Genomic DNA, 72,089 nt, shown 5'->3' on the forward strand with positions numbered 1-72,089 from the left:
AGTTTCTTTTCTTCTTTTACTCCTAAATCCACCATGGAAGATGATCAATGTATGGAGTTTCTTCTAATTCAGAGGATGCATTTCTGCAGACACAAATGAGCGTGGTTTTCAAGTACCAGTCTTTGAACACCAGGAATTCCTTCAATGATCACACTGGACAATGTAGAATTTAGAAACAGATTCTGCCATTTACTAGCTTTGATATTTTGGACAAGTCACTTTAACCTCTTGAAACCTCAGTTTCCTCTTCTGTAAACAAGAATCATCATCATCATCATCATCATCATCATCATCATCATCATCTTATATCATCAGTTAAAAAAAAACTGAGCAAACTGCCATTCATGTACTCTCAACATATGTATGTGAATATATATTAATTTTATACCAATTTACTGTATATTATGTAAATTATAAAATACAAAGAAATGGAAATTAAATAATGAAATGACAAAATAAACAGAAATAAATATTTTAATATTTTCATCCCATCTCACACAACTCCTGGGGTACATGATGCCACTTGGGAGAAGTATAATAGATATAATGTGCTTAGCATGCTGTCTGGCATAAAGCAGTACTCAGTACATGAAGATATTATTTATTTTTCTGTCTAAATGTCCAATTGCAGGGGAGAGCATCCAGCCTCATACTGTTTTTTTGTTTTTTGTTTTCTTTGATACAAATTTACTCTTATTTAAGTAGTAGAGAATGGCCGAATTATCAGTCAGGTTGTTGCAACACTGAGGACTCTCATTGCATAGTTCTTACCAGCATTTTCTTCTTTTAAGAGTTGCTCTATACTCACAATTATTTTCAACAGCACCTCACATTCCAAGGAAGATATGTGGCTTCTCCCCTTCAGACAGGCAATGAAGATAGCAGAGTTGCGTCTGCAGGTGTAAGGCTGGGATGATATTACCTCGTTGAGAAATGAAAACCATATCATAAGAACCTGTGCAAATGGAGAGGAGAATGAGAACAGATTTAAAATTGCAGGAAACCAAAAAAGACTTCTCTTAATTATTTTTTTTTCTTAATTATTCTTTCACTGCAGTCTGTACTGCCCTTGGCATTACTAATCATATACAATAAGTAAGACTCACTGATTTTGGATTTTATTGTGCGGCGTTGAATATAAGTCTAGAAATTTGTATACATACTCTTGGTGTAGATGCTTCTAATTTCACACTTATTCATTTGTTATTCTTTTTTTTCTAATTACCAATCTTTAATTAAACCACAGGGAGAATTTATGCTCTGAATAAACTTGTTCTTATAGCTTTTCCATTCTATCTTGAATGTTTTCTCTTTTAAAAAATAGTATTGAAATACATCTAACATACAATATTATATTAGTTTCAGGTATACAACATAGTTATTTAACTTTTATATACCTAAAGAAGTGATTACAATGATAAGTCTAGTAACCATCTGACACCGTACAACGTTATTACAATATTATTGACCATATTCCCTATGCTGTACATTACATCTCCATGACTTATTTGTTTTATAACTGGAAATTTGAAACTTATTCCCCTTCATTTTTTTTTCTTCTTTAAAAATTTTTTTATTATGGTTGACATTCAATATTATTTTATATTAGTTTCAGGTGTACAGCATAGTGATTAGACATTTATATAATTTACTAAGTGATCCCCCCCCACCCCCGCAATTAGTCTAGTACCCACCTGGCACTACACAAACTTATTACAATATTATTGACTATATTCCCTATACTGTACTTTACATCCCCTTGACTATTTCACGACTACCGATTTGTACTTCATAATTCCTTTACCTTTTTCACCCAACCTCCTAGACCTCTCCCATCCAGCAACCACCAGTTTGTTCTCTGTATCTCTGAGCATTTGTTATTCTTAAGCAGTGTTATATATACTAAGCATTCACTACATGTTGGGCACTGTGGTAGGCACTATTTTGGCTATGAATTTGTCTTTTGAACAAAGAGAAGCAAGCCAAAGGAACTGATGGAAATAAGTGAACTAAAGACTCGAAACTCCTGCTCAAGAAGTTGGGACCTGTTAGGGAATTTGATGTAAACATAATTGTAACTGACCTCACATTTTTAAGTTAGTGAGCATTATATTTCTATTTGGAAATTCTTTTATTATCTAAACTGTAAAACCTTGACAAATATCTTAAAATAAAATATTGAAAAAAAATCAAGGAATTAAGAGCAGAATAGGACTTGCATTCTTCTTGACAAAAGCAAACAGTGTTTTAATTATTCTGGATCCACTGGGTATCCACACTTAGAGATTTCTTTTGTGTTCAATCTTTTCTTTTGACTTCCTTCTTCCTGAGGCATAAAAGCTTCATGGAGACAGTGGTAATATGTGTGTATGTATGTGTATGTGTTAGACATTTCTAAATATCACCAATATCGGGTTCTCCTCTTATTTTTGCACATAGAGAAGGCCACATTCCTGGAACTTGGGGACACCTGTGACTAGCTGTAGCGAATGTGCTGTAAACTGAAGCAGGATGATATGGATCAAGGCATAGAAGGGTGTTGATGAGATACTTCCTGTTTTCTCTTCCTTCTGCTGTGGAGACACGATTAAATAGTGTAACTTCCTACAACTTGAAATCTAATGAGAAGAGGATCTCACTAATCTGTGATGAATATGTACTGGAGCAAAAATAATAAACCTTTGTCTTGATAATCTCCTGGGTTTTCAGGAGTAACTTGTTACCTCAGCATAATCCACCCTATTCTGAAAGTTATAGGATTTTTATGTTTTTGTTTTTCTTGGAAGAAGAGGAGATATCCAGGTCTTTCTCCCAAAATGTTCTACTCTTTGAGAAATTGTGAACAAAGCACCAAGATTTAGAGCCGTGAAGGGACTGAAGTGAGATCAACTTATGAAAACATCAAGGAAAAAACATCAAATATTTGAAATAAAAATAAATGTTTTGCTGACCAAATTTGCATCATTAGATGATGGAATGTCAACATCACATGGAGATTCTTTATAGAATTTATCTTCAGAGTTTGAATTGTCCAAGATTTTTCCTTCATTAAAGAATGTGAAAGAGCATTCATTCAGATTTTCAAAACTGAGAGATAAAGGATGACTTTTTGATATGAGGATTTTAGGAACCTACAAAATGAAGAATTTGTACCATAAAAATCTCTAGGAATGATGACAACTTAAGTCTCTGAGAAAGAGATCCAGAAGAGTGAATCACAAATGGAAACAAACAGAACTTACCACAAGAAAGTCCCGAGGGAAAAAATGACATTTTAGGCAAAAGCTCTCATTAAGAGCATGTTGAAGAGCTCCTAGCATAACATCTTTCTTTATAGAGCTAATATGCCATTATACAAGATGAAATAATCATCTTAAACTAAGAGACCTCGTGGAACAAAACCCCTATGAATAGAAGCTATAATAAATATTCTGAGTTTGAAAAATAGTGACTTTTCTGAGCCCCCTAAAGGCCTGGGAGCAGTGGTAGCGTCGTAGGATCTAAAGATGACTTGTTGATCTGTGAGGCTCTTTTAAATGTATTTTTAAGGGCATGTTCTCCCTAATCTTAAACACTTGACCTTTCAGTCTGATATTCTTCAGTTTTATTAGATTAGGTGATTAGTTATTAAATATACGGTCTCCAGTAAATAGGTAATCATATAACACAATGGCCTTCAGCTTCTGTAGGCTATGTTTCCACAGCATGTAGAATTAGAACACTGAGTCCTTTTATACTGAGAATGTTTAACCCTTTCTGTGGGTAGAAGAATGTCCTGAGATTTCCCTGGATCTCACATTCAAGCTGACTGAATGAAGGGGCAGTCAAAATGTGGAGTATCTCTTTTGGAGAGCTATCATACTCAAAAATCAAAGAATTCTTACTGCATTTATGCCTACATGATAACAGTGAAAACAACATAAATCAACATTTTCTCTGGGACGAGCTGGATGTGATGACCACAATGTAGGTGTTCGCTAAGCTTTAGGTTGGGTGCTCGAGAAAAGTTTAGAATGCTGTTCTTCACCTAAAAGCACACAGGTAGAGAAATCTTAAACATTTTTACTGGTTTTTGCCAAATTTTTCTTAGCGTGAAGGAGTGGGGATGGAGAGAGGAGGAAGAATATAGGGAGGGACAGGATCTAGCATGTTTTGGTCATTTAATATGTGCCAAGCACTGCACCAGGCAATTTTTATATACAGACTCATTTAATCATCCCCTGAATAGAAATAAAGTTTGTATTATTACTCCTCATTTTACATTTTAGGAACCAGAGGCTCAGGAAAGTTAACCTAGCCTTAGATCAAACAGCCGGAGTAGTTGAACTGGGACTTGAACTTGAATCTATTTGACTTCAAAGTCCTTGCTTTTTCCTATGTTTCACACTTTCTTCCTTTTATTAAGTGCCTACTATATGTAGATGTGATGTTACTCATAGCATGAAAGGAGGGAATGTGGTCAGGGAAATCTAGGTATCAATTATCCATCTGATGTCTTTTTAACTGAGTGCCATTACGTTCCAGACAGCACACTGTGAAGAATACAAAAGAAGTATTGAGACACAATTACAGGCCCTCAAATTAGAAGTTGAAATCTACTTGAGGAGGCAAAGCAACACGTATAAAACAACATGTAGGATGGCTATTGTGAAGAGTAAGTGTAAAAGTTCACCAAGTTTGAGATAAATATGGTCTGGAGATGATTATTGGAACCTGAGGAGATATGATTTTGTAATATAGCCAAGGTTTGGATAGAAAGGGCACTTCAGATATGAAGTACAGATGACATGAGCCAAGGCATGCAGTTAGTGTTGCAGAAAGGCAACTAGCCTGGCTGGGGAGGAGGAGCTGACAGCTGGATTGCCTTCCCTCTACATTGCTTTGGACCCCCAGAGTATCCTGTGCTCTTCTCTTATCATTTGTACCATTTATTATTACTTACTATTGAGGTATATACATCTACTTTCCCCTGTGAGCTATGGACTATATTGTATTTATCTCCCTATTTCCAACACTGAAAGAACTGCACAGTGCCCATTAGCTGCTCAATAAATAATGGTGAAATGGAAAGATGAAAACTGGATGAAAGGTTGAATAGTAGGGGAAAAAATTGGGGCCCGACTGACAGACACAGAAGCAAGAAAAAAGTTGATCTAGATGTGACAGTTAAAAATGTCTTGAAAGAGTACATAAATGAGATAAACATAGTATTTATGAATGAATTAGAATGGTGAGAGACTAGGAAATCTAAGGTAATAAGAGCATGGAGCAGTAAAAGTGAGAATGGGGAAAGTGAAGAATTGGAAATCGGAGAGCAGTGAGCAACAACAGGCATTGGTTAGAAGTCTGACAGAAGGGAGAAAGGAGATTAGGAGTCCATAGGAAGAAACGTGGGATGCAAGGAAAGGATATCGTTTTAGGGAATAATGAGCTACTTTTAGACAAGTTGAAAATTTAAAAAATAAGCGTAAATGCTTTTAAATGCTTATGTTGAGTGTTAAGTGGAAAGAGGGACAATCAGGGTGATTTTATGTATTTGGAAATGTATATGAAAAGAGGCTAGGAGTATAGATGTGGATGTCTGCATAGGCTCAAGCTTCTACCTGTTGGAAGCTAAAGTCCAGATATGTCTGGGGTGAATGATTGCTTCATAAACTCTCAGAGATTATGATACTACCTGGAAGCTGCAGAAAAGAGTCGAGGTATGAAATGATCCACTTGATTTAGTTCACTGTAACATCTCCTAAGGCCTTGATGTGATTTCAATCTCCAATTAATCAAATTAAATTAATTCTTGAAGCTTCTTGACTGATTATTACTCATTCACAGACAAGGGTGTTCTGATGGGCTACCAGTGCCTCAGATTTCTACTGTGATTGACTTGACCCTCTTTCAATGGGGTAGGGGCAGGAAAGAAGACACACACACATGCACACACACGCACTATGTTCTTATATCACCAAAGGATTCTATGCACTCAATACACAGCCAAAACAATGGTTTGTATTCTTATCATAGCACGCCACACCTGCTTACAGAAAAGGAATACAAACTACTCACTACTCGACTCTCCCAACATCATGAGCCAAGCCCAAAACATGACTCAGAACTTTACACATCAGTTATTTCTCCTGGTCAGCGGCGGTCTTTTTTTTTTTTTTTTTAATTGAGGGATAATTGACATATAACATTATATCAACATAATGATTCCACACTTGAATAATTACAACTGATCGCCACAAGTCTAGTTAACATCTGTCACCACACTTAGTTACAAAAAAATTAATTTGAGGGATGAGAACTTTTAAAATGTACTCTCTTGACAACTTCCAAATATGCAACACAGTATCATTACCTAGAGTCACCATGCTGTTCATTATATCCCCAAGGGCAGTCTTTTTTGAACTTGCAACAAACCTATAAAAAAGCACTTTCCTCCCCACTGGCACCCCCAAACAATTTGGTTGACAGAAAACTCTGTATTTCATATGAGATCCTTGCAGATATTGCAGTAAGTTTCCAAAAATAAAAGCACAAACAGTTCCCCTCACATTTATTTGTTATGATAGCTACAGGACCAAGAAGAAATACACATATTGTCCTAGGGGTACAGAATACACAAGGACTAGATTTGCCCACTTTCATAACTGTCATGGAGCACAGTTAGCTCAGAATCCTACAGAGTTTACTTGGCATATTTACAGAGCTCAGACCCTCACTGGTGCATTGGGATGGTTTAAGGTTTGGGGAACAGGTTCCCCTACTGACAAATAGCATAATTAGGCATAATGTCTTAAGTGAACATATTAGCTGGGGCTTTTAACAGTGTGCAAGCCTCCATTTCCGCAATAACAACCTGATCTTGTGTGGGAGCTGTCCCAGGCTGCACTTGAACACAGGCACTGTTCGTCCACCCGCAGATAAAGCTCGGAATGGTTTTATTTATATCATCCTTGTTAGTCATGCAGTCTGTGTGCAAACACAACAACGTTATTCTTATCTCCTCTGAAAGTTTAATTCATTAGCAATTAAAAGCCTGAGCAGAAAAAGGACCAGGCACCCGGGAGAGGTTCATCCTAGCACAGCAAAGCTGGACAGAGAGATTTGTGGGGGCAGTTCTCACCCATAACAGTACTATGACGTCTGCTGAATTGTTTTGAATAAATACTTTACCCATTTAAGGATGATCCCCCTGTTATTAAATAAGATAATGTCACCAACAATCTCTTCAATAGTACCCTGTCGAAACTTGTCCTCAGGCTCTTGCCGGAGCCCATTCCTGCCTCCTATTCCCTGTCTGGCTTGCTTTTAGAGAAGACTGCCTCTGGGTCAGGTTCGTGTTTTTGTGGCAGAGTACTCACCTCAGAAGGGAGATTGGCTGGTCCTAGCAGCTGCCGAAGTTTTCTGAGTTCTATGTGGAACAGGGATGGGCATGACCACGTTCTTTGTCATCTTAATTCAGAGCATTTAAGAACCACAGACCTGGACTGCTCTATCCAAAAATCATGCTCAGTGCCAGGTGTTAGTACTGGGGGAAACTGTGGGAATGGGGGCAGCTCAGGGAAGGGGTATATGAGAACTCTCTGCATTTTCTGCACAGTTTTTTCTGTTAACCTAAAACAGTTCTAAAAAATAAAGTCTACTATTAAAAACAATTGAAAAGGCATGCTCACCCATGCTTCTGGGGTGCGAGGGGCCAAAGTTTATTTGAAAAGCCTTTTTCTGCTTCTCCATGAGAGGTGGAACAGGAGGAACCCAGAGATTTGGAGGGCTACACCCAACACAGGGAATTAGAAATAAAAACATCCTCTCCTCTGAGCTTTGGTGGCCTCCACTGGTAGGGTGGAAAGTGAGACTTTACTCAGCCATGGGGCCTCTAGGCTTAGTGTCACGTGAGTTTTGCCTGACCCTGAAGCAAACAATATAGGCACTTGTCCGGCATTGCACGGGTAGACTTGTTACTTGATTGAATGTTTTACCTTCCAACTGCTTAGCTTTAAATAGGTCAGTGTCAGTGCTGGAGAAAGAATTTGTACTGAATTCTTTGTTATTTAGGTAAACAGTTTGAGAACGTTGGTTCTAAGATAAATAAGGTTAATATAGCAATAATATATCTTAGGGCTGGAGGGGACTTCAGTCATCATCTGGTGCAAACCTTACCCACAACTAAATGGGCTCGAAAGAGTTAAATAATAAAATCCCAGCCAGGCTGGTAGTGGAAGTTTTAATCCCAGCTGTTGCCCCTGGGGGTGAAAGGAAGAGATATTTGATAGTCTAAAGCAGAAAGTAAATATAGAGTAAATTGCTTCCATGTAATTGGGGAGATTATTTCAAGTAGATTGCAACTTGGAAATGGATTGCTTCTTTTCGAAACCTAGGGTGACTTGTATATTTTCCCTTGTGGCTTCAAGGTGGCACTGAGGGAAGGAACAATTTCTGGCTTTCGAGGACAGCTATGGCTAGTCTATTTTTTGAAGTCATAGCTAAACATCTTTGATACTTGCATTACTCAGATCTGTGCAGTAGTTAATATGACCAGAAATATAGAGAGACATAGAAATGTGGCCAACAGAAACACACCACCTTAAAAATCTGATCTGTGAGCCCTTGTAGACAGAAAACAGAAAACTCAAAACTCTTTGCAATTAATATAATTGCTCTCATTCAAGGAAATGGTCAATTTGATTTGAAATGGTGTAGAAAAGCAAGGGAGGGGATCTGTGTGAGACACCTAAAAGAATTATTATAGGCTTTTGTTTCAGATAATGTGCCAGTTTCCCCAGGAACTTCCATTCTTTTGTTCTAGTGTTCTTTCTTGAAGCCAGTATGAACATGCTTCAGTCCTGTTTTTCTATTATTTGTCTCTTCTTCTTAAGTGTGTGTAGTCTCTAGAACCAGAGAAGCCTGTTGACATTCATGGCTGGCCCCACCTATCACCTCTGACTTTGGGCAAATTGGCCTCTCTCGGCCTTTATTTTCTTATTTGTGAAATGGGGATAATAATAGTACTTGCCTCACAGGCAAAGGTTGTGAGAACTAAATGAAAAAATGCATGTGAAGCACTTGGTGCTTATATTTTATGATTACGATGATAATCACACATAATAAATTCTTTCTCACATGACATGATGTTTAACCTACTCACTGTTCTATTTTTCTTTATGTCAGTTCAGTGTGTAGCATCCAGAATTGAACAAAATGCTCAAGATATGGCCTGAGAGTATGAAGTATATCATTATTTCCTTCATTCTAAGTTCTGTATATCTACTGATGCAATCAATTAGAGTACTACATTTTTCTGTTTATGTTTTACCTTATTTAGAGGTGGAATGATGGCTACTTCAGTCAAACTGCTCAGTAAAATCTTTTCTCCTCTTTTGTGCCCTTGATATTTAGTTTTAAACTCTGGTGCAGAACCTTACATTTATGTGATTTTTTTAGTATTAGCTCCTCTTTCAAACCTATGCAGTCCATTTGTTCATTCATTCATTCATTCATTCATTCATTCTAGAAACTTTCAAAAATATATTCATCATGAGCCAGGCACAATGCCAGTTATTTGCCATGTTCTGAGATTTTTTAATTCATCGGAGATTTGGTAGAGCACATTTCTACATCTCTAAATTGTATAACATGTTGAATAATACAGGGCTAAGGGCACAGGCCCAAAGAATGTCTTTAGAAAATTTCCTCAAGGCTGACCAGTACCCTTAAGGCACTGTGGTTTAATCATTGAATTCATCTTGTTACAGTATCATTTGGTACAAATTGTTTTTCAACTTGACCATCAGGAAATCTCGAGGCCTTTTCCTGACTCTTGTTCAGGTCAAGAGTCACTAGATCTATCTAGTCACCTAATTCAATATTCTTATCAAAATAAGAAGATTAATCTGATGTGATTTCTTTTTTCAGTGAAATTAGGCTGGCTTGTTTCCTAAAGTGCTCAGAGGATATATTTTTATAACCCAGTCTAAAATTCTGAAGAATTTAAATAAAAATAAAACATAGTGCCTAAAATATTACAAATGTCTGTTTCAGATGTTCATCCTCAGCACAGGTAGCATGGAGAAGACCTCTGCTTTTCATATGTATTTTCCCCCTCTTTGTGGTCGAGGATATGCTTTTACTTAATTCTTTTAATTCCTATCACAGTCCATGACTCCTCATAGGTAATTGTTAATTGCTTTTTAAACTGATATACTCTAGGTTTATTTGTAAACCTAATGCCTAACATATTAAGATTAAGGAGAAAGACTTCTACCCTCTTTCAGTCCAGGATATGGCAAACGAAGATGTCTTTAGATCTTAGAGAACCCCTAGAAACTTTCAGAGAAAGTTAGGAAAGATGCCCCCTTAACCTGCATGAAACTTGCAAATTAGAGAGTCTAATAAATGAAAAACAATGAAATAGCTTTCCCAAAATATTGTGAAATTGGTGATCTTTTTATCTCCTTTGAAAATTATCAGGATTTTTGAATTGTAGGTGAAAATTACATGTTAAAAATCATTATGCCATCTGATCTTTGCGAAGATTTCCTCTTTTTAAATTTGTTCAGGATAGGAGATTGCTTCTATGGACTTCTTGAAGGTAAGTATTATTATTATTTTTTATATTTGTATCTCTAGCGTCCAGCACAATGCTTAGCAGAGAGGAGGAACTCAATAAATGTTGGATGAACAAATAAGATTTGTAAAAGTGCTTTGTAGACTGGGAAATCTTGCACAAATGAAAAGATAATGAGGATGATTGCTTATGAGGCTCAGAAACTGAAGTGGAACACTTGTCTTAATGTACTACACTCACACATTTTCCCTTTGAATAGTGGCGGCATTTTTTTTTTTTTTTTTTTTTTTTTTTTTAATGAGAAAGGTTTTGGGACACTGGGTACTTTTTAAATTTTTAATCAAAATGGATTTACCTACTTTTTATTTCTTGTTGCTCCATTTGTTCTTCTGGCTTTTGGCAAACATATATTTATATACTTAATATTATTGTTCTTAGTTACCCCAATACCTATTCACCTTACTCATCTTTATTCTGCTATACTTAGATTTTCCGACTGTTAGACTGTCAGGCTTTTAAGAATATATTTTTAAACATAATTTTTTTAAAAAGTACCTGAACCAAAAGTCAAATGGCATGATGTAAACCAATCGTTTTTCAATGAAAAAATGAAACATCTCTAAATGACAAATAAGGAATCTAATCTATTGACACCAATTTGGTTACACTGTATCAATTGCTACAAAAATATTATAAAAGTGAGTACTCCATATACTTTCCTGATCAGAGTACAAGTATACTTGTTAGTAAAGATGAAAATAATGTAGGATACAAGAGTTTGTCTTAAAGTGTCATCTGATATTAGTTATCCCTCACAGATTCAAGTATTTTCCTGGATTCAGGGGGGTTAGGCTGTGAGTGGAGAACCCACAGACTGTATGTGGCCACGGATAATCGATTGACTGGGCATGATCTGGAGAAGCAACAGGTGAGTCCAGCCTGTCAAGGGCAAGTGATAGACCTGAAAATACTGATCCTGTTACTTAGTGACAGTAATTAGCAGGGTGTAAGAAGAGATCAAAATTCCAAAGGCTCCCACAAATGTGTTTCTTACTTAAGACTTCAAGATCTTTAGAGATATATTCTAGATTTGATTTTTGGTTGTTTCACTTATTCTCAAGTAAATAGATAGAAGTGATGGTGGGTTGGGTGGGGTGGGTGAGGCCTCATAAGCCTTCCATTCCATTTGAACTAAATGTGCTAGGAGAAGCCCCCTGATAACCCAAGGCAATTCTACATATGCCAGCTTCACATTATTTAGCAGGGACTCAACACCATCACACTGCATAGCTCTCATCCTTTTGGGAAGTTGGTAAATCCAAAATTCCTAGAAAGAAGGGTTTATGGCGGCAATGCAGAAGTGTGGGAGGATCGGGACCTTTTCTTAAAGCTATTTTGCCTAGAAAGTACATTTTTACTTGGCTTGAATGCTTATTTTGGCATATTTTGGAGGTGGGCAGATGGAAATAACAGAGAGGGATACTAAGCAAACCCAAGTCACCCCTGGGTACTACCTGAGGGGACTAGGTTTGGTAAACATATGAAGCCTCCGTACTATTGAATGAAGCATAAGATGCTTCTTCTGAGGGTCTGAATTCACTTTCCAGAAAAGTGTTTTTCTGATCCAGAATATCTAAAGTGGTGGTGGTGGTGGTGGTGGTACTTGGTGTGGAGGGGTTGCTAGGGAGAAAGAGTCTGCATTTTTAATAAACATCTTAGATAGAGCTACATGCACAGTAAAATTTGAAACTAATATCTATGAAAAGAACCTTAAGACTGCTTACCCTTCTGATATATGAAATTTATTTATTTTCTCATATTCTTCCGCTTCTGATTTTGATTTCCACCTCCTCACAGTCTTAGATTATTTTCCCTATTGTGTCTAGGAAGTCTGCATCTTTCCAAATGAGTTGGATTGTCAAAGACTGTCCCTTAAAACCTTTCTTATTCCATCTAATAGGGCAATCACTTGCATTTATAGTACACAGTGGAAGTTACCTAGGGCAAGGAGGAAAACATAATGGCAATAATATTAATACCATATATTTAAATAATGTGCTACAATTCACAGTTAAATTGAATTAAATCGTATGATTAAATTCATAGTTAAATTACATGATCTCATCAGTTTCACAACTTGCTGTCAGGATAGATAATATTCCTATTTAACAGATGATGAAATTGAGATTCAGAGAAGACAAAGACATATCTTAGGTTACCTAACTAGTATACAGAAGAATTGGACCTGGAGTCAGGGTCTTCTAACAACTGGCTCATTGATATTGACACATGTCACCAGATGGCCTCCAGATCAGCTTTTGTGTGCATAACTTGTAAGTCAATGCTCGGAGCAGATTTGTTTATGTTAAATTGCCTGGGTTATGACTTTTGTGATTCCTTTGGAAAAATATCTCCATTTAAATGGTCATGGACATCCACTTGTTGAATGATAATTTTCTCTTGGGAAAGATACTTCTGAGTTAGTCTAGCTCCATTCTTACCTGCTAGTTTTACCCTAGGCCTCAACATTTCTGAAATGGCTCACTCCCTTACCTTGTTTACCATTGTATTACTCCAGGTAAGATATGAATGCCAGTCCAGGAGTTCCAAAAAAATTGGTTTTCTCATATCCTATTATGCTACATTTATAGATACATCTATGCATATACTTTTTGGATTTTCTACTGCTTTATTTTGATCATCTTAATTTAATCTCTGTGACCTCATGTTTTTTCATTAAAGTCATCAAATTAAAGAAGAAAATAGGACCTGAGAAGCCCATGCTATATTTTTCTGAAGGCAGGCCCAAAGGGTACCAATCTAGCCTCTGCTGCGCCCTTCCTGTGATGAGGACATATTGTTAGGGGTTGCAGCCCGTAATAACTAAACCCTTCTCATTGTCACATAATTCTGCTTTTATCTTGGGTCGAAACTTTCAACTTTGATCCCCGCCCCCTTTTTTTTAAATCTCTAAAGCAACATAGATACCTTGTACCTTGTTTTCATGTAACAGGTCTTCAAATACATAAGCCAATCATCATATAGAATTTGGAGTTGTTATGGAAAAAATTGTATTGCCTCAAAATTCATATGTTGAAGTCCTAGCCCCTCGATACTTCAGAATGTGACTATATTTAGAGGTAGAATCTTTAAGGTTTAATAAAGTAAAAGGAGGTATTAAGGTAGACCCTATTCCAAAACGACTGCTGTCTTTATAAGACAGGGAATTAAGACACAAAGACACACAGAGGGAAGACCATGAGAAGACACAGGGAGAAAATGGCAATCTACAAGCTAAGCAGAGAGGCCCTAGAAAATAAATGCTGCCAACATCTTGTCTTGGATTTCTAGCCTCCAGAACTGTGAGAAAATAAATATCTGTTGTTTAAGCTACCCAGTCTGTGAGACTTTGTTATGGCAGCCTGAGCAGACTAATACAGGAGTCATATGTATGTGAAGTTGGAGCCAAGGAGATACGTGAAATCACTTAGGTAAAATATGCAAGAGGAGAGAGTAAAAGAACATGGGATAAAATCTTTACAGAGTAGGCACAGGGGAAGGGCCTGGAAGCCATACTGAGAGAAGAATCATGAGAGAGCAAAGTGAAAGAAGATGAAAGAAGAATTCTATGCTTTTATTTTGGGTTCTAAATTTCTTAACCCTGTGTTCACTTTTGTCACAGTTGTCTTCAGCTTTTAAACTCCCTCTCCTTTCCTTGGCCCAATATATCAAATTAAGAAAGTGTGGGTTTTAAATATGAAAATTGGTCATCCCAATATTCAAAAGTAGAGATAAAGGGTTTATGTTACTGTCATTGAATTAGGGGTCAATCTCAGAATTTACTTGGGGAAATTTTCAAGGTACATATTTCCTTGACACAGATGGAAATTAAATCTCAGTAGAGATTGGTGGTGGGGTACTAAAACATATTTCGAAAATAAACAAGCAATCAAGTAAACAAAAAGAAGAAACCCCATGTAACTCCCCAGGTACTTGTGATGTGCATACTGATTGAGATACACTAGTCCAGATGAAATTAAAAGTGATTTTTTTCCTTATGTGTCTAGTAATGATGCCAGACAATTATAGATGTCAAACTTCATGGAAAACAGAAATTTTCACCTTTTGGGGGGAATGTTTTACAAATCCAGTAAACCCAGCTTAAGTTTTCTATTCTTATTACTTTATTACTTTTAATAATAATGTTGAAAATGATAATTGTCCTGATAGGCTTTGGGGATGTTTATGTTCTTCCTCTCAGCAATGGCTTCCCTTGGCCAGCAGGCACTGTTCTTTCCCATGTTTCGGGATCTTAGTCTGAAATGAGCTATGAAAGCTTGCAACAGTTAATCATATTGACTATCACATTATTCTTTGTGGCTTGGGAGAATGCCCCTGTTTTCTCAAATGCTCTATATGCTGAGAATTAGAAACCATTCTATGTGATAAAGAATTATCACTCACTGGGAAATATACTCTTCTTTCTTGTTGAAGAAAACTTAGGACATTGAAATTGATAAAAACTATCATTTTTACAAGCTCAAATAAAACAAGTCATCTCCATTTGCTCTTCCACCCCTATAGGTTTGAGTATGTGAGGAAGACTAATCTGGAAAGAAGACATCATAGGCTTTAGGCTGAAACAAATTAGGGCTAACCAGGGTAATCAAATTCTTTATATAAACAATGAATTGTGCAACTTGAACTTAGATTTTCTAAAGAAACTCTATCATGCCCTTTATTCACTTCTAGAAATATTTTTAACCACTCGTCTATTCTTTGCTGGGGGTGGGGAGGCAATAGAATAACCAAAACAGCCAGACTCTGTTAAATTAGTTCAGATATTCCTGTATAAGGTATTAGGTTAACTAGAACTAATGAATATAAGATTCTGAGTAGGTATGTAGAGGTATTATACACTATGCCTAAAGGATCACAATGGGAAGTTGTATGTGTGTGGAGGAGGAGTACCCTGTCCTGAAATTTACCAGGTCAGCCTGATGAGTGCTGACTCGACTGATTTGTATACTATAGGGATGCTGAGAATACATGCCCCTGCTTCAAATTATACTTTATCCAGGTGTCGTGGTGTCTGACATTTCACCTCTAAATATTCCTTCTTTTATCCTTCTTTCCTTCCTTTAAAATGGAAACTCTCTTTATGTTTTGTGCGAAACATAAAACTAATTCACATAGCCAAATACCCCAAGGTGTTTATAGGCTTTGTTTTCCAATGGCTAAAAGAGACTAGCAGAGCTGGAAGAACCATGAACTTCATCTGTGTGGGATGAAGGGGAGGTTTGCTAAAGAGATGAGGGGAAAGCACAGAGAAAGGAGAGGAGGGTCAATGAGCATGAATTTTGCCCACATGGGAATTATGAATAGGGCTGAATTTGCCCACTCAGTTCTGCTTCAAAATAAAACAGATTTTATTTTTACTTAGGGAGCTGCAAACCACGCATCTTTGAGAGTTGCTTTAATCTATTACACTATTTCAAAAGTCGAACTGGCCAAGAGTTGTAGAGCTAGAGTAGAGAAAGGTGATGAGCTTTGCAACTATAGTGTGAGTTGTAAATCATGACATTTATTTGGGCACAGAGGCTAGATCATTTATGTTTGAGGAGCACCTTTCAAGGCTCAAATGCAGAGGGCAGAAAATGATGTCTGTCTTTTATAACATTTCCCCCTTTTTGAGGTAAATCAAAGAGCTTGAGTTATGGAACATTAAAAGCTCATTTTGTTCCCACATTCGACTTTTTTCTTTTCACTTAGAAAAAACCTTTTAGGCTGAAGACCATTTGAGGTAGCCCTGGTTCCTCCATGTTTCATTCACTGGCCGCTCATTTCTTCTGATTGTGCATTTCAATGGGCTGTGCCTCAGGAGGGAAATGATTCCAAAGACCTGGGTGTAGAGAGACGAGCCTCCGGCATGTTATCAAACTGCCAGGCTGTTCTACATAAGCAGGGCTCTTTGCTTTGATATAGGAAAGTAACACCGTTTGTAGGTCAACACTCAAGCATCTTGGCAAACTTGTTAAGTGTGTGGGGAGCCATAACCACTGCTATTGGTAGAGAGATCAGGCTGTCACTTGCAACTCACCTTCAGAATTTGGCCTTGATTAGATTAAGCTATGCAGGTGGAGTCCTGGTCTGTGAAAAGACGTTGCTGGTATTTCTTCCTCTTTCTCTTGCTGCTTCTGAGGATACACAGAAAAGTGTCTGGCAAAATTATCTAGTTATTGGTTCTCCAAATAACTTTGATTTTAGACACCTGACTTGACTCTGCGAGTGAGTGAGAGGTTGTTTTCCCTGAATGTTTTTGCATCTCGGCTTTCAGGTCACTACATGCACATTCAGCCCACAGATTTCTGTTATCTAATCAGGTGCATCAGTCCGTGGTGGAGATGAGAGGAGAGGAACGCCCCTCTGACTCAGATTTTGCACAAACAAAACTCAGCCTTGTTACAAAGACAGGGAAGAGCACCCACAGCTCAGATCAGATCTTTCCCCACAATCTGTGGGGCAGTACAACTGGGTGAGTTTTTACGGCAAGATAAGCAACTTGAGGGCTCCACTTTGGTATGCTAATAAAATGAAAATGTCAATATTTACACATGACCTTCAAGGCTCTTACACTCTTGCTTTCTTAGGATTCAGTACAGACTGCATTTTCTTTAGTCCGTTACCAACAGCTTGGAAATTCAGTTAGAGGACATAACCCAAATGTTCTCCAAATGTTGCTTCCAAATGGGCATCTTGAAAAGTGCTGATTTACGGCGTGCAAACTTTCTGCACCAAGAGAGGGCTGACACTCTGCTTCCCCAACTGCAGGGAATTACCACAAGATTAAAACCACTGATGATAAAGATAGTGCCAGGGAGTGTACTTTAATTTGTTGATAACAAAAGCACAAGAGGCCTTTGTATAGGCTTCCTGAAGCCTCACTATTGTGTATTGCACATTCAACCCCTGCTTGTGTGCTGACACAAACAAATAAACGCGATCATAACGGTTGAAATGTAGTTAGAAACACAATTGAGAACATCTGTATTGTAAGCATAAATAAATTAGAAATACTAAAGTGTTTTGTAGCTGTGAAAATGAAGGAATAAAAAAATAACCCGCAGTACCTGGATTAAGCGGTTATAAATAATGTATAAAGCAAAAATCTCATTACCCCCTGCGTAAACTCCCCCCAATGAAATATATTTTATGAATGTAGTAACACTGTAATAACCAAAGCATTTGTTTTTCCCCACAAACTTTCCATTTCATAACTGTGAGATTGTTTGGATTTATAAATTCGGGACCAAACATCCCCCAGTTTACAGGTTTTGGTCTCTTCCTTGTGACCTTCAGCTCTGGAACTCAGCAAGTTCCACACTCCACTATTTATCAGAATGCTGCTTTGCACATGTGAAAGCTTTCTTCATATACAGCCACATAAAAACAAACAGAGGCAAACACAAATGCCCGTGGCCCTGGCGGCCCTGGAGGAAAAGGCCTTGAAACTCTTGCATTGCAGGAGCCACTGGGTGGACGGGAAGAGTGCAACCTATGCCTATCAGCAACACCTGCTGCGGCTCTGGGAGTCCAGGCTGCCAGCGATGGTATTGATCATGTCGTTGATGTTAATAAAAGTAAAATGACAGCTGCCAGATTAGTGAGCTTTGTCCAGCTGAGCTATGGGGCCATCACAGGGGTGGCTGGAATTTCCCCTTGGGTGCCATCCTCAGCATAGCCAGAAACCAGAAGGAACACGATTCTCTGCATACTCACTTACTCTTGCAGCCCTTCCATATTCCATTTCTTGGTTCCTTTTTTCCTACCATAAACCCATGATCATGGAACCCAACAGCATGGTGAAGGGTCAAGTACGGTTTCAGAGTCCTGTCATTTATGAAACCCAGTTCTCCTGGGTCATGCAAGGTGAACGTCGTATCTTTAAGATATACTAGGGCAAGAAGTACGGCACAGAGAGCTGGCTCAGTACAATTATTTTTTACATAATAGGAGCCACCCTAATCGTATCCTACTTCAAATACCTAAGGATCCTTTCTGAGCTTTTAATCAATGAATTATCGTACATATTATTTGGCTCTCCTAACATCCTTGGACTGGTTCCTAAGCGACCCACAGATAACTGCCCTAATCCTAGCCCGATGCCAATCAGGTGCTGCTCATACTTGCATGACTTGTGACTGTTCTCTTTCTGCCTAACCCCATCAGGACAGCAGTGTGGCTAACCAGCTAAGCAGAATGACCCTGTGAGATTTCCTTCCAGTATAAAATTGCACATGGACTCATTTTTGGAGTCAGTCAGAAACTCATAATTTCCCTTAGTGTTGGTATACAGCTATGACGCAGTGGCAGGAAATTACTGGATTATGACTCAGAAGCTTGCTTTCAACCCGCATCTCCTCTCGCTACCTGAGTGACTTTGGATCAGTGCATCTCAGAGCTTTAGTTATCTAGAAAGGGGGATAATATTACTTCATATTTTAGTAGGACTTAAATAAAGTTAATGCAAAGAAAGGTGCTTTATATAGTTTAAAGAGTTATTAAATGGTATGGTGTTATCATTTGTCTTAGTCCACGAAGGTTGTTATAACAAAATACCATTGACGAAGTAGCTTCTAAACAACAAAAATTTATTTCTTACAGTTCTGGTGGCTGAAAGTCCAAAATCTAGGTGCCTGCATGTTGGATGAAGGCTCTATTTTGTGACTCAGACTTCTCAACTTCTGGCTGTGTCCTCACATGGTAGAAGGGAGGAGGAAAGGATCTGTCCAGAGCCTCTCCTATTAGGGCACTAATCCTCTTCATGAGTTCTCTACCCTTACATCTCATCATACCCCAAGGCCTATCTCCAGATACCATCACCTTGAGGGTTAAAATTACATATACGTTTTGGAGGGACACCAAACATTCAGCATCATTATTAAAAGGAAATGTCTATCCTATGTTACGACATGGTTTAAGGATCAAATTAAATAAAATTTGTGAAAAGGGCTTTTAAAAGTGTAAAGAGCTGAGCAACACAAAGTAAAAGTACATCACTACATTGTGAATGTAATGGCTATATAGCCCCATTAGATGGATTACTTGTAGTCACTAGTTTCATGTTCACATTTGCCAGAGCAGCTCCGTCTGCTAGATAAAAAGAGGGTGCAGCAGCTGGAGATAATAGATTTAGTGTTATCTTTAGCACAGTTTTTTAATTGTGAGCACCTCAATTAATTTTTTTTTAGATCTTTCTCATTTCTTTTACTTCTAATATGAAGAAACAATAGTCACCTCCTAATATGATTATTGAGAAAATATAATTGAAATGGATTCCAAAAATAGTTTTTAAGGACAAAGTTATGTGAAGGTCATAAGTTGTGCATGAACTCCTTCAACAATAAGCAGGCACAACTCCACATACCCCTAGGAGCTCAAGCTGATATTGTAACAACGAGAACCTATTGAATCAGGACAGAGTGATGGTTCTGCTCGTGTGAAGATCTAGGTCTCAGAGTCTGGTATGCGGGCAGGGTGTAAAGAGCAGATTGCATTTTCAAGAGAAAGGTTAAGCTTGAATGTTTTGGACAGGAGGTGGTTAGATGGATTTTTTTTAAGTCCTTGAATTTACCTGATGAGTTTTGTGTCCTTGTACTGGTTGTTGCCCATTCCAGGTTATGAATAAATTTAGCAACACAAAAGAGGTCATTTAAAAATCTCTCCCTCAGATGCTCCATTTCCTCTGGTGCCCTGTCCAGCTTTCTCTTCCTCTTCACTAATTTGGCCACCTTTGAGGCTGCCCTTGTGATCGTAATGAGTTTAAGATTAGTGGTATGTGGTTTTAGAAATGTTTGGAAACTTTTATAGGACAGTTGTGGAAAGGTGGAGGTTTCTAGAAGACCCTTAAGAGAAGTTAAGAGATCCATTTTATGTATGTATGTATATATGGCTTTAAAACAACATTTTATTTTGACTAATTTTAGGCTTACAAAATGTAAAAATACTATGGTGTTCTTTTATATTCCTCACTCTGCTTCTACTTATGTTAATACTTCTCATCATCATATCATAATTATCAAGAATAGGAAATGAACATTAGTGCAGTGTTATTAACTAAACTATAGACTTCATTAGAAATTTACTAATTTTCCTGCAAATATCGTTATCTGGTTCCAAGATCCTATCCAGTACCCCACATAGCATTTCGCCTCCGGTCTGTAACAGTTCGTCTCTCCTTGTCCTTCATGACTTTGGCACATTTTGAAGAGTAGTGATCAGTAATTTTGTAGAATGTCCTTTAATTTAGGTTCGTCTAATGTTTTCTCATGACTGGGATAAGATTAAACAGTTTTGGCAAGAATGCCACAGGAATGATAGTGTGTGATGTTTGCCTTAATCACTTGGCGAGGCTGGTGTCTGCTGATTTCCTCATTATAAAGGTACTGCCTTTCCCTTTGTATTGATAAGTATTTTGAGGGAAATATTTTGAGTTCACTCAAATCCTATTTATCCATCTTGAATTTCTTCTGTATAAAGTCACAGACACCTGTGTATTTTACTGTATCTAAATTCTTATACAAAAGATTACATACTCTAGATACATTTTGGGGCTTTGCCTTTATTCGCTTAATGTAAGTCACGGTTTTCTTCATTCTTTTGTACAGTTACATAGTACTTCACTGAGTGGCTGTAACAGTTTATTCAAATACTCTCTGATGTATGGGTACTTAAGTTGTTTTCGATGTTTTGCAATTATAAACAATGCAACAATGAATAAGTTTGTACATATGTATTTTGTATTGTTGGAGATATGTCCCTAGAAGTGAGATTGTTAGATCAGAAAGAAAACGCATATACAATTTTGTTTGATATTGCCAAATATTCCTCCAGAAGGGTTTTACCAATTTGCATTCCCACCGAGAATGTATGGAAGTGCCTGTTTCCCCAGAGTTTCACCAATGAGCTTTCTAATAGAAAATATTCTCATATTTTAAAATTTTTGCCAATTCATTAGGTAAGAAATGGATTTCTTTAATTCTGAGTGGTTTGAGCATTTTTTTCACAAGTTTGACGGTCATATTTGTGTCTTTTTTTTTTTTACATATTATCATAATTTTGGTTCTTTGTCCCTCAGTTTCAAAGATTTCATTACATATGAAGAATATTAGCCCTTTTTCTCTAGTATATATTAAAATATTTTTGCCCCATTTGTCAGTCGTCTTTTGTTTACAATGGTTTTTGTCATGCAAAATATTTAATTTGTATGAAGTCAAATTTATTATTTTTAAAATCGTCTCTGGATTTTATTTTTATTTATTTTTATTTTTTTATTTTATTTTATTTTTTTTGTGTCAGATGGGTAATGTGCTGATGTCGTAACAAGGTTTGAGGGAGGCACATCTCACACAACAGCATGAACGCCCAATCATCATGCTAATGAACTACAAAAGGATCTGTCTCTGGATTTTAAATCATATTTAGAAAGCCCTCTTACCAAGGTTAAATTAATTTAGCCATGTTTTCCTCTATATTGTATGGTTTCAATTTAGTTCTACTTGGAATTTATTTTATTGTATGATGTGAGACATGGATCTAATTTTATCTTTTTCTTTTTCAATGACTACCTAAGTGTTCCAGAACTATTTATTAAAAATTTCATTTTTACCCCAGTGACTTAAGGTGCCATCTTTGTCATATACTAAACTTCCACATATATTTGGGTCTAATTCTGGACTATTCTATTCCACTAGTCTGTTTGTCTGTTTCTCTATTTATGTCCCAGGACCACACTGTTTTAATATTCAAGGTTTTATAAAATGTTTTAATTTCTGGTAAGACTAGTCACCCCACACATTTTTTTTTAGCATTTTCCTACCGATTCCTGCATTTTTTCCTCATACAAACATTAGTATCAAAGTTTCTAACTCCAGAACATAGCTTCTTGGTATTTTATTAAAATTATATTAAATTTATGAATTAACTTCGGGAGAACTGATATTTTAATAATGCCCTAATTCTATCCAAGAGCAAGGGATGTTTTCTATTTATTCAGGACTTTATTAAGTGTCCTTTTTCCTTGTACAAGTTTGCACTCTTCTTGTTAAGTTTATTCATAAGTTTTCATCACATTTTGATGCTGTTATGTTTTTTTCCTATCATTATGTCTACTGTTTATTATTTGTTTGTATTTAAGGCTATTAATTTTTAGATGTTAATTTTATATCCTGCTACTTCCAGAAATTCTTTTATTGTTTGAGTCAGTTTTGTTATTGATTCTCTCTATCATTTGCAAATATAATTTTTCTTCATTTTAAATCATTCTTATGCCTCTGATTTCTCTTGTCTAATTGCATTGGCTAATACTTCTAGTAATGGCAGAAATAGTGGATATTTGTGTCTTGTTCCTGATCATAGTGGAAATGGCTTTAGTGTTTCTCCTTTAAATAAGATACTGGCTTTAGATTAGTCATCATGTTAAAATAGTATACGTAAATTCCTATTTACTGGAATAGTTTTACCAAGAATGTGTGTTAAATTTTGTCAAATGTTTTCTCAGTGTCTGTGGAGATAGTTATGATTTTTTTCCTTTTATATTATTATGTGTAGTAGGCTGACTAACGAACATCAGGTTCTAATCCTCGGAATCTGTAAATGTTATATTATACAATAAAGTTTTTGCAGATGTAATTAAATAGAAGATCTTCGGATAAGAAAATTATCCTGGATTATCCAAGACAGTCCTAAATGCCATTACAAATGTGGTTATGAGAGAAAGTGAGATTAAACACATATGTAGAGGAGAAGGCAATGTGAAGATGGAAGGAGAGATTGGAGTGATATATTCAGAAGCTAGGGAATGCTGGCAGTCACCAGAAACTGGAAGAGGCAAGGAATGGATTCTCCCACAGCCTATGGAGAGTGCGTGAGAGAATTCGACACTTTGGTTTCAGACTTATCACCTCCAGAACTGTAAGAGAATAAATTCTTGTTTTAAGCCACCAAATTTATGATAATTTGTAAAAGTGGCCACAGAAAACTGATGGGGATTTTGGTTCTGGGAAGTGAGATGCTGCTGTAACAGATAACTAAAAATATGAAAGTGGCTTTGGAATTGGATTATGGGTAAGAAGTTAGAAGAATTTTGAGGTACATGATAGAAAAAGCCTGGATTGTCTTAAATAGACTGTTGGTAAAAATATAAATGTTAAAAACACTTTTGATGAGGTCTCACAAGGAAATGAGAATATTATTGGACACTGGAAGAAAGATGATCTTTGTTATATAGTGGAAGAAAAGCTAGCTGAATTGTGTTGTACAGTTGTGTATAAAGCAAAAATTTTAAGTAACGAACCTGGATATTTAGCTGAGGAGATTTCCAAGCAAGGTAGTAAAGGTGCAGCCTAATTTCTTCTTGTTGCTTATAGCAAAAGAACAGAGGAAAGGGATAATCTGAGGAATGAATTGTTAAGCAAAGAGGAACCAGCACTTGGCAATTTGGGAAATTCTTAACCTATCTAGATTGCAAATGATGATAAAATGAGAAGGTCTATTGTTAGGAAAGTGTGCTCTGGAGAGAATGCCAAGCATGTGGCTGGGCAACCTTTAAGTGTTGAAGAGATTTAAGTGTGCCGGATTACGTTTGCTAATATTTTGTTTAGAATTTTTGCACCGATGTTAATGAGTATTGCTGCTCTGTAGATTTATGTCCTTGTATTGTCTTTATCTGTTTAAGTATGAATATTATATTTGTGTCATAAGAAAGGTTTAAAAAGTTTTCTTTCAATTTCAGTATTCCGAAGCTATTTATAGAGCAATTGAGGCTGGCTAGTATTTGAAGGTTTAGTAGAATTCCCTTTGAAATCATCTGTGCTTGGTGATTTTTTAAAAAATAACTTTCTCTATTTTTTGTATGGACATTGGTCTGCTTAAGTTTACTGACCCTAATAAGATCAATATGTATTTCCCTAGAAAATTATCCATTTAATCTAGGCTTTTGAATTTATGTGCATAGAGATCTACAACTTAGTCTGTTATGAATGAAAACATTTTTTTACTGTTTCAGTGTTTTTATTCCTCTTCTCAATTCTCCTTCTCCTTCTCCTTCTCCTTCTCCTCCTCCTCCTCCTCCTTCTTCTTTTTTTTAAATATTTGTACATTTTCCCTTTTCTGGGATCAAGTTAGTTAGTGGTTTACCTATTTTGTTAACTTTCTCCTCAAATCAGGATTTTGACAGTTACTTAATGCCCACATGGCAATATAGGCATATCCACTTTTCTCTCCCTTCTCTTATTTTTTATTTATTTTATTTTTTGATTTTAATTAGTCAATTAATTAATTAATTAATTAATTATTTTAGGTGGAGCAACCCTTGGTTGACCTCACAGGTTGCAAGGACCTTGTTGGCTTACAATCCTTAATTTTTTTTATTTTTTACGTCTACAGCACCTGGTCTTCCTAGGTGGTCTGCCATCCAAGTACTAACTAGGCCCAATCCGGCTTAGCTTCCAAGATCAGACGGGATCGGGCTTGTTTAGGGTGACATGACCATAGACTCTCCTAGTTTTTAGATGCAATGTTTCTACTTTGTCACAGTATACAACAGCTACATGGCAGTCTTTCACTTCCATTTCCACTTTTATTTTAGTATTATGTACATTTGTATATTTAAAAACGATACATATTAATCCTTTTATTAAAGTTTTTCCCCGATACGATTTAGTTGGGTGACGCTTATTCTTTAGTAGGTTCTTCAAGGACAGTTTATGGGCACAGAATTCCATAAATCTTTATGCATTAAAAGTTTTTATTTGATATATTTTATTTCCTTCTTTGTACTTTTTTTTTTTTTAAATTTTAATGCCGGTTGAACTCCTTTGCCATTATTAAATTTTAAAAAAAGTAATTTTGCAAAATTGTTTGTTATTTTTGTCTGGAGATCTTGAGGGTTTTATCTTTGTTTTCGAAATTTAATAGTTTTACTAAGATATGTCTCATCTTTGGACATTTTGGGTTCATTTTCCCAAGTGCTTAGTAAGCTTTTCAAAGCTTTTTCTATTTCTGGAATAAACTTCTTAGATTAGAATTTTAAAAAGTAGTTGTGCTTCATTTGTTTGTTTTTTTTTCTTCTTTAGGGACCCCGATAATACAAATATTATTTCTTCATTGCCTGTTTTCTATTTCCACTATTCTTTTTCTGATCTTCTTTATGTCTTCCTTTGTGTCATTTTCACTCTTTTGGTTGTTTTCTTGCCTTTCTTCAATGTCCTTCATAAAAATTTTATTTGAGTCTGTTTTCTTTTGGGCACTTTGTAATTTCTTCTTTATTTTTGAGATAATATCTTTTTTTCCCATTTCTTTCCAAAGTTAAGTCAACTATTTTTTCATTCCTACCCCCCTCCCCCTTTATTTTGGTCCATTTCTATTCTCAATGTTTGAATTTTTAATTTAAAGTGGTTTTCAGATCTTCAAACGTTTATTAGAATATACTTAATTTGTTATGGAGTATAAACTTCAAGTTTCTTTCTGCTTCATGGTTCATTTGGAGGGGAGGGATTTTCCTCAGTTGATTTGTGTAAAAGCTCTCTCTGCAATATACGTTTTTAGATTTTATTGTTCTCTGTGTGTGTGTGTGTGTGTGTGTGTGTGTGTGTGTGTGTGTGTGTGTGATGTTCAAATGTTTTACATGGTTCCTATTTAAATGGCACTCTTTATTGTTAGTCTGGTAAAATTCATGTACTTTAGCTGGTTTTGTTTGTTTTGGTGGTGAGGGAGAAATCGTGAGTCCACCAATTTTTTCTTGTAATACTCTACATTTTTCTTCTTTTCTACTTTTTTATTAATTGCTAAAGGACATTTTTCCTTCCCTTCCCCGCCCTTTTTTTTTCCCTCTCCCAGAAGCTAGGTATTTGAAAGACTGTCCTTTTAAATTATACTTGCTCATTTTAATTGTGTCTGTCCGTTTAAACTCAGTGTTTGGCTCTTTAGCTGCCTACCCTTTAAAAGGCATATACTTCGAAATCCTCTTCCTGAAGTCCTAACCTATTTAATCTTTCTGCTATCCTTCCAACTTTCCCTGAGGTCTCCTTGCCTGCACCCTTCTTCTGTATTCTGCACAGTTTTTATTGGTCTGCTTGTGTTTGTAGCAAAACTCTGTGGTGGGAATAGAGGAACAGAACGGCATGGGATTTCTTTCTTTTTCTCTTTTTACTCACACTTTTAAAAAGCATACTTGGCATTCTATTCAAGTAATCGTGGAAGTATGGTTTTGCATAGAGATTTCATAGTTCCAGAGTTACTTTATATTGTTAGAAAGAGAAATGAGGTTGGGAGGTTACTTACTATACACCTGTCATTGTCTTTGGCTATTTGAAAGTCCTCACAGAATGATTGTTTGTGTGCTAAAACAGCAATCTCAAACTTGCCAGTGATTTTACTTACCACCTATACAGCTGATGGCTTCCATATTTAGATTTCGAACCTTAAATCTTTGAATCCATACAGCCAACTATAATCATACCTCAATCTCGCCAAGATCAAAACTCAACAATTTCCTTCCCCCACAGTTTTATCTCCTCTTTCTCCTCACACACATTCTGTTTCTTTTTGAAAAGTAGCATTCCTCACTTGGAGACTTAAGTCAGAAATTTGAGAGTTGTGTAGAGTCATCTATCTCTCTGCTCAAACATCTAATTGGTACTTAATATATGGTTTTTGGATAAATAGCCTCAAAATTTCTGGAATAAGATGAAAAAGAAACAACATTTTTGTCCTTTGACAACAACTGGCATAAGGCTGGGTAGGGTTTTTTTTGTTACGTGTAGGTCTTGTTAATGGTGGGAATAAAAGCACAGAACACTTAAAATTTAATAAAAAATTTTGTAGGAATGATAAACTTCTTATTTGAGTCTAAGATCTCAGAGGCAGAAACAATGTCTTACTCATTTGATAACCTTTCACAATACTTGGCAGAAAACTTAATAAATGTCATTAAGGGTATTTTAAATACATGAATGATAAAATGAATGAATGACTGTGATATCACCTGTCATAATAGCATACGCCTCTTAATGCAAAGAAAAAGTAGTCTTAAAGTTTACTAAACTTAAGTAAGCTAACTCAGAATTTTACATGCATTAAGAATGTTACAAAAACAAATGACATGAACACTCAGAAACTCTAGCAGACCGAGGAATCTAAAGGAGGGTCTTACTCATTTTTTGTGTGTGCCATGAACTTTTACATCTGATGAAGCCTATGGACACTTCTCAGAATAATGCTTTAAAATGCATCACATAAAAAAAAACCCTATAGAATTACAAAAAAAAAACCCCAATTACATAGATATATAATTATCAAAGTATTAAAAAACACAAAAATGTGTGGTATAGTAATATATATGCATTTTTATTAATGCATTAAGTAAAAAGATCTAGCAGCCAGAATAATAATTACCATATTTTCGACTAGTGGTAGATATAAGCAATTTTTCAAGTTATCAGAAACCATTGCAATGTAATATGAAAACACTCATGATTTCTGTTGGTGATGCAGTTAAGGCACTATTAATACCACGGTAGTTTCTTGCTTATATTCATAATTGAATAAAATGCCAAATTTCAGTTAGACGTTAGTAAAAATAAAAATGCAACTTTTTCTCATCCAAGTTTATGGCTATCTGAATTCTAAACACACACCTGCATCCATAAATTCTAGGTTAAGATTCCCTGATTTAGAAGGTACAGCTGATATTCAACACCATCTGACTATTGCCATACAGAACTGGGAGCCTAGTGGCTTATGGGACCTCAGTTTTTTGTGACCTCTGATCTAAATCTTTTAAATTACGGGCCGATCATCTTATATTCCCTCTATAAGAGTTATCTTTATGGGGAAAAAAAATGTGTTCCTTGACAGGCAGAAAAGTCTATTTTGCCCCAGACAAAAAGGACTTGCATTTTGCAAAGTTAAAGATATCCGTAAGCCATTCTCTCCCAACACTAGTCTTAAGGAGCTCACAGATGCTAAGCTGTGACAGAGGAGGGTGTGGAAGGTGAGGGAAGAGGGCTGGAACCTGGAAAACAAATTCTACAACCTGTAGATAATAAATGAAAAGGATAAGAACTTCCCACTGGCTGTTAGAAAGAAAATGTCACAAACACGAAAACATAATAAAGCTGGTTTTGAGTCCTCGGTGCCTTCCCTTCATGATTAATGATTGGTCTCAAATAGGATGGGTAAGGGAAAGTGAAGTTCCTCTTGAAGTAGCTTTAAAAATGCCACAGCTTAAAAAATTATTGTAACATCAATTTAAGAAAAAAAATTCTGCTAACATGTAAAGGTCAAAAAAGATTTGGGTGTTTTTAAATGCTGTCTTGAAGAAATTCTTATAAAGGTTAAGATGTCATGTAGTTTCAGAGTTATGGGCAAAGGAGGGGGGTCCTGGACAAAAGCAGTGGTACCTCAGGGCCTTTGATGACTGCGACCCATGCTGACAGTGGGCAGCTAGCAGCTAGTGTGTCACTGTGTCTATGGAGAAACCCAGACACTGCTCTCTTGGAGCCTTTAAAGCCATGGGAATATTCACTTCCAGATCTCTGTTTTTGTCACATGCAGGACTCAGGATTATTCACCCACACCCCCACCCCTGCCGCTACTCCCAAACAGCAGCACTTAAAAACTCCCCAGGTGAGGGAATTCTGAATCCTCACTGTCCTCTTGTCTTTCCTCACTCTGCCCTGAACAACCCAATTCTTCAGCAGGAAGTTTCCTCAGAGAGAGCCATCCTGGTTTTTGATTGGTGGGGTGTGGGAGTGTCTCTTGACCTCCACATGTAAAGTGTTCTGTGGACATAGCAGAAGTTTCCATGAACTTATGCCTAAGTGGTCTAGGGTAGATGTCCATTTGGTCTCAGGTATTCTAGTCATAAACTAACAGACCTCTAAGGGACATCTCTTGGTCATGGCAATCTTCCCTGCATAGTGGAGTGCCTATACACTAGTTCATCTGAGCAGGACTATACCTCAGGGACTTGGGGGGCCATCAGGTCATTAGATATCAGTGATTCTCAACCAGTCCCCACCAACGTGACACCTAAATCACCTAAATCACAAATTGGAAGTTATCCAATTGCACCTTTCAATGTGGACTGGGGAGCAGCAGCTTTGGTATCTCTGGGTGCAAGTTAGAAATGCAGAATTTCAGGCCTCACTCCAGATACCCTGAACCAGAATCTGCATGTTAACAAGATGCCCCGGTGATATGTATGCCCATTAAAGTCTAAAGTGCACTGCTTGCTCAAAACATATTTCCTGTGTGAGTAGGCACATGCACACGCTGGGGCGCATCTCTACCATTAGGAATCTCTGTTGAATGATAAAAGTAAGTCATAGCCCTCAGAAGAAAAGGATAGAAACTACCATTACAGAGAGTTCCAATCTGTCATGCCAACATCCATGAAGGAAACAAGAATTTGACATTATACACTTGCTGTGGATAGTTATTACTATGCGCTCGCTATGGATAGTTACTTAGCAAGCTTTACCTGGATGATGTGGGCCTTTTGAAGAGCAAGCCAAGTCATATGACCCCTCTCGCCACCTCTCTCCAAAAGGTTTTTTGTGACATTAATTTATCTTATGTGGTAGGGCTGGACTTTAAGGTAGGGAGCTAGACCTTTGCAAAACATAATTTGCAGGGCATCAGAAAGCAACTCTTAAAATGCAGCCTGAGTGTCTTGTTAATTGAGTCTGGACTCCACCATCAAAGAGCCAATAATTTGGGTTAACTTAGAGTTTCTTGTTAAGGCTTGCTATTGCTGCTCAGGTCAGTTCCCCTAGCATGGGTGAAATGATTTTTCATTCTTCTCCTCTGGTGTCTGTCTCTAACTCTCTTCCGAAGACAGCTTAATTACCCTAACACTTCCTACTTATCTCTGCTTATTATTTCTGATTGTACTAATTTTATATATTCCATTCATTTGGCACTGAAAATGTACTCTTCCGTTGTTGCACATAGCCTGTCTTTCTAAATAGATAATTAAACCCATCAAGAACAGAGATGTATCCTGTTTCTTGTATTTCAGTTCACAGCCCAGGGTACTCTATCCAGGAGTGGTCCCACAAACTTAAAAAAAAATTTAAAGTGTCATCACCAGTTTAATGGTTCTGGTGTCAGTGTTTTCCAGGTGCTGGGCATTTCACATGTGTCAGGTCTTGTGGTCTTCACACTTACCCCATGAGGTTTCTGTGATACCCATTCTAAGAGGAGGAGAGCAGGGTTCAGAGACCACAGGGGACTTTGCAAAATCACATGACTAGTGTGGGGCAAGGTCAGATTTGAACTCAGATTTATTTGCAATGTGTGTACCCCTTCATTAATACTGTTGTGGGAATGAATTTTCCCTTTGCTTCCTGCTGAAAGGAATTTAAATAAGGGCTCTGGGAGAAGGCTGGTTTGAGCGAGAAATAGACGACTATGTCCCCATGAATAGTTTTACATATATGATACCAGGAAAGTTGTTTCTCTACATGCCAGCTTCTCAATCTCTAGCATGAGGGTGGTTATCCATAACTCACTAGGTAACAGAAGAGTGAGTTCAGCACTCTAGTGGGGCTCAAGAGGTATCAAAGAAGGGAAAGGATCCTACATGTGAGAGCCAACTCCAGGGGCAGTCCTATTTACAGCTGCCCCAGCCGCAGGGTCTTGCTTTTTCTCCTGCTCCTTGTTTCGCATGTCTTCTAGGAGTGACAGTAGGTTTTCTTGAGGATGGCCCTCATTCTGTGAACGAGACTGCAAAGGTCTGTCTTCCACCTGTGATATCAGAAAGAGCAGCTCTATTCTTCATATCCTGGATGCAGAAGCCAGAAATTGCTCATTTATGAATCGGCTTGCAAGGAAACAATTCATGCTGTAGAGGCCTGGGTTATTTCTTTGACATTCACCACAAAAACCTTTGCTTTTGCAGACATCCAAAAAACAAAAACCTCACAATGCACTGGATTCAGAAAGAAGTAGATCTAATGTGATTCTTCCCAATCAATAGTCAATGAGGGATTTTAATTCATGAACACAATTACCATGATTACTCTGACCCCTTTGGAGTCATTGCATTTTCTACTCTTCTGAGGAACTGGATTTCCATATTTAAGAAGGAGGGCAAATCCTTCTTAAATCAGGAATCTTGTGTAGCTACATAAAATTCTTTTCTAAGTATGTAGTGCTTTTCTAAGAATCATTTTTGACTAAATTATTCAACCTAATATCAAAATGTTTTACAGGTCTATAACTCACCACCCCAATTAAAACTTTAGGTAAAAGGGAACACAGTAAAGTGCCCAGTGTTTCTGTCAGAGCTGCTCCTACTGCATATGTGTGTTCTTTGAGATGGCCACAATAACTGAGACCCTCAGGCTTGAAAAATTCTTACCATTAGACAATTTATTTTGGTTAAGGCATTATCTCTAGAAGGGAACTATTAAAAATACAGATTACTTGGGCTTAGTAATACAGTTTCCATAATACCATTATTCTAGCTGCATGAATTACTTTATCAGATTAATTAGCTATCATCTATCAGACAATATGGCTTTGAAGAAATAAGGCATATTTTAATAGACATCACTGTCTGAGATATGAAGCAGTTCTGCGAGGGACAGATCTGCTTGAGGGCCCTATGCTGGGGTGCATGGGAGACTAGAAGACAAAAAAAGACAATGACTAAGAAGAGGGAGAAGAGGAGAAAAAAGTGAGAGGAACATCAAAATCAAACTTCTATATCCTTCACAGTTTTGTCTCTGATCACCAGTCTTGTTTTCTGTTTAAATGTTTTTAAATATAAAGTGTCCATATGATCCCTACTTTGGTCCAGGACTCCAAAATATAAATCCTACTTGTATCAAAATTCGAAGTAAATGATTCATCTGGTCATTCTTCTGGCAGCGGTCCCACACATCTGCTTCTTTTCTCTGTCTTGGGCACATGACTCAGCAGCATTTCCCAGCCCTGTGTGTCTAAATGAGCTAATGTGACTGAGGGTTAGACATTAGACTGTGGGTGGCCATAAAACATTTCACATGGACTTCTCTCTTCTCTCTGTCCTCCCCTGAATGGCTGAAAGCCAACAACTGAAGACACAAGAGAGATTGGAGGAGCCTCTTGACTGTAGAATCTTGGATCCCTGAGTCACCACTTGGAGAAGAGCAACACAGGGGTGTGTCAGACCAAAAACACTCACCTTGGACTTGCCATAAAGAAAATTCAATTGTGCTAAGACTTTGAGATCTGGTTGTCTTCTATTATGTCACAGAGTATTATTTACTCTGAGTGCTATAACTCACCATCTATATTTGTATTTATTATCACTAGATTTCAGGATACTTAAACCTCCTGAGAAAGAAAGGACTTTAAAATGATTTTTTTAAATATTTTATATATTAGCAGCTCTAATTTGTTAGGGGCTTTCTATCAGGCACTTCAAGTGCTTTGAATTCTTATTTAATTCTTACGCCAAGCTTTTGAGGTAGATTTATTATTCTCATTTTACAAATGAGAAAATGGATTTAAGAAGTTTATTGAAGAACTTGCTTTAGGTCATACTGCTAATGAGTGGCAGCATCGTGATGGTGGTCTGAGTCATTTAGTGTTTGCACTGAACTCTTGGTCAATGTGTGATTCTTATAGTTACTCTGGGAAAACAGGATAAGACCATGAAACAACACAGCAAGGTCACACCATGAACTCAGAAGAAGTTTTGACCTTAAAGAGGAAAGAAATGATCATATCTCTCTGCCCCCCAAATAGTTGAGAGAACATTTCCTTTAACTGCATTTCAAACCTCAAAAATATAAAATTGATTTTCTGTGATTTCCCTTTTCTGCCCTCCATTGAAAGCCTTGAATATGCCTCAGTTTTCTGCACAGAACATTCTTACTGCTGAGTTATGAATTCTGCAGATGAGGTGGTTCTAGCTAGCTTTCTATCATGGGACATTTATGTCTCCATTGATACATGCATGTAATTCCCATCAGGGGTACATTTTTCTTTGAGGAAACAGAATTCTGTTTCAATAGAGGCAAAACAGGGGAAAAAGTGGACACAATGTGTGGTAGAAACATGCACCCCGAGGGGAGAGGAAACAAAGGATGAAGCAAAGTAGAGGTAGTTTATTGGTTGTTCTTGTGGATAGAGAATGTCAAATTTCAAGTTTTATTTTTCAAGCAGAGAGGCAGTGTTGCCTCACAGACCCCTATCATGACTGTTGCCATTCGAACTCACCCAGAAAATGCATGTGGAAGGGGCTTCAGCAATGCATGTTGTACCACACATGAAAGATACGATTGTAGCATTTATGGATAGAAAATCTGCATGTGGTATTGTGCTAGGTGATCCCCCAGGAGCCCGCAGACTGATTACAAGGGAAAATAGAAGAACATGGTGGTTTAGAACAGGCTATGGTGGTAGAGCGTGGCCCTGACTAGCTGTACAACCGTTTGGTCAAGTTACTTAATCTTTCCAAGCTCCAGATTCCTCCTTCATAAAATGAGGATAAATGTTATCTCTCTCATTATTTTGAGAATGACACAGGAAAACACATATAAGCATTCATGAGTTGTCACTTGTTTTGAGCATGATGATGATGTTGACTCAGACAAAAAAGACAGAAGAGAGACAAACTAGTCCATAAAAAGAGCATCTTCACTTATCTGCTTATATTATATGTTAGCCTCCATTTCATGAATTGGAAGGATAAAAATAAAACCAACTAGAAGAAATCCTAGAGAGATTTGGTCAGGCATTAACATAGACAGTGGGTAGATAGATATGGCTCCCTGCTGGAGCTGGGACTGCATGATGGAGTGGTCAAAGGAAACCACAAATGAATTCAGTAATTTTTGCATGAGACTTATTGTAGTTTGAGATCTGGTCCAGGTCCCTGTGACACCAGCTTATCAGAGAGGGAGTAAGTTTTCCCCAGAACACAGCTAGAAACAGAAGTGGGCTTGTAGGGGAAGGTGGGGCTTGTAGGGGAAGAGATGAGACAACTCTTGTAAGATCAGCTGGGGGTTTAGGGAGAGGCTGGACTACCCTGGGCTCATCCTGTAGCCCAATCCTTCATGTTACAGCCATTTATTGTCCATCTTATTGTAGAGAACAAACATAGTTATTAGAGTTCAGAAAACAAAGTTTTTATGTTGTTTATTCTAGAATCTGTCTTATCTTTTCAATATTCTAAAAGTTTCCCAGCAGCCTACTAAAGAATATCACTTCTCTGAGGAACAGAATGCTCTGCTCTGATACTAAAAGTAAGATGTTTGTTTTTGAAGCAACATAGATTCAAATAGCGATAACAATTTTTTGTGGAAAATCAAAGCATCTTTATATTTATTTGAGTAAACAGAAAAATAGCACAATTGAAGTGATTTACCACCTGCCAAACAACACCGTTTCCTTTTGTGAACCGTGTTCCATATACGAGGGTGGTAAAAGCACAACACTGCACAAAAGGAATTGTGATGTATTCAGCTAGTGCAAGCCACTGTGCTTGTGGACAGGAGTTCATCTTGCTCCATTATACTCCACCTGAGCTGAAAGAGAGTCATCCTGCATTCCCTGGACTGACAGACTCAGCTGCTTGGCAAAAGGTGTCAGTTCTCTTCTCAAATGACCAGTGTTTTCTCTGGGAGTCAATTTGTGGGGATTCATTCATGCCTGCTGAATTGGGCCTAAAGGCGAAGCAAAACTTCAGAGAAGCTCTCACATAGCCCAGGTTAAATCAGAAATATTTATTGCACCTTCCTTCTTCAATCAGATAGTTCTTGTTCTAGAGAGGGTTTGGGATTTTTCACTTCAGGTATGTTCTTTTATGTTGGGAGGCTGGTAGTGAAGCCATATAGCCTTTTTTATCTTCTCTGGGTCCTCCTTAGAGATCTGGCAAAACTGATCCACCAGTGTTCCACAGGATCAACGAGGCAGAACTCTAGGGACATGAAGGTGGCCTTTTACCGCCTCACACTTGTACTATTTTTAGACCTCAATTCTTAGGAATTCTCAGGACCATCCAGGGGTTTCTGGCTGTCTCCTGGCCCTCTGAGCCATCTGCTATGACAGTAAGCTTAGGTTCAGTTTAATTTTTTAAAAAATGTGGCAATAATAACAATCCTAAAAATTGACATTTATCAGTTCTGTATTATATACCTGACATTATGCTAAGCATTATATTCACATTACCCTCCCTGTATGAAGGAAGTGGTTATATACATAGCAGATACTATTGGTATTTATCTCTGTCTCTTTGGCCTACCCTACAGGTCTCTTGCAGGCAGGTTGGTTTTCTGCATGACAGCTGTGCCCCTCTGACTGAGATGTGCTCTGATCTCATGGGAAGATGCTCAACGCAGTCATGGGCTAGGCTAAAAGTATCTGAGAGTCCTTGGCCCAGGATGGACTCTCAACCTTTGAAAGATAGGAGTTCTTGCATAAATCTCCCAACTTCTACTTCCTTGGATGGGACAATTCTGAAGAAGATTCCCACAGTCTCCCAAAGGGTCCTCAAAGGGATTACAAGCAACTGACTACAGTGGTAACCTCTCATTGGAACCACTTTCTCCTCATCTCCCTTTCTCATTTCTCAGTGCTCCCTGTGATTAGCAGCAAAATTTTCTCCTTAACCTTGACTTGAAATTTGACCTTGGGAGAATCCAAGCCAAGATAGTACATGATTGCTCTTACATAACAGAAGAAAAATGGAGGCTTAGTGAGGTTGACTTGCCTGTTGACGTGTAGCTGGTAAAAGGCCAGGCAGGACTTGAACCCAGACTGTCTTCTCTCATTACATTTTTTCTGCTTCCATCAGAAATGATATACACCTGTTTTTCTAGTTAATCAATTAACTAGAATTAATTAATTAATAATATGTAGCTTCTTTTCAAAAAGGACTTGAAGCCGTAGAACTTATATTCCCTTCTTCTATCAAAAATGTATTTGCCCTGTGTCTAGTTCCATTGAGAGTCAGGATTCAGCTAACAACATAATTAGAGACAAATTTAATAAATTAACTGGTATTATAATGCTATTGTCTGAAAGCGGCTAAATGTAGTGTGCCTCTAAAGGTATTTACACTTTTGAGATTGCAATGCCATAACTTAAAGAGATGGCTCTCTGTTAGCGGACTTTCCATCATCAAGTGGCTAAGGAGACCTCCTCTCCCTGCCTCGCGATGGAAATTTTCCTGAGTTCTTTATTTTATACATTTAGTCATTTGCTTACTCTGCCTAATGACGCCAATGCTCTATCTAATCATCAAGATTCCTCTTGAACTGGAAGGCAAAGTTTAATCCTAAGTGTGTGCTAGCCAGTCTCCTTCTGAGTGACCAAAACATGCAGCCCTTAACTCCCTGTCTCACCAGGGGACCCAGAAGACCTGTTTACCTGCCTTAGTTCCTCAGCCTGTAAAGGGAAGATAACACTTGTTCCAACTTGCTTTTTATGGGGTGATGTGAAGATAAATGCGAGAATGTCTACAAAGTCCTCTGAATTCTTGGGATGAAAGGCTCTATGTAAATAGAACAGAGTCTCCTTATGATTAAACTTTAATGCGGCGGCTCTCAGGCCTATAAAGGGAGTACAGTCTGGCTGAAAGGTAGCAGTGCAGGGTTGTCCTTTCTAATCATTGCCCCAGTGAATTCACCATCTGGCAGACACATCTTAGAAGTGTCCATCTTTTCTCCTCATTCAATTTGGTTTTTATTTTCAAGAGGCCAATTATGCTGTTATGTTTTTGCCCTTCATATTCTTCATATATGGAGTCGTGTTTTAGAAAACACATATGTGCAAGCATACGTCACCTAATAGGTGACACAATTCCTGGTGGGCCTGGGGACTAGATCAATAATTGGACATTTAGATATAAATTCTACTCTGAAAATAATATTCTTGATCATCTGCATGTTTGTCTGTGGCTTGATACACACTCAGGCATCTACCATTTTCAGAACAAGCTATACAGTTTTCCTTTTTGTTAAAGAATTTGAGCTACTGGATTTCTCAGCAAAAGCAAAACAAAACGACCATAGAAAAACACCACCTTTTCCTCTTCAAATTAATTCTTTCAGTTTATGCTCCTAACTCCATAAAAATGTGGTTTAGCTTTTGAAGTTTTTATTAATATTTATAATGCCCGTTTGGCGCCCTTGAACCTCACAGAAACAGAGCCCTGATATAAATACCCAGCTTCTAGGTGGTGGTATACTCAAGCCCAATCATAAACTTTAATGTTTATACATATGTGCATACTCTCTCTCTCTCTCTCTCTCTCTCTCTCACACACACACACACACACATTTGGCTTTGCTTCTCCTGTCTCTTGATGTAAAGTTTTTAAAAAATACTTTTAAAAATGCAAATTTTAATAGCTTATATTTTAATTTAAAAGTAATGTATGCTTCTAAAAAAAGTACAGATGTGCATATAGAAACAAAGGAAAAAGTCCCACTTTCCTGACTTGTTTCTAAAATCTCATGTTAAGTAAACCATGTATTTTCAATCCTTTTAAATTAAGATCTTGTTAGTTTGAGAGACTGAAATTATGTTAAGAAGCTAGTCATAGTTCTCTTTTATTTCTTAATAAGAATGTAATTAAAAAATTGTAGAAAGTTAAAAAATACAGTGAACTATAAGAAATTAAAATTGCCCATAAGTCAATTATCCCCAAATAACCAATTTTTAACATTTTAGTGTACTTTTTAACAGAATTTGTCTCTGTAAATATGAATAAACAAGGGTACCCTACTCCTCCCACCTCCTGAACATTGTATTGTGACAATTTTCCAATGTCAAGAAAAGTCTCTCCCCAAAACACACTTTTGAATGGCTGTGAAATGTTCCACTGCAACTGCTTCAGCTTAAATTATTTCAAAGTAATAAGATGGGGGTAGAATGGGGAATGCTATCCTTCTCACTTTACGTTTCCATGGTGGAGTGACATAGGAAGGAGACATATACACAGAATACTTGCTTGTCACCTTTGGATCTCAAGGTGGAGTGATTCCTCTGGCAGATGACATGAAGGTATCAACTCAGTCATTCCCCATCACCATCTTGCGAAGTTCCGAGAGGCTTCCTGGTCCAGCCCCTCCATCTCTTTGGAGCTGCTGGTCTCCAGGATGGGACCAGTTTTTATTTTACTTGTTTTCCAAATAAGACTCACTTATATGAGTATGTTTTTGCCAAATGTTGAATCAAACAGGGGTGTTTAATGCTGAAGTAGTAGTAGGCTTATGGCCACAGCTTGAGCCATTTTTCTAATTCAGTTTAATCAAACATTAGAATTTTGTATAGATGCTCATCAGTTGAATTTTCATCTCTCATCTGGTTCCTAATACAGAAGTCAAGAGAAAAAGTGTAATTAATTATACCTCTATGTCTCAACCAACATTATTATCATTAACATTTATTTAATGTTTACTCTGTACCAGGCTGCATTTTCTCATATAACTCTCCTAATGATGTTGTGAAGTATTATTATTATTATTCCTATTTTATGGATGATAAAACTGAGGCAAGGGGACACCCTTAGCAGGAGATGGAGCTGAGATTTGCTTCCATGCTTCGATTTATTGCCTTTCATTTGTTCCATAACATGAATAATACATAAACTTTTTTTGTACGTAAAATTTTTTTGTACATAAATTATGGTCGGAGCTTGTAAACTACTCAATGCTATCTTTCATTATTGAGTATATGTCAGTCATTACTTTTACAATATTTTATTTTAGTTATTGAATGCCTTTTACTATTTATAGTGATTCTTTTTGGCATGCAGATTTTTGTTTTCATGAAATTAAATCTATTCTTATTTTTCTTCATGAGTTATTCTATCTTGATTTTTCTGCTCTTGGCTTTTCTATTTTTGTCCTTGCCTACCCCCATAGATTTTCATCTATAATTTACTCTAAATTCTTATGGTTTTATTTTAAAAGTATAACTCTTACCATCCAAAAATTATTTCATATAAGAGAGCCATGCAAATTTTTAATTTTTTTTTAAGAAAAAAGTTGGTTAACTCAGTTTCATCTTTTATCCACTGATGTATAATGCATATATCTGTTTTTGCTCTCTGTTTTTCTCCATTGCACTATATGCTGATTTTTTAATAATCTCACTCTGTTTTTATTTGCTTGTCAAAGCTTTATAGTATATTTTAATATTCAGAAGGATTAAATCCTTTCTTATTACTCTTATTTTTAGAAACTTGTTTATTATCATCAGGCGACATTCTTTCAAATACATTTAAAAACTACTTTATCAAATCTCTGCCTTAAAATATTATTGGGAATTTAATTAGAATATACTTATATTTACAACTCAACTTGGACATATCTTTACAAACTTCCTTTTTCTATCTAGGAATATATGATTTATTTATTTTTAATACTTTCTTTTGAGTATCTCAAAAGTACTGAATTTATCTTCATGTAGGTGGCATTCTTTTTTGTGCAGGTTATTTCAATTTTTTTTTTTTGAGGTTATTGGGAATGAAATCATAGAAATAGTTATTATGATTTACCATTGTTTAAAATAACTCAGTGCTGGCATACAGACATTTTTAAAATACTTATTTTGTTTGTGACTTCTTTATCGAATTCATTATTTTTAAAGATTTTTCTCTGATCCTTTTGAGTTGTCTATGTATAACTATGTAATTTAAAATAGTGATGATTTTTGTCACAATTCTTGCATAATGTTTCATTTTTATTTCATTGACTACAACTTCCAGAATAATGTTAAATAATAGCAGTTATAATGGACATCTTTATTTTATTTTTGATTTTAATGAGATTGTATGTAAGATTTTATTATAAAATATGATGCCACTTATTACTTTAGGATAGACATTTAATAGATTTAAATAGATTTTAATAAATAGATTTAAGTTAGACATTTAAAGTAATAATATTTCATTGTATAAAAAAAGTTTCTTTATAACAGCCAAGACTAAATATTGAATTGTATTATATTGTTTTTCTTTGCCCTATTTACGTTTTCAAACATTAAACCATCTTTGCACTTTTGGAATATACTATTTAATGAAGTGTTGGGAGGCAATTCTCCATGGAGCTCTCACATTTCTGTATACCCTGTAAACAGAGGCACAGACTATCCTTTGTTCTGGAGGATGTTCTCAAGAACAGACCTAGTCTTTCCCTCCAGAACAAAGGGAAGGTTTGCTCATAGCCTCGAACATATAGTGTCTTCCCACTGGTGAAAAGAGCAGGCATGCTTATTGTCCACTGTAATAAAGATAATGTCTCCCTCAAAAACAATGGGTAGCCTTATTGCCTATTTTTAAAGATTCAAGTTATCTAAACTCAGAGTTCCTCTCCTATAATGTAAAGCACCTACCTGTGCAGACATCCACCTGGGCTTATATTGCATCACCCTCCTGAGAATGGGGCATTAACGTACATACTGATACTCAGGCTGCTTCCTATGCTATAAGTAATAAAATTCCTTGTCTCTGACACCAAAGTCTCTTTTCTTCTGCCACATGAAACTGGCAGGTTAACTTATCAGCTGGCAAGTAGAGTAAAAGCTCAGACTTTTCACTATTCTTCTTATTTGGGAGATTCAATTTTTCAGAAATTTACTTATGAATTTGCATCTATGCTCAGAAGTAGTATTGATTTGTAATTTTTTCCCCACTTTCTCTTTATTAGGTTTTTATAGCTATACTAACTATAAAAGGAATTAGAAAGTTTTCCATCTTTTTCTATGCTGAAGTGATATGTATGATATGCAGATTAAGACTTGAAAATAGTTTTTTAAAAAATAGTTTTGATTCAGAAATCTTATTGGCGTTAATATTTTAAAAAATTTTTTTGCCAACAAAGATTTATTCAGTTTATTAGTTCTTAGTAAGTTAACTTTAGCCATTTATATTATCCTAGAAAATCAGTGAATTTTGAAAATTTAATAGTATATGATGTTGTCATATATTTTAACTGTCTCTCATATCTATAGTTATATCTCATTTCTCATGTATTTAAACTCTTTCTTATTTTTTTCTGGATTAGCTAGAATATGAGAGACTATTATATTTTTAGTGTTTGCTTTCATTACTTTTTGCTTTTATTTTTGTTATTTACTTCTGCTTTCAAAAACATTTTTATTTAAAAAATGTTTAAATTTAATTAAGCTTAATTCTTTTATTTGTGTTATGTCTGATCTAATTAAGCAAGTATGGAAATCTATTTTTTTCTCCAAATAGTTACTTCATCTTGTAAGATTTGATATGTAATGTTCTAATTATTTCTCCCCTAATTTTTAATCACAATTTTTATCTTTGATTTGGGAGTTAATTATGTATATGTTTTCTAATATACAAATAAACAGTTTCCTTTTTTAAAACTGTTTTTATTACATTCTAGCTTATTTTCTTACAGTTGCAAAATGCAGGTTGTATACTTTTACTTTATGAATTTTATCATAGTTTAGTTTTTGTTCTATTACGCAATTAACTTCTAAAAATATTCCACAGATGTTTTTAAAGTGTATGTACTCATGGAAGGGCATTAACTTTAAATTATAACAATTATATAAACTAAAAATTATTAGTTAAATCTGCTATGTATTAGGCTTACTTGATTTATTAAGGAAGGAAAATAGTTTCAAGACTTCAGTTGTGTGTCTACCCATTTCTTCCCAATATAACGAAGAGTTGCATGCTTTGTGTTTAGTTTAATTGTATTTACTAGGTGCACAATGGTTCCTACCTATTATGCTTTTATTGTGAAGTCTACCTTTTTTAAGCACTCTAAATTTACATTCTTTGTTTTGTCCTGTGCTTTTGTCTACTTTTAGTGCTATTAATCTTTTTATTTAAATAAACCTGGTGGATCTTTACACATTTTTCTACTTTTAATTTATATGTATATTTTTAATCTAGCATATAGTTAAATTTTATTTCTTAATCCAATTTGATAATCTTGATCTTTTTTCTTTTTTTTGTTCTTTATTGAAATATAAAAGGCAATTAGTTGCTTGTATTTACATTGTACAATTCAATGAGTTTTTTTCACTTATAGTTGGCATACAATAATATATCAGTCGTATAGCATAGTGATCAGAGATTCACATAACTTGCAAAGTGATCACCCTACTAAATCCAGTATGCCTCTTTCTCTTTACATATTTATTACTTTATTAACCATCTTCCACATGCTACGCTCTATATCTCTATGTCTATTCTGAAACTATCCATTTGTACCTCTTAATCTCTTTGCCTCTTGTTTTTTTTCTGTTCCTTCCTAATCCCCTTCCCATCTAGTATTCCTTTAAATATTCTCTGTATCTATGAGTTTACTTTTGCTTTTGTTGTTGTTATTGATTTTGTTCTTTAGATTCCATATGTACATGAAATCATGTGATATTTATCTTTCTCTATCCAACCTATTTCATTCAGCACAATACCCTCTAGGTCCATCAGGGCAAATCTTTTTTCATCCCCTTCCTTTTAGTCTGTGTGTGTCTTTTAATCTGAAGTGAGTCTCTTATAGACTGCATATGTAGGTAGGGGTCTTGTTCTCTTATCCATTCAGCCATTCTATCTTTTGGTTGGAGCACTTAATTCTTTTCCATTTGAGGTACTTATTGATAGGCATGTAGTTATTACTGTTCTTTATTCCTGTTTTTGATACATGTTTTTTCTTCTTAAAGAAGTTCTGCCAATGTTTCCTGTGATGCTAGCTTGGTGTTGATAAATTCCTTTAGCTTATTTTTGTCTGAGAATCTCTTTATCTGTCCTTCAACTCTAAATGATAGCTTTGCTGGATAAAGTATTCTTGGCTGTAGATCTTGGGTTTTCATTACATCAAATATTTTGTGCCAAGCCCTCTGTTCTGCATAGTTTCTTTTGAGAAATCAGCTGCCAGTCTTATGGGTGCTTTCTTGTAGGTAACTAATTGCTTTTCTCTTGCTGCTTTTAAGATTCTCTCTGTATTTAACTTTTGGCATTTTAATGAGGATGTGTCTTGGTGTGGGCCTCTTCGGGTTTCTGGTTTTGGGGATTCTCTGAGCTTCCTAGGGTTTTACTGTCTATTTCCTTCACTGGGTTAGGGAAATTTTCCAACATTATGTCTTCAAATAGCTCGTCAACATCTTGTTTTCCTTCAGATACCCTTATGACATGAATATTTTTACCTTTAATAGTGTCTCATAGGCTCCTTAAATTATTATTATAGTCTTGCCTTCTTTTTTCTTGCCATTCTGATTGAGTGTCATTGGCTTTCTCATCCTCTATAGAGGTTATTTGATCCTCTTCTTTATTCACTTTGTTTATTCCATTTAATATACTTCTCATCTCAGATAATGTATTCTTCATTTCAGACTGGTTCTTTTATAATTTCCATTTCCATTTTTATGTTTTTTTCTCTTTGTTGACATTCTCACTGAATTCATCTACACTTTCCATAAGTTTACTGAGCATCTTTATTATAACCAGTGTTTTGAACTCTGCATCTATTAGATTGCTTGACTCCATTATTTCTGGATCTCTGTTCTGTTCTCTCATATGGTTTCTGCTTCTTTGTCTTCCAGTTTTGGCTGCCATTCTGTGTCTGTTTCTATGTATTAAGCAAAGTCTCCTGGTCTTATTAGTGTGGATTTGTGTAGTAGGTGTTCAATGGCACATTCCTAAGAGGGGTTCAGCTGCAGGACAAATTTAGTCCAAGCTTGTGCCCCTCTGGGGCCACCTGTTAAGCTTCAGCAAGTGATCCACAGATGCTGTGATTATAGTTGCCTCAAAAGGCCACACTAGAAACTGAGGCCAGCTGCCACCAGTGTGAGTCTAGGTGCTACTCAGCAAGGAGCACCTGACTTGCAGAGGATATACCTGGATGTAGTTTGGGTGGGTCCACGAGTTGGGGGAGGTGGAGTTTCGGGGGATCTTCTGGGTGGAGCGACCTCTGTTATGCAGTTTGATGACGTTTCTGCTATGGTGGCGCTTAAGTCTAGCATTGGGAGTGGGGATGGCTCAATAGAAGAATGATGGATACTGCCGGCACTCCTGTACAGAGTGAGTCTTGCCTTGGCCCTCACTCTGACAACTTAGTGTCCCCCATAAATCCCCGTGCAGCCTAACCAGCATTAGTGCTCAGAGCGAGCAAGTCCATTGCCGGAGTACGAACAAGCCCCCTTTAAGAGGCATCTAGAGCTGCTGGCTGCCACAGCCTTTGTCCCACTCAGCCGCTTGGTACTGGGCAGCCTCATGTCTTTGCCCTCATCCTACCTTCTGCTATTGCAGAGTGATTTCTTAGATTTCTCCCTAGTGTATGACTTGTTCATCTATATCCCAGGCAATTTGTCATTGTTGTTTGCTCCTTGTTTCTGTCACAATTTTGATTTGGTCACCAGAGGGATGAACAGAGCCTCTATCATCTACACCATTTTTTTCCCTCAGTAGATCAATAGTCTTGATCTTTTAATAAAAAATTTTACTTTATTTATATTTATTTTCATAACTGGCATTTTTTTCATCTCTTATGCTTTCTCTCTGCTTCTTTGCTGCTGCCTTTTTTTTTCTTTCGTTTGACATATGGACTAGGTTTCCTTTGCTCTTTTTCTGTTATGATTGAATGTTTGCCTGTGTTTTCTTGAAATTTTAATTAACATATGCAATCCTATATTTCTCTAATCATGCCAAGAATGAACAAATCTATTTATCTCTTACTTTGTTAAATGGTGAAATTAGTGTGGAATAATTTTCTTGTTATCATGAAAAAAAATTTATTTTTTAATATTAACCATGGGACAGCCCTGAGAGCTTTGCTTAATTTCAAGAGCTAGTCAGTGTTGCTAAAATTATAGATGTTGTTAGCAAATTTTAGATCTTCAGTATGATCCAATCCAAATACATTATTATAGTAATGAAACCACTAAAACCTCAGAGTTGAAATGACTTGCTCTAGGTCCCAAAACTAGTTAGTGTCAGTATTAGGCAATATTGGACCTAGAACTTAGGTCTCTTGATATATTTTACTGACAGCTGTGGAGATAGTGAGCAAATCTGGTTGTTTAGGGTTGAAGTCGGTGGAGAAAGAGAGCTCTGCAGTTTAGAGAAAGGTATGATGGTGGAGGATAGGAGTGTTTGATTTAGAGAGGAGATAATACACAGCTTATCACTTAAAATAAATGTAAAACAAAACTACGAGCTTTTCTTGTTGGCTCTGTCACCTCACTTAGAAGAAGACTTAGGTAGGGACTTTGGATTATCTGGCTGCTCTGTGTTCTAGATTTCCTTTTGTTCACTTTTATTCAGTTTTAGTAAGAAGCCATCTGGTGAAATGTTTTGGACTTTTGTTGATATTTAACATGTAAAACAGGATGATTTCAAGAGTGAAGAGTCAGCTGCCAAATGAAATTTAACAAATAAAGGAGATATTAACTAAATTATAGTCCCCAAACACCTCACTTTAATATTTTCTGATTGACAAAGATGCTAGCAAATTTTCATTTAGTTCAGAAACATAATTTTAGGGACATCAGCCCCCCCCACCCCAAAGTTCTGGAATTAGTAAATAGGCCAGTTTTTCTTCCTAGTATCAAGAGTTTCTGAAATCAGCCTGGTAGACTTAGTGAAATATAGCCTCAGGGAAGCAAAGGGGAGTGGAGCTGATCCTGAGTTCAGCTCCCACGTGATGCAGGACAGGGCAAATTTCCCCACGTTGGTGGTGTGGGGGCGGGGGGGCGGGATACCAAGCCTTGCACCTTGCGAGAGAAGAGGGTCTTTTGGCAGAGAGTGAAGAAAGATTTCAGCACGCACGCCAAAGTTATAGTCAAAAGGAAAGTTTATTAGAAAAGGGGTAACACTCTGCAGACAGAGTGTGGTCTCCTCTCAGAGTCAGAGACTTAGAGGGACGGTGAGAGAGAAACAAAGTAAAGGCACTGAGAGGGACCCAGAGTGTTCAGAGAAATCAGTTTATACATCATTCTTTAGTTCCCATATTCTTCGATGTGGACATACAGTGAGGAAGGGGAAGAGTATGTAGTGTGAAAAGGTAAGAATATATAGAGTGAAAGATCTGCTGGCAGTTCCCACCCTTTAATCCTTAGGTTCCCACATGGTTTTAGCCATAGAGAATGACTCTGTTCCTGTTTCCCCCTTACAGGTGTAGAGAATGTTTGTTAGTAATCCAGCAGCAATATTCCTTTGTTCTGTACGTGTCCTCCTGACCTGGCTACAGGGCTGATCAGTAAATTTCAGTTTCTGATAGTGGCTTGATTAACATTTTAATTCTCTTGCCTCCTCCTTACATTACATGAACATGGATTCACCCTTTGATCCTGAGAGATTTTTTTCCTCCTGACAACAAATAGGTGATATCTTTTCCAATGTTACTTCTCCATCTCTCAGACACTGACTGGGTGTTGATGGGGTTCTTCTTCAGATGCCAATCTCAAGTCCTGGACCACTCATACTTCTGACTGACTGGCTGTAAATTGGGAGTTCCCACTAGAATGATTCACAGGATTCAGGAAGCACTTTAGTTGCTACATAGAAGAGATTCATAGGGCAGGGTATGGTGCAGGGAGCATGGAGCTTCTGTACTTTCTTCAGGTTTCCTACCTTCTCAGCACTTGGATGTGTTCACCAATCCAGAAGCTTTCTAAATTTCATTGTTCAAAAGTTTCTATAGATCTCAATCTTCAGCTCTTCCTCTCTCTTTCTTGGAGATTGGCAGGTGGGACTGAAAGTTCCAACCCTCTAATCACTTGGTCAGTCTGGTGACCAGCCCTATCCTGAGGCCATCTAGGGGCCCTACCTTAAATCATTTCATTAGCATACCTCAGGTGTGATGGAAAGGGATTCCATATGAATGAACAAAGACATTCCTTTCACTCAGGAAATTCCAAAGGTTTTAGAAGCTCTGTGTCAGAAATTGAAGACAAAGACCAAACATATTTTCATGTTACATCACAGATCTCTGTTTTCATGTAAACCTCTGGGTAGAGCAGTAAAGTCATTGGTCATTTACACGGGACTCGCAGTTTATCAATGAAGGATTCTTTCTTTTTCTTCTCTTCTTCCTTCCTTCCTTCCTTCCTTCCTTCCTTCCTTCCTTCCTTCCTTTTCCTTCCTTCCTTCCCTTCTTCCTTCCTTCCTTCCTTCCTTCCTTCCTTCCTTTCTTTTTTCTTTCTGATATAAAACCTGATAAATACTGGATGAAATATCAAGATGACTAGATCTAAAAGACAGACATGGCCTGATCCTTGAGATTTCTGAAGCTCATAGAGGAGGGTGTCAGGCTATTTTTAAGGACTATATCATTCTTATCCATTCTACTCATTTTTTTTTACATGCCTCTTTCTGCCAAGGAGTGTGTCTTACAGGTTGTATTTAAATAATTGTCGAACATTCCGTAGACAGTATTATTTGGCCCATATTAAAGAGCACTCAAAAAAGAATTATTCAAGATCACACACAAAAAATCTCTTTTGCATTTATCTGCTGGTTTGCATGATCCTTGAATTTTAGAAATGGTGACACTGGAATGTGCCTACGTGACCTTCAGCCCTTTACATACAGTATCACTGGTCCTTGGGTAAGTATTTGTGTTTACTATGATAGTAGGAGTGTTATTTCTGCTTTAACAAATGATCCATACCTTGTTGGCTGGTGGCATCCCTTCCAGCATGACTTCAGTTGGACTTGACAATGGTAAATATCTCTAACTTATTTCTTAATACTGGGTGTCACTGTGTTTGTCTTTCTAATCTCTCCAATCCATTTTTTCCTGTTTAATTTCATTAATGGGAATCATGTCATGATCCCAGCTCAACAAACCTAGTTATTGGGGTATAGGTTTGGTGTTCATGTACTGACCATAGTATTGACCATACTTTTTCTTGACTTTGGGTGATTCTCAACTTGCATGTGTCACCACTACTAGGTGGGTCAATTCTATTGCTTTGTAGACCATTACTTTAGTTTTAAAATTGATGCCATGATGACAGTATGCCTTTTTTTTTTTCCTATAGGAAAAAGATTCGTAAAAGCTTTTCTCCCCATTTATTTTCCAATGTGATAATAAATGGCCAAGAAAACCAAATTTGGTGCACTGTAGCTCTACCTTGACAATGAACTTGCCCTGTTAGGCAGAGGCCTTACTGCAGGCTTTGTTCATCCTTGCACTCTCAGGGCATGGTGATTTTGCTGATCCCACAAAGAGATCTGAAACAGTGATTCAGAAGCCTGACTGCTCACCTGAAAAAGCTGGAGAGTGTTAAAAAAAATACAGATTCTCAATCTTGGACCAGATCAACCAAATCCAAATCTCAAAGATTCTAGAATCTGAATTTTGAAATAACTATTAAAGCAATAATAATGTTACTGGATCCCTAGTGGGAAGAACCATAGGTCTAGAGATTCTTGAATGCTGTGGGTGTATATGTATGTGTGTATGAGAGATACTAAATAGTACCACTTTGGAATTAGAAGGGACTCTCCTAGCTCATCTCTCATTTTATGGGAAGGAGGTAGAAGTCTTGGCAGGTTAAATTACATTTCTAAGGACACATAGCTAGTCAGTAAGAATTGTGAAAAGCAAAGCAAAACAAAAATAAGTGTCCTGATTCTTAATCTAGTCTTATTTTCTCTAAATTAAACAATCTTTAAATATTTTCATGAAGTGTTGCTATTTGTATGTTCAATATTTTCCCCAAGAGAGATAACTTAAATATCTTCCTCCTCTGAGCATTAGGGCAAAAATAGATTTTTGAGAAGCAATGGGTTAAATGAATAATGCAGCTTTACTACATTAGTAGCTGACAAATGTTAACTGATTATTCAAAAAGTCATTTGTAGTGCAGGTTGATATCAGCACAGACTGGTGTACTGAGGGAGGTTGAGGAACAGCATGGAACTAACACAGCTTTTATAGTTATCTAGGCTTAGGATAAAATCTTGACATGACTATGTGATTCTAGGCAATCTTAGACCTCAGTTCTGGATCTATAAAATAGGTATAATATCTTTTATGATTGTCGTTAGGTTAAATAAAATAATATATGAATGGTGCCTGGTATACAGTATTTAATAATAATTCTTCATTTATTGAGTGCTTATTATATTCCAGCCACTGGACAGATTATTAAAAATCACACTATTCTTCTGAGTGAGTATTGTACTTATACCCATCTTAAAGATGAGAACCTGAGACTCAGATGTTCACTAACCTGCCTGGTTTCATGGAGCTATTAAGAGGCTGAGATTGGGGTTCTGCCTCTCTTAAAAGCCCCAGTTTTTATGACTCTATTATACTGTCTTTCAGTAAATGATAGCTCTGTGACCTTGCATGAGTTCCTTAATTGCTCTATTCCTTGGTTTCCTCATTTGTAAAATGACGATGATAACACATTTTTTAGGGTTATTGTGAGGATGCACAGTAAGTAAGTCTCAATACATCTTGCTTTTTTACACATTAGTCTAACACGTTAAGTCAAAGTAAATGCCAGGTCTTAACCATGTTTCAGAAGATTTTATAAAAAGTTTTTTTTTTTTTTAGTACTTTACCTTAACCTAAGGTGTTATTGTTGTAAAAGTGTTTGCTGAAGGCCAATGGAAGCAAAGGTTGGTTACACCTTCTGTGTTCTCCCAGCCAAAGTTAGTCTTTCTTCCAGCAGGAGTGGACCCTCCCAAGTTCTATGGCCCTGAAAAGCTCTGCAACTCTGTAGGCTGAAGGGGAAGATGGGTGAAATCTGAACAGCATCTTATTACTTCACTTGTGATATGCTTGGCAAGTGTGCTTACAGAGAAAGGGCTCAGTTTTATGGACTTCTGACTGCACTGCAGAATGGAGCTCAGCTCTAGAGGCGTTGATACCTGCAGTCAAAGAAGAGATGATCCCTGGGATATGGTAGCTGAGGTACTGGGCCATCCATGGTGTACTGTCTGTTCAAATGAAAGGTTTTGGAGTGTAAAAGCAGATGCTGCTATTGACACCAAGGGATACTTTGTGTATGTGTATGTGTGTGTTTGCATGCTTTTAGTTTTTTTCTCAAACTCATTCCATTTTGAAGGCTGTAGGCAAATGTTACACATTAGAACATTTATGAGACCATTTCTCTTTGGCGCTTACCTGTAAACATCAAAAACTAAACCACATTCTCCTAAAGACATTGGCTTTCTTTTTGATATTAAATCTAAAGAGTAAAATTTAAAAACCATCTTTATATATTTTAGCTTTCTGAGGGGAAAAAATTAAAAAATTGTCATTAAAAACATGAAATATCGCTTACTATATTTTAGTTCAGTAACCTGAAATTTGAGAAAACTCCCACAGTCTCATCTTTCTTAACAGTAGCAAAGCCCAAGTCTACTTGTAGGCCTTTATAACAAGCACTTTGTTCTTTGTCATGGAGCAAAGTATTTTAGTACTTCTTTATCTCCCTTCTTTATGCACACTGTGCTCCTCACCAAGTGCCAAGATGAGGCTGAACCACAGCTAGGGATGGGGTGGGAGGGTGGGATGGGGAAATAGAATTTCTGTCTAAAGCTAGCTTTTTCCTGCATCCCCCCACCTCACCTAAGAGTTGCATGCTTGACTGAATTAACAAATATCGATTGTTTTACTTATCTGAATTAAAATATATCCCACTCCATGTCAATATTGTACTAAAAATGTATCTTTATACTTTTATTAACAAGCATTGATTTAATTTAGTACTGAATAAAGTCTATGTTTACAAGACAGCAATTTTACATCCTTATAAATACCTGGATGCACAGAAAAATCAGGTATGTGATAAGCTGAACTTACAAAATTGATTAAAAAATGGGTAATTATTTGAATTGGAAAGGAACCCTTCACTTTTTTCAAATATTTCTTTAAATGTAATAATATCTTACATTTGCATAATGATAAAAGCTTTGCAGATGTCTTTCATATACATAAGCTAATTTGCTCCTTTCAACATTCCTGTGAATTAACTGTAGTAGTGACTACTATCTTCATGCTTCATGGATAAGAAAAAATACAAAGCATCTTTAGCACATTTGAAATATAATTACCTCTACAAAAAGTCAACTTATCACCACTTTAGGATGAATAATCCATTGTGAAGAGTTTGCTTACCTGTATTTACTCATATGTATGGACAGTTAGTGTCCTGGTTATTTCTTGCTATGTAACAAATTATCCCAACACTTAGCGGCTTAAAAGATCATTTTATTATCTCTCTCTTTCTCTCTTTCTCTTTCTCTCTCTCTCTCTCATTTTCATTAATAGTTTAAATAGAGCTCAAGTAGATAATTTCTCTGTTCCATGTAGGGTCAACTGAGATCACTTGGGATGCTCATCTGGCAGATGAGCTGGTCTGGAAATTCTAAGATGCCTTCATTCACAAATTTAGTGCCTTGGCTGGGGGACTGATCTTGGCTGAAACTATTGATTAGAATGCTTACAAGTAGCTTCTCCAACATCGTATTAGGGTAGTTGGGGACTTGGGGCTCAGCATCACTTTGCCATGTTCTGTTGATCATAGCAAACCATGGAGCCCACCCAGATTCAAGGGTAGAGGATACATACCATCCCACTCAGTGGAAAAGGTAGCAGAGAATTTGTGGCAACCTTTAATCTGCCAAAATCCATTCTTTGGCCATTGATTATTCTCATTCCTTCCCTCTGCAAAAATATATTCACATTCTCCAAAGAACACCCTCCTAACAAATTTAGCATTAGGATCCTTGCAGCACGAAGATCAGGCTTAAGATCCAGGATCTTCTCTTTTGAGTAAGATACAGATATGACTGAGATTCTTCAGGTATATTTCTTTGAGTATGGGTCTTCTCAACCTGAAAACCCACAAACTAAAGAAACAGGTGTTTTGACTCCTGCTCCCAACATTCAATGTTGAGACAGGTAAGACAAATGCAGTGGGCATTACCATTAAAAAATGGAAAGAATGAAAAGCGCAGAGCATCCCTAGTCTATGGCACTCCTGAAATCTTTCTGGCTACATCTTGACATTCTTTGATTAGGTTTCAGTCCATCTTTCTAGGAATTATGCAGCAATATAACAAAATAATAATTATTGTTAATTATAGTTTATTTTTTACTTTATCTATATCATACATAACTAAAATTTTTTTAAAATTGGCACTTTCAGCATTTTTTCCAGAAATCAAAATTCAGCTCAATCCATCAATTGATTAGGTCTATTTTCTTTTGGCTACATTGCCATAGAAACAATATTGCCCAAATTTCTGCCACTTCATAACCAGAATCTCTTTTTCTCCAGTTTTCTCCAGTTTCAATAGCAATTACTGTATTATTTTCTGAGTGTCCACCAACAGTTTCCTTCAGGTACTTCCAGCTTTCCCTAACAACCATGTCCTCAGGATCTTTCCAGCTTTTGCCCTGTTTTGTTTCAAAACCACTGCCACATGTTTTTAGGTTTTACTATGACAACACTCCACTGCCAGCTATCAAATTATGTTCCTGTTATCTATTACTGTATAATAAAAGACCCCTAAACTTAGCTAAAATAACAACTATTTTATTAGATGAGGATTTTATTACTCAGGAATTCGGACACGGCTCAGCTCAGTGATATTCTACTTTGTGCTGAATTGCGTGAGGTCACTCAGTGGTCTTCTGGTGAATGGGCTTGTCCAGAGGTTTCAGGATGGCTTCACTCACATGACCACCACCATGGGGCTCAATTGGGATTGTTTATTGAAGTGTCTACTCATGGTCTCTCTAGCATAGTGGCTTCAGGGTAATAGAACTTCTTGTATAGTAACCCGGGGTTCCCAAAGGGAGTCTTCCAAGAGGTAGTATATGAAAATTGACAGTTTCTTAAGCTCTAGGCCTGGAATCTGGCCCTGTTTCATTTTTGCTATATTTTATTGAGCTCACCCAGATTCAAGTGCGTAGGATATAGACTCTACCTCTCCATGAGAGAAATGTCAAAAAATTTTAGCAGTACAGAAAAATAATGTTTATTTTTCATTTTGTATTATGTACTAATACTTATAGGGCTGTCTGACTCAATGAACTAACTCAAGATTAGGAAATAGACGTTCAAGCTTTTGTTTCCATTTCTCCCACCACTTGGCTATATTTGAACTGAGGTAAATAATCTTTGGGTTTCAGTTTTCCTCGTAGACAAAGTGGAGGTGATGAGAACTGTTAGCACCCACTAGCTCAAGGGGATGTTGTGCCTATTTTTTAAAAATTAGTATTCAAAAAAGTACTCTCTACAGTGCTCTAGGAAGTAGAATAATAAATTATTATAACTAATTGGACCATTACAAATGCACCACGTTTTTCTAATGAGAGAGAAAATTGGGTTTCAGTATTGAGTAGAATTAACAGGGCCACATAGGAACTCTGGTACACATACAACATTCACACTTTGACACGTAATTTAATGCCATAGCATATGTTTCTTTTGTCTTGTCTGTGTGCCAGGCAATGTACATTTTCTCATTGAATCTTTTCAATACCCCTTTGAGGTAGGTACTATTACTAACATCTCAATCATGTTTTCTGAAACATTTTTGTTCTGAAGTTTAAATTATAATACATATTTTGCATATTTATACATAATACATCTTAAAAGAACCTAATGAAAACTTTAGTAGAGTCTGTAGGGGTTTTGTTTAAATTCTGCAGAAATATTCCCTTTTTATTTTATATAAATATTCTTGTAAAATGAGATAAAAGCATATTTATAAAGATATTAAAATGATGTAACTAAGGGGAGTGAAAAAAAAATAAAAGAAGCAGAAGAATTAGCAGAATCTAGTTTTACTCACAGAAACCAGAAAGAAGATGAGGTGGTTGGTATTGTGGGAGGGGGGTGGGCTGGAGGCCAGGGCTCCTGGCCCTGCTGCACTATTACCTAGGAATTAGGAGTGCAAAAGAAAAAAAAGTTGAAAAGTTTCTTCTCTCTTCTAGACCAAAGTCTCCTTTTGTGCCAAATGAGGGAGTGGAACAAGATGAATTCTAAAGCCCATCTCAACTTTAATATTCTCTTACCACTCCAAGGAAAGGGGATGAAACACTAAATACACATGAACATACCCACCTATCAAGGAAGTGAAGACAGACTGGAAGACAGGTTTATAAAATTTAAAAAAAGATTTTTTTTTTTTTTACTTGGAAAATCGTAAGTAGTGGAATGGAATAAAAACTGAAAAACAAACCAGAAGACAAGGAGAGAAATCAAGATAAAAATAAATGATGCTGAGCCCAGCCATCAAGAAGGCAATTTGCAAAAAAAAATTTTCTCTATTTTTTCAACAAATGAGCCTCTATGTGCCAGGCCCTATTCTGGGTATTTAGGGTAAAGTAGATAAAAATATTTCTGCCCACATGAAGCTTATGTTCTAGATTGGGGAACATAAACTCTATGGCCTGTTAGTCATAAGTGCTTAGCAGAAGAATAAAGTGGGAAAGGAGGGTTGAACTCGCTAGGTGGGGTTTACAACATCAGTTAGGGTCACTCCGGGGAGACCTTACTAAGTAAAGATCTTAAGGAAGTCAGCAAATGAGCTGTGGTGACTCCGCTTCCTATTTCATTGAGAAAATGAAAGCAGTTATAAGAGCATTCCAGGCAGAGGGAACAGCAAGTGCAGAGGTGCTGAGATGGCAGCATGCCTGATATGTTCAAAGAATAACAAGGATGCCAATAGAGCTGGAGTGGAGTAAATGAAGAAAAGGGTAGTAGGAGGGGAGATCGGAAGAAAGACTCTGGAAAGATGTTGAGCAGAGAATGCCATATGACATGTTTTAATGAAATATCTTTATTGCTGTGAAGAGAATAGAATAAAAAAGGTTAAGGACAGAAGAAGGAGATTCAGTTCAGAGGCTACTGTACTAATCCAGGCACATAATGATGGTGGGTCAGACTAGAACTGTAGCAGTAGAAGCAATGAGAAGTGATGGGGTTCTGGATATATTTTGAAGGTAGAATGAATAAGATTTGCTAGATGATTAGGGTGTAGCGTATGAGAAAAGAAGAGTTAAGGAAACTTCAAGGAGTTTTGAGTAGGGCTAAAGAGTTGCCAATTGCTGAGATGAGAAAGATTGTGGGAGGAGCAGTTTTGATGGTGGTGGGGCTATTAGGAGTTTGGTTTTAGACATGTGAATGCTTAGGTTTTTCTTAGATGTTCAGTTCATGTATATATCATGTCATGGGTACATGAGTGTGGATGTCAGGGGAGAGAGACAGGCTGGTAGTATAAATGCATTATAGACATAAGATTGAATCAGTTTCCCAACAGAGTAAGCAAAGATAGAAGAGAGACAGGGTTCAAGGACTGAGCCTGGGGAGTCCCAGGCAAAGATGAGTAGAAACATCGAGGGTAGACAAAGAGGAGTAAACAGAGAAGTAGGAATAAAACCAAACAAGCAGAGAATCTTGGAAGCCCAGAGTGGGGAAAAATAAGTGTTTCAAAGAGGAGACAATGATTGTCCAATGCTAATGATTGGTTGAGTAAGATGAGGACTGAGAAATGACCACTTCATAACAGAAACTTGATAAGAGAGATGGGCAGTGAAAGCTTGGTTGGAGAAGGTTTGAGAAAAAAATGGGAAGAGAGACATTGGAGACTGTGGTATGACACCCTTTCAAAGAGTTTTGCCCTGAGAATGTGAGAAAGGGGAATAGCTGGAAGGGAATTGTAGTAAAGAAAGCTTTTAAAAAGTATATGAGGAAACGACAAGTTTAAATGTTGAAGAGAGTGATCAAACAGAGAGGAAAGAGAAAATTGCTGGAGCTATCTCTTTTAGCTAGGATCTGGTGACAAATGGAGGGGTTGACTAGAAACATGACTAGGAGAGAAGATTGAGTAAATGAGTACAGATGCATGTAGAAGGGAAGATGTGGTGGCAGCTGAGTGACATTCTCTTTAATGTTGTCATTTTCTTGGTGAACTAGGAAGCAAAGTCACCTGCCCAGAATGAGGATGACAAAGGTGTTTAGAAGTTTGAAGAGAGAGGAATAGGTATGAAACAGTTGTCTAGGGAGGTAGGAATGTTATTGGACTAGGGAAATATAGTGGAATTGCTGGAGGATATTAAAGACATCCTTTGGTTTTCCGAAGTCATATTTTACTGGTCCTTTTAAAACTGCATGTAAGTGGTAATTGTCACTTTTGTTCACATTTCATTGGTCAAAGCAAGTTCTATGGCCAAGGGATAGGGAGTAGAAACTTCTTTAAGTGAGGAACAAATAATTTGGAACGACCACATAATCTGCCAAACGTTTTCCGTGTGTGGCCAGAGAAACCCTCCACAAACAACACAATGGGTCAAAAATATTCTTCCCAAACGCAATTGATATTTAGTCCCCTGGAGTAACCTCAGGGTGATTAGACGCTTGGTGTGAATTTCTGAGTGCAATTTTATGTGTGGCCTTGTGGGTTAGATTATTTAGCTTCAGAATTTAGGAAATATTTTACCTTCAGGGAGGCAGATTAGACATTTCATCACATATATTATACGTGTTATATTATAATATCAAAAGCAAATATGCCAAGTTTTACAAAAGATATCTTATAAGCTGGAAGAGAGAGCTCCATCCAGATCTTTCTTTTGAGATCAGATCTTCTTAAGTTCTATGGCCAGTTTTATAATATATGTATATATATGCGTACTATGTTATATATATATAACATAATAGAGGAAGAGCTCTGTCTGCAACTTAGCAAAATAAAAATCCAGATATAGTAGAAACTTCCATATGTATTACTTGTTTAGAAAGAGGAATTTTATATTTTGATAAAGAGCTGGAATATTTTTCAAGACGTCATGTAACCAAGGCTGATGACTCAAGACTCCTGTGCCAAATATGGAGCTCTGCTCAAAGCAGTGGGCTGTTCTGAGTGATTGCCTAGCCATGGCCTCGTAGATGAGAAACTTGAGACTAGCCATGAGGATATCAAGACCGACGTGGATGCTTGGTATGTTGGTTTAAACATTTCCATGTTTCGCTGTTAACACAGAAGGAACCGGGTCTGCTGCTGTTTGTTCTTTAGTTTCACTTTAGTATATCTTTTCCTTTTTGTTTATGAATATGTGATTCTGACAGCTGACAAAGGACATTCCAAAAACTTAGCCAGAGCCCAAACTGTACTCTGCAATGGGAATTTCTCCTCATAGAGTTGTCCAGTGACCCTGCTCTAGAGAAAACACTCAGGTAATGCATTCCCAGTGGTAGTCCAGTTCCCATTGACTCACCACTGGTGCCCTCATTAGGGTGTTTTCTTTCTTTAGATTTTAGGTTGGTTTTTTTTTTCCCTAGTTCGTCTCTACCTCCCACCACAGTGAATTTAGTGTCCATGAAGGGGACTGGGTAGCTGTCCCCTGAGACTATCTTAGGTTTATTTTTAGTGCAGGCAGTTTGAAAAAATTACTTTCCCTTGCTGACTGCACCAGGATTGTCTTAATTCTGACTGAGCATTCTAAACTTCTCATGTTGGATTGTGACTGAGCAGATAACTCATGCCTTCATCTTAAAGATGGAGCAATCACATTATAACAAGGATAAGTGATTTACCAAGAGTTACCTAGACACCCAATTGTAAGAGTGTTTTTCTTTGGTCCGTTGGCTTCAAATCTATAAGATGTTTAACTGGGTAAAATTGCAAGTTAGTCTGACTAAATTGGACAGACTGCAGGTAAAACCCCCACTCCCTAAATTCCAATTGATCCCCTGAGCCATCCATATGCCTTGAAAATATTATTATTTCTATCAAGCTATGTGTTCAAAATCATTTCCCTTTTGGGAACACACACACACACACACACACACACACACACACACACACCACACACTCAGACAAAAAGATTACTACTTTTTTTATTCATTCAATACTCTTTGTTCCAGCTTTCTTGTTTCTTTCTTCTCATCTCATGTCTCATTTAAAATAATATTGAAATACTAAGATCTCTGTAGTCCCCTGTCTGCTATTATGTTGAACCATACGAAATTGCCAATACTGAGGTGTTTTTGACCTACAAGGGCAGCAGTTTCCTATGGTTTAGCCTAACCCAATTAGAATGAGATAGTAAATTGTGAAAATTCTCATGCAGAAAATGTAGATTATTGACCAAGTTAATGGCAATTCATTGATGATATGTAATCAAGTTGAATATGTATCCAAGCTTTAATAAGATCCTTTGTAATATGAAGGCTATTAGCATATTAAATGAGATTTTTAATTTGGAAGAGAATTTCAACTTCCAATAGAAAAAAAAGAAGGGAGAACTGAGATGCTCGCATGCTAATGTGCCAAGAGTCTCTGTGTGCAATGGCCGTGACTGCTACTTGGCATGTACATCTTGCTCAGGTCTTTAGAAAATGGGTTATTTATTTTATATACTTTCTCTCTCTTTCTCTCTTTCCTCCCTACCCTCTTCTCTCTCTTGGCTTTCATGGTCATATCTCTGGGGGAAAAAAAAAAGTCTAAACTCACTGTGTCCACATCCTCTCTCTTATTCATTGTGTAACATGCTGTAATCTGGTTTCTGTCCCCGACACTTCACTAAAACTATGTTTGCCAAGGTCACTAATGACCTTTGATGGACAAATTCAATGGAAGCTTTTCTGTCTTTATCTTACTTAACTTCCCTGTCGCATTTGACAGGATGGATCAAGATTTACTTCTTAATATTTCTTCTCTTTCCCTAACTCTCAAAGTCCTTCTTTCTTTTCATTCAGCTGTGTGTTCTGGGGCCTATCTTAACGTAGTCACTGGTAGGTATTTGTCTGTTGAATGAATGAAAGAATAAATTAATAAAATTACAGAGCTTTGTTAATTATTAGTCATTGCCAATCATCAATTTAATCCTCACTTTCAGCAACTTTTCTACCCCACCCACTGCTATATATATTTTTAATAATGTGAAACTTGCAAGGTGCCCCATTCTTCATATTTTTATCTCAGAAATTTTATAGAATAGTTGGGGCAAGGCAAGCAAGACAGAAAAAGGCTTCTGGTTTCTTCTCACATAGCTTCTTCTAATTCTAAGCATTATAAATATTCTGGGTCATTCGTCATGTTTTTTAGCACATTCTAACTCTTAGGAAAAAAATTCATGTTCTTTTTCTTTCTTCCCCAAGACATATCACTTAGATATCCAGTAAAGTATATCCATAAACAGCCACTTGTTGCTTGCTTAGACATATGACCTGACAAAAAGATAGGGAACAAACCCAATATGAGTAGCCAGGAAAACAAAAGAAATGCACCAACAGAAAATGTCACACACACACACACACACACACACACACACACACACACACACACACTTTATGCATGTTTAATTTCTGTTGTTTTGGTTGGAAAACAGCTGCAGGTGTCCTCTAATTATAACCCCATTTTCACAAATATCAACTGTCATATTTAATCTGTTATAGTCACCATATAGCCTACTGTTACAGCACATTTCTTTCATTACAAATTTAGTAGGAGAGTCTCAAATGCTCAAGCTAACATTCAGGCTAGTCAATTAATGCATTATTTACAAGTTAAATGTTATTAAAAACAGGTTCTTAATTTGCTAATGATTTAATAGACCCAAGGCAATATTCCAATTTTTTTTTTTTTATTGAAGAAAAAAATGGAACAACATTTAGAACAGTTGGAATGAGGAGGGATGTCAGGAATATTTTGGCCTCCCTCATCATTTTTTTTTTTTTTGAGTTTCTTTTCTGCTTTCTACTTTATTGTGTATTGTTTTTTATGGCTGTACTAACCAGTTGCGACATGAGTGAGAAAAAAGACGCATGAAAAATAAAAACAGCATAAATGCTATTGTGAGTAGTGTTTTTAAAAATCACCAGGCAGTTTGAAATCACTCAATATACATATTCCTCATACAATTGGGCATATTTTGATTTACAGTGCCATTCCAGCAGCACAGTAGGTTAAGAAGGTTAGAAGTCAAGGAAATTAAATGTTATTAGCATTCTACCATTGTCAGGCTACACAAATAGAATATATGTCTTTTCAAATACACTGTGAAAAATCAAGAGTTTCTAAGGTTTATGGGCCTCGGAATCATCACTACAGTCTTGATTTTGTTCTTTGTTTTAGTTTTTCCTTCTTTTTCATTTGACCTAAATCATGTCCTAAAGCCATATCTTTCATGTTCCATAGTTTTATGACATACTACTTATGAAAGATAATATTGGTGAGCTCTTTGATGACTCTATGAAAGAATTCAGCTTCATGAAGCCAGTGACTCCATCATTCCGCCTCTCTCTGCAGCTGTCTTCTTGGCCTTGAGTCATCCCTTTTCTCCACTCCACTTCCTCCTGTCCTTTTATAACTTTTTAATAACTTAACCAAGATCCACCTTTTTAATGAAATCTTGTGAAAATGAAGTCTTTCCCACAACAGTCTTTCTCATCTCTGAATCCTTATAGTTTTTCATCTCTGTGTCACTCAAATGTATGTTACTCTCCGTTTTCTCTCCAGTTGTTTCTCCACGGACATCTACAGAGTCAGAAAGACCTCACATTTATTTGTGGTATGACCTAGGGCAAATTATTCCTTTTCTCTGAGTCTCACTTTTCTCTTTTCTTAAATGGAGATGAAAAAAAAAACCTTATTTAATTGTGAGAATTGGTGAGATAATGTGTGTGAAGAGCTTAGTTAAATGGTAGACGCCAATATATGCAGCTCCTGTTGCCATAATGAAATAAGATAATTTATATAAATCTCCTACACAGTGCCTAGCTCATGTTTGGCACTCAATAAAATTGAATTCCCTTTGGCACAATAAATAGGTCATAAGCATTTCTTGTTTTCATTTTCACTCAGAGGAAAGTTTTCTCAAGGGCAAGGACTACATTTTTTTTTTTTCAAACTCTTAAGTTTGTGTGGATGAATGTTCCATCCTCCATATTTTAGAATGTATTCTGTGTATTTCTCAGGAAATCTGGACAGAATTGAGTGCCCACTGCCCACATGGTAACCTGGCTAAAGCATGCTTTTTTATTCCTTGTCTCTCTCTACCTGTTCCCTCCACTCCTGGGATCACCTTCCAAATGACACTGAAGTCCTTGACTGAAGCCCTTAACTTAGTTTGGGGGAACTCAAACTAAGTGAGAAAAAAATTCAAATGACAGAGAAAGACAATAAACTAAACAGTATGCAAAGAAGCAGAAGAAACTTCAGAATTTCCCAAGGCAGCTAAGATGGGAGAATGCCAATAAAATAAAGATGAGAATGGAATCCATTTATTCATTTACATTAAAAAACTATTTATTGAGCACCTACTATGTACCACATCAGGTACTGGTGATCACAACAGACAGGGTCTTTCTGCCCCCATGGCACTTACATTCTAGTGAAAGAACATGCAATAAACAAAAAAATTAACATGCAAAATCATGTCAGGGAGTGATAAAAACTTTGGAGACAAAAAAGGCCGGGTAAGAATTAGACCGTATACAGAAGAGGCTGCTATTTTAGATGGCGTGATCTATTTAAAATGAACCAAGGCCTATCTGAGAAGGTGATATTTAAACAGAGACTAGCATGAGAATGACTCACCTTTTGTACACTGCCTACTGTTTTCTTGAGTGAAAGCAGAAAAAAAATGCTTTCTAGCCTGGGCATGGGGTAATGAAACAGGACCCAAATCCTGCCAATTAGAAAAAAAAAATCGGAATACAGAAATTTCTCAGGGTGTGATTTCCCAAGCAGAGTGCTTGCTGCTCCATAAGGGCCCTAAAGACCTGATCTTGGCCTATAGCTCCTGTGCAAGACCTTCCTTTAGGAGCTTCTGTGGGACTCCTTTATTCTTTTATCTTCTCACCTATCTTTCTTTTTCAGTATGTTCTTTTTTTCAATTTCTGAAATACAAGGGATGCCTTTATTTATATAAAATTTTAGAGTATATACAGAGGATACTTTGTCTCATTTAATTTCCATACAACTTTGTCCATTAAGTTCTTTTATTCTTATTTTATAGATGAAGAAACTGGGACTTGAGAACTTTGCTTGGGACCACCTTATATGCATTAGTAGAGCTTGGACTCAAAAGTCTTTTGACTCCAATGTTCATTGCAAAGCTGAGTCCTATGGTCCCCAAACTGATCTTTGTCTCTTTCTTTGCCACCCCCACTGACCCCTACCCTACCCACATCAACTGACTTATATGAGCTGATCTTCTTTAAGATCCCATCATTTTGACTTTCCATTAGTGGGCACAGAATTTGAGCTCAGTAAATCCAGAAGTTTAGAATTGGAAAGTTTGAGGACAACTCCATCAAGAGATTCTGTCTTCGATATTCTAACTTAGCACGCATGCTATACTCTTGATTGTGTTTTCTCATTGTTACATTAAGATATCGAGGATTTTCTTACAAGTAGTATTTATTTTTAAGTATGTCTTAAGGTATGCTTAATGTTCCTCCCTTTGAGAAAATAGGTGAAATATGATATAATTATACCTGGATCTGTTCCACTCTGCCTAGTGACCCCCTCCCCCCACTTCTTTGTTTTCTTCCAGGACATCTCATTTGATTCTGGATGCTTCATCATGTGGGGGACTCAGAGATGATTTCCTCTGTGGAATGAACTCTACTACACAGTTTATGGTGTCAGGCTGATTGAGACTCTTCCTTCGGATTGTAGTTGGAAATCGTAGATTCAAAAAAGTTTAAAATCCAAAGTTCTATTTCAGGATCTCAAAGAATATATGGAAAGCTACTGCACTTTTAAGGAGAATACTCTTAAAATATTGGAAATTCAAGATGTTGAATGTCCACTTAAGGTCATTTCTTCTGGTGTACAGATTGACAATGTTAAACATTTTTAAAGGTCCCTTTAGTATATAAGCACTCCAACTAATATTTTTTAATCCTTACAATAATTCTGTGTGAGGTAGGTATTTTTCTAATTCTCATTATATGCTTCAGTAGCACTTTCGATTTCTCCTTCAAGACACTTGGCTTACTTGTAATTATTTAACAACTTAGTGGTTGTAATTATTTGTTTAATATGCAGGAGTTAAAAAGGCACATACTGGAACCAGACAGACATCATTATGATTCCTGGTTCTAAAAGCCATACCCCCTGTCGCCCTGGGAAGGTGTTGAAATGCATCTCTGACACAGTTTCCTCATCTGTAAATGTATACAATAACAGTTTTGGCCTCATATGGTAGTTCTGAGTTTTAAAAGTGATAATGTGGACAGGGCTCAGTACAGTACTTAGCATGCTATAAACATTCTATGACTGTTGGCAATTGTTATTATTATTGTTCTATAATAAACAGATGACCATCTGTCCTGTTTTGTCAGGGATAGTCTTCATTTGCCGGTTGTCATGCCGTAATTATTAATAGTGCCTCCCTTTGCTTTCAAAAGTGTCCAGTTTGGAAAAACTGTAGAATTGGAGGACTGAGTAGTAGTTGCCTGGATGAGGGAAACAAAACTGAGGAAAGTAACCTGAATGAGATTAATGGATCGCATCCATGTCCATATGTTGGCTGTGATAGTGTATAATTGTTTTGTAAGCTGTTAGTGTTGGGGAAAACTGTGTAGGGGGTACACGAGATCTCCCTGTGTTATTTTGTACAGCTCCATGTGAATCTATAAGGTTTTCAAAATAAAGGGTTTAATTAAAAGAAGAGGAACGATAAAAGAGTTCCAGATTAAAAGATAAATAATAGTATGGTCATCCCAGAAACAATGACCATTGTCTTACCAGGACATGACCACCTCTATAAAAACACTGCCATTGGTTCCATCTCCTTACCTGGTTTAATTTTTCTTCATTCTTCTTACCTACACTTGACTTATTGTATTCATTTCTTTATTCTCTCAACAATAATTTATTGCGTGCCTTCTAGGTGCCAGCCTTTTCTCAACGAACAAGCTCCTTATGTAACTTATATTCTACTAAAGGAAATAAATAATAAATGAAAATGTAATAGATAAATTATTTAGTATTTTGGAAGATACTGTGTGATAGAGAAAAGACACAGAGCAGACTAATAGTCAGAGATCTTCAGAGAAACAGAACCAACAGGATGTATATAAACACTTATAAGGAATTAGTTCACATGATTATGGAAGCTGACAAGTCCCAGGATCTTCAATTCAGACTTAGGAGAGCTGATGATATAGCTCCAGTTCAAGTCCTAAGACCTGAACTGGACAGCCAATGGCATAAGTTCCAGTATGAAAGCTGACAGACTTCAGATCTGAAAAGCCGATGTTTCAATTCAGGTATAAAGGCAGGCATATGCTGATGTACCAGTTTGAAGGTGGTCAAGCAGAAAGAGTTCCCTTATAACCTAAAAAAGGTTAACATTTTTGTTCCATTCAGACCTTCAACTGACTGGATGAGGCCCACATTAGGGTGGGCAATCTGCCTTCTCATTCTACTACCTCAAATGTTAATCTCATCCTCAAACACCCTCACGCCCAAAAGATTGGTTGCTCAATTACATGGTCATCTCATGGACCAGTCAAGATGACACAAATTAACCATCACGATAGGATAAAGGGGAATGAATACTGGGTGGTGGTTGAAATTTTAAACAGGGTGGTTGTATAAACTTGTTTGGAAAGAGATATTTGAACAAAGACTGAAGGACGTGAGCCATTTATTGGCTTATTTCTCATTTTCTCTGGTAAGAATAAAAGCTTTATGAAGCAAGAGGTTTCATTTTTTTTTTTTTTTTTTTTATCTGTTATAGTCCCAGTGGCTGGTGCTTATTAGGTCATCAAAAATATTTGCTGAGTAAATTAGTGAGGATGGGGATTGTGGTTTGTGTGCAGTTATATCTCTTGTCTTTAATGTAGTGTTTGGCACACATAAGCAGTCAGTATTTGGGTTTTCTTTGATTTCTACAATTGTTTATAATAAACCTACTATTGACATGCATTACTTCTTTTGTTTAATATCGTGTCCACAGCATTTCAGTGCTTAGAACTATGCCTGGGACACACATAGTAGTTAGTTAATAATTCTTATTATTGACTATGAGCTCAGATAAGAAGACTGGAATTGGAATTGGAAAGTGGCTCGACTGTGGTTTCATGGCCAGGAAGCAACAGGGCTGGGGCCTTAACTCTGGATTTCTAACTCTTAAATCGCAATATTTATCTATATCAAACTGCTTTTAAAATCGTTCTGTGGTCTCTCATTTGGCCACAGCCTTTCTGTCACCTACCCTGCTGGTCCCTGATCTGTCCACACCAGGCTGTGTTGTGCTGTCTCCCTGAGCGGCTGGCAGGCAGGTTATGTTGAGTTGTCAGCACACACACCTCACAGAGGATAGCCATGTCCTCCAGGTACCACAGTGTCAGGGGACACCCCCTCATGTTAACACAAGTGGAAGGTAATGTAACCTTTTGGCGACTATCGACTTTGTCAGACAATAGTGCATTCAGTCTGAAAGACTCCACCGGGAAGTTGCAGACTTTTAAAACTAATTTGGTGTTTATTCAACTTTGCAATCACTTCTATGTACTATCTGTGTTTCACACACCGTGAAACGGCGCTACACTGTGCAATTGAATTAGTTGTACAGTGACTCAAAGGCATTAAACAATGACTTTGATATTTTAAGTACTGACTAGGAGGGATTTTTAATTCCTTCCTCATAATGAAAGCAACAAAAAAACTCAGTTACACAACCCTGGAACACTTATTCTCTTTTCTATTCTGGGTGGACCCCACTGAGACAGAAAAAAATCTCCGAGCATTTAGTTTGCTTAATGGCAGAAGAAAAATTAAACAAGCATAGACGTGCAACCTTAATGACACCCAGCAACACTAGAATAACAGTTCCCAGCTTCTAAAACCTGTTATTTAATACAATGGGTAAATCTTGTGGGAGCTTTTCAGGTGCTGCTGAGTCTGAAAAAACAGCTACTTTGTGAGGAAAGGCGGGAGTAGAGGCAGGGCGTGCGCCCTGCTTGTGCTCATTTGCTTGGGAGGGTCTCTGTGTGCAATCCAAGGTAGACAAGTACTGGGTGACATATAGGGCTGGCTGGACAGTCCTCGGAGGCTGTGACCCTTCTGAAAACCCCACACACCACGGCTATGCGAGGCACAAGTGGTGTCAGTTCTGCCAGTGACAGTATGGGACTTATCATCCAGAGCTTCTCTGGAGATGGCACTGACAGAAAGCGAGAAGAGGGGAGGGGGAATAAAAACCCAAACAAAAACCACAGCAAGTGAATTAGTGCCATGAAACTACAAGCATTAGCTGGTAATAGTTGAGGGCAAAGCACCTAAGTGATGATTCACATCTAACAATAAATATATGAATAGCTGTTGAAAGCTTGTTTGATTTTCACAAAGAGGTTTAAACAAACATTCGTTTGTTCATTAGTCTTAAGCAACACTTTTATGGCAGGGGATGCATTAAACCTAACATATGTCTGCGACCAAGATATTTGGAGGTTTTAAAGATGAAGACACAAAGCCATGCATATCGTTTATGCAGAGCGGCCTTGAACTACCTGTAATGGAGTGAGATACAGTTATTATGTATTAATGTTGTGAATCTTCAACAAGAGAAAACGAGCAGGCGAGAAGGAATGCCTAGTCTTTGGAGATAAAGACTTAGAGGGCCCCATTCTGCAATTGGTCCTGTGTTTGCATAAACTCATTTTGTTGTTGTTGCTGTTGCATAATTTTTAAAAACGCAAGTGGTTTAAATCTGTTCCCTGAGGTAATTTATGCTAAACTGGCATTCCAACACCATAAATTCCCAGCTTATGGCAATCTCGGCTTGGGTGTCAGGTCGGGCTGGGTTACTGAGCAAATGGCCGCTTCAAAATTTTTAGGGTAATTGCTTCTATAACTCGTTTAGCACAGGCCCTGTCAGGAAATCTCTAATTGTCATTGATGTTTCTGTTCCCCTTTTCCCTCTGCCTTTTTTTTTTCACACTGTTTTTATACTGAAGGTTGCTTTCCAGTGGAGAATGGCATTGGGCCTTTCATCTCCTGTAGCACCTGGATTTTGTCACTGTCAAAGCCCTTCTGCTAATGACAATGTGATGTCATCCTTGATGGGGCCCGAAGGGCAGTGGTCTGGCTGAACGCAGTTTCGCCTCAGCCCAGGTTTTATCTTGCCCCAGAAACCATCAGTTAAGAAAAGGTAGGTCATAGTGATGGGATTGGGAAAAAACAAAGAGCAAATGACCATAAGGCCAATTTTTCCCAGTTTTTTTTTTTTTTTTAATGAATACTGGATTGGTTACTGATGTCTACCAGAAAGGTGCGAGCATTTTCACCAGCATCCCTTGATCTCATCTGTCATCTTGTGTATGTGGGCACAGAGCCTTGGTAGGAAGGGTGTCATTGGGTTTGTGTGGCCCAGAGCGTCTATTGATATGTCTCTACATATGGAGATTTTTCATCAAATTGCATTATAAAATATGTTAAATACTCAATTCTTAAATCTGATTCATTAATTATCTTCCTTAAAATATACTTCAAATATACTTCAAATATATCACATTTGACACCATATGTCACTGATAGAGGGAAATGATAACACTTAAAATCAATAAATGTTTTAAATTTATTTTACTTATTATGTTTGTCATAATATTTTGACATGGAGGGCTGACATGTCAACAACACTGTTATCATGATGTGAAGCAATGGCATGAACTGTCTCACCTTCTGTGTTCCTGTTTCAGGATAAAGTGGACCCAGGGGGAAAATACAGCTAAGATCTCCAAGGAGGCATCTGCTTATGAAGTCAATACAGGTCATCACTGAATAAAGCAGCCGGAGTGCAAAACAAAAGCTGGGGGGAAAAGTCTTTACTCTAATCTGTTACCTTTCTCCCAGTGGGTTCAAAAATAATAGGAGCTGAAGTGTATAGAGTGCTTTCTATGTGCCAGACCCTGGGCAAAGTGTTTCACGTATTTTATTTCATTTCATCCTATGCAGAAAGGTATTTTTACTCCTAATTTATAGATGAGAAAACTGAGGCTCCCAAAGCATAAGTAACATGTACAAAGTCACAAGTGTAGTAGGTGGAAAGGCCTGGGTTTGAGTGGATTGATGCCCAGCTCTACTCAGACACCAAAGCCATCACTGTTCTGTGTGGTTTGGAGCTGCAGCTGATTCTGGCTTCTGGCTCATCCTGACTTCCCATCAGAATCCTGCCTCATTCCCAGGTCCTCACCATCTCTGACTGCTGCATGATTATGTAGTAGAAGTTGAATGTGGACAGTGGGTTGGAGTTTACAAAACGCTTTCATATATCGGGTGAAGATAGGTTTGCAAGCAAATAACACTCTTCTCTTTGTCTCCAAGCTTTAGAGATTAAAGGCAGATTCAAAGGAAACTGCGAGAAAGGAGGATTTGAGAGCTGTGCTTTTTCTGCTATTTAGGACACAGGCAAAGCCAGACTTTTTAAAAGGCTAAATGTAGGTTTGACCCTGCTTGAACTAAGCAGCAAAGTAATGAGTAATAGATGTGACTTGGAATCCTTCACAGCAGCGGTATTCTCTCTGCCCAGCTAATTAAAGTCCAGCAAAGAGCTCCTGGTGGGTAGGGCGATGTCTTCTCACCTCAGTCCCTGTTTTGTGCAGAGTGGGTGCCCAACCAATATTTATTGAATGCAGTTATTCATCCACAGCCAGAGACCAGCGGCTTGTTCCTATCTTAACCCGTCTTTTCCCAACTTTCAATTTGTTTATAAAGTGTTTTTATTTTCACCTGCAGGTCTATACCAATGCCTTAACAATTAGCCTTGGCAACTAAAAGCTAGTCATTTCTTCAACTAATATGTACTTTATTTTTTATGGACAAGACTCTGCTTTAGGCACTGGATATAGCAGAAGTGAATAAAATAGATGATTGTAAGAGATAGACATCAGCCAACTAATTAGATGATTATTTAATTATCGTGGTGGCAAGTCTTATGAAAGAGAATTATAAATAGTATGAGTGCACATAATAAGAGAACTTGTTCTAGAATGAGGGCTTTCTTGGAGAAATGTTTGAGTTGAACTACTAATGGCAAAAGTGAATTAACTGGGACAAGCAGAGTAGGGAAATGATAGGAGGGAGGGTATTGAAAAAGACAATCCAGGGAGAGAGTACATTGGTGAGAACAGCTCAATCAGAAGAAGTTCAGTAGTGTTCTGAAACAGAAACCAGATTCGGTTTGACTGGAATAGGGTGTGAAGGGGTGGGGAGCAGTGCAGCAAAGTGAGACTTTCTTTTTAAGACTTTTTGGTTGTAATAATAAAAGGAATTTATTGGCTCAGTAAACAGAAAAATCCAGAGGTATGGTGGCACCAGTCATAACTTCATCAGAGCTCTTTATTCCTCTCTAGTTTTCTTTGCCCTAATTTCCCTCACATGTTGACTATGTCTCCTCGGGTAGTAAAGTAACTGCAGCAGCTCCAGATCTCACACCTTCCTTCCACATCAAACTTGTTACAGCATTCCTAATAAGAGTCCTGAGATTTACCATGATTGGAGCAGTGGAGGTCACTTGCCCTGCTTTGAACCTCACATGCTATTGAGGAAGCAGGGATGGCCTGCTTAATTTGGCTAGGCCAGATGATCTGTCTCTGAAGCCAAGGGAAGAGTCAGCTTCCCTGGAAGCACAGAGATTATAAAGCAGAAATTAGAGCTGCTGGGAAGCACAAAATAGATGATGGGGAGGCCACAGGGTTCACTACTAGGCTGAAGAGGAGAAGATAAGCCTGTGCTATAGGATTTGGAGCTTATTAAAACCACAGGGAGTCATTAAAATTTTTTCAACAAGTTAGTAATGCCACCAGGTTAAAATTAGGAATTAAAAACATCATTAGGAACTCCACCTTGATGTATCAGTAGTTCCCAAGAAAATCATTGTCAAGTAAATAAAGAAATCAGGTTAGGAACAAAATGCAAATAATTATTTTTTAAATTTTTTTAATAATAATGATAGCTAACTCTTATTAGTCTGTTTAATGTTAATAATACTAAGAATAGTAATGAGCCAGCCACTCAGAAAAGAGTTTTATAAACATCATCTCGTATAATCTTCACTCTAATCCTATGAGATGGATCCCACTATCATCCTCATGTTAGTGATGGGGAAGCTGAGATATGGAGAGTTTGTTCCCCAAGTTTACATAACAGGAACTAGCAAGACCAATAGCTGTCTGAATGGAAAGAGTATGTTCTTTCCATTAAACTCTGGAATATCTCAGGGGTAGAGGAAATCATGTCTTTATTTGGCAAACAATTATTGAACAAAGCCTCGTGCCAAGATTCAGGAGTCTCAACTGGCCAGCCAAACTGTGTAGAATCTGCCAAAGTTAAATATTTATATGTATATATAGTGGTAAAATATATACAATGTAAGATTTGCCATTTTAACCATTTTTAATTGTACAATTCAATGACATTAATTACATTCAGAATGTTGTGCAGCCGTCACCACTATTTCCAACAATGCAAATAGAAACAATTAAGCAATAACTCTCTATTCCCAATCCCCTCTCTCCCCAGTCTCTGGTAACCTCTTATCTATATTTTGTGTTTATGAATATCTATTCTAGATATTTTATATAAATGAAAATATACAATGTTTAATCTTTTGTGTCTTATTTTATTTTGTGCTTATTTCACTTACATAATGTTTTCAAGCTTCATCCATGTTGTAGCATGTATCAGAACTTCATTCCTTTTCAAGGATGAATAATCTTCCAGAAATTTGACAAAACTATTTTTGTTAGTATAATGATTACAAAATATTTGAAGCCGAATAACTACAATTTTAAGGAAATATTGCAATCTCTGGTTTCCACTATCCCCATGATACTTTCACTGAATAGCATTTTCTGCCCGGCTCGGAAGGCATTTGTGATGGCAACCATCACCCTTGCAATCTGGGATGACAGAGCTCTGGGTTGATTAGACTGAGTCTGCTCCTCAGGAAGGCAGGACCTTGTCTCTGTATACTTTTTGTCATCATCTATTAGCATGGTGCCTTATTAGTAGGTGCATCTATTAGTAGGTGCTTAATATATTTTTATGGATTCAAATTTAAATTCAATGTAGTAAATCTTTATCCAGTGTTTATAATGTTCCAGACACTGTGCTAAGGAACAGGGACACAATAGAGAGCAAAAGAAATGTAGTTCCTGTTCTCTTGGTGATTATACTACAGATAATGATGATAAAAGCTGATGATTTAAAAGTACTAATGCCTTCTATTTTTCTAGATTTTTTTGTTTGTGTCCAAAGTATGTTCATGTATATTAGCTCATTTAGTGCCACGATGTTTGACATACATTTACCTTTGAAAACAAATGGCTATTTTTTAGTATATTTCAAATGGAAGTAGTTGGAAGAGGTTATAGGTCAACCAAGATTTTAAGGTTTGATTTAATGGGTGGTAAATGATGAATTAATTCTTTTATAAAAAGATTTCTTTAAGTCTAAAAATAGTTTGTATAAAGGACATTGTTCCTCAGCCAAGTTGGGAGATGTGCCAATTTTTACCATGCTTTAAGAATCCCTACCAAC

The 72,089-nt window shown here is 37.0% G+C and overlaps 1 non-coding gene and 1 pseudogene across 1 annotated transcript; both read right to left on the bottom strand.

The window, feature by feature from the left end:
• Window positions 1-21,916: 21,916 nt before the first annotated feature.
• LOC120583577 (small nucleolar RNA U13) lies at window positions 21,917-22,020 on the bottom strand. The gene has a single exon (XR_005647816.1). It is a non-coding gene; the product is annotated as a small nucleolar RNA U13 (small nucleolar RNA).
• Window positions 22,021-25,000: 2,980 nt separating this feature from the next.
• On the bottom strand, window positions 25,001-25,119 carry LOC120583479 (uncharacterized; annotated as a pseudogene).
• Between the last annotated feature and the right edge of the window lie 46,970 nt (window positions 25,120-72,089).

This window comes from Pteropus medius, unplaced genomic scaffold (genome assembly GCF_902729225.1).
Source record: "Pteropus medius unplaced genomic scaffold, Ma_sr-lr_union100, whole genome shotgun sequence".
Classification (NCBI taxonomy): Eukaryota; Metazoa; Chordata; class Mammalia; order Chiroptera; family Pteropodidae; genus Pteropus; species Pteropus medius.